Source organism: Abramis brama (assembly GCF_963993115.1).
Source record: "Abramis brama genome assembly, chromosome: 8".
Lineage (NCBI taxonomy): Eukaryota > Metazoa > Chordata > Actinopteri > Cypriniformes > Leuciscidae > Abramis > Abramis brama.
Window position 1 is genome coordinate 6,737,092 of NC_139970.1, and position 71,337 is coordinate 6,808,428.

The window sequence follows — 71,337 nt, forward strand, 5'->3', positions numbered from 1 at the left end:
CTTATCTGTATACCGCTGTTTTCACTGTCATAAAAACGGGCTGATGACTTCCTTGTTCTATGAAGTCCCTCCTTCAGAAATACGTAACGAGTTCTAATTGTGCCAGCGGTTCCTGTACGTTGTGATTCGACAGCAGCTTAGCGCACGTTGCCTGGAAAGGTCACGCCTCTTACCATAAAGTGGAGATGCATGCGCTCATGGAAGGCTTACGGAAGACAAAACTTGTAGTCCATTATAACATCTACAAAGACAGCCTTCATGCTTTCAATATGGAACTAGGCAAAGCTAGACAGACTTTCTTCTCAAATATTATAAACAGTAATTTAAACAACACACGCACTCTTTTTGCTACTGTAGAGAGACTGACAAACCCCCCAAGCCAGATTCCCAGTGAAATGCTCTCAGACAACAAGTGCAGTGAGTTTGCTTCTTTCTTCTCTGAGAAAATCATTAATATCAGAAAGGTGATCAGCACATCCTTGAGTTGCCCTGGGGTCAGACAGATCAGACCACCCGAGAAAGTTACTATGTCTGTGTAACGCAGTTCAGATGTTATGGGAAGAAGGAGGCGGGAACCGGCGAACATTTCAAAGATTTTAATAAAATAAATCAACAAATACAAAAACGAGAGAGAAAAAGATGGCAGTCCCTCATGGTCGACTGGCGCCACACATAATAAAACAAAACATCAAATAAAATAGTCCAGGCCTGGCCTCTCTCGATCTTCACTGTCGTCACTCCTCCTTTATTCTTCCGCTCCTCCGTGAGAAATACGAGACCGGTGCCCCTCGCAGGTCATCATTAATCACGCCACTGGCCTCGCGCCGTTCTCTCACGGCCCTCTGCCTCATCCTGCTCGCCACAGTCTGATTTAGAAGAAATTGATGGCAAAATTTTGGAAGAAACCGAACAGCACCTTAAAACATCAACCTGCGCTCTTGACACACTTCCCACATCTTTTTTCAAAAGTGTGTTAAACAGTTTAGAAGCAGATCTTCTAGAAGTGGTAAATGCCTCACTTCTCTCTGTGAGTTTTCCAAACTCCCTGAAAACTGCAGTTGTCAAGCCCCTCCTGAAAAAGAGCAATCTGGATAAGACCATATTAAGCAACTATAGGCCGATCTCAAATCTTCCTTTCATAGGCAAGATCATTGAAAAAGTTGTCTTCAATCAGCTGAACAAATTCTTAAGCTCGAATGGATACTTTGACAATTTTCAATCTGGTTTCCGACCGCACCACAGCACAGAGATCATAACATACTTCTTGACAGGCTGGAAAACTGGGTGGGGCTTTCTGGGATAGTCCTAAAATGGTTCAGGTCATACTTAGATGGGAGAGGTTATTATGTGAGTATAGGAGACCATAAGTCTTTTTCCTTCAGACTATACTGTAGCATGACTTAAAACAGTGGTTCTCAAAGTGGGCCCCACTTTCGGACCCCTCCGCTGCGCGTCGGACTGTTCACGCCTCGCCGTCGTCCATTAATACCTGCCAATGGACACCTCGTCGGGCATTAACCCTTACTTATTTGATGCTATAAATTAACTAGAAGGATAATTGTGAGAAATAATTGTGTATGTGTCCGTGCACTATATGAGAGGCGGCTCTTTTCGTGCTTTGTGAGTGCGCAGCACAGAACACAGCGGGCATGCAGACGTGTTCTCTCACGCCTTGCGCTTAAAGAATGCTATCAAGAAGAACACCGTTCCTGTCCACTGACGCAAGATCGGCGGCATTTGATTAATTGGCACGGGGCCCTGGGGTGGCCGCACCCAAGCACCCACGCAATCTCCGCTACTGCACGCTTGGCAAAAGTTCCGCCACTGGACCACTTACATACATGCTTAATATTATCAGATCTATTTATTTATTCACGTGAAAATTCTCACCACAAACTACATATATTAGACCTCATTAAACGACAAATAAAACCAAATGTACTATTTAAATTGAATTGTGTTAGCAACACTTTTTTATTAAACATTTTTATTTATTTACATTAGTAAGCTACACCGTGCCTGCTCATAGGCTACTTTTTTTCTTTTTTTAAAGAGACCCTATGGTGGCTGAGAGGTGCAAAACAAATCACAATTACAAAAACAAAATAACAAATCCAAAAACAAATTATAAACACAATGGCAAGTCTAAAATCAAAATAACAATTCCGAAAAAAAAAAAAAAAAATCAGAAAACACAACGACAATTTAGAAAACAACATAACAATTCAGAAAAAACGGAAAAGGTAGGTATATTTTGAGAATGACGTCCTTATCGCTGAATGGACGAGACACCTGTCAATCAAGCCAGAACCGGAATCAAGCGATACTGGAAGTACCGAGGGTAGAAAACAAATCCTACCCATCAACGTGCCAAAGATAGTTCGGTCCCATGGAGTGAGAGGTACGCCTAACGAATCTACGACATGTCTTTGTTCAGTCCCTGGTGGGTTGAGTTCTTGCAGCAGCCGCATATGTCATCACGTTTAACACGCAACTTCTGCAGAAGTACTAACCACATTGTCCGGTAGCCGAACAACTGTCCTGGTCGACGCAGCTTGTCGTGGTATGTCGAAAAATGAAATAAAAGAGAGCATTGCAGTGATGGCTTCTTTGTTGGTGTATTTACTCAGAATGAAGCATAAGATAATATGCATAACAAAAGCTCAAAACATACATTCTCAACATGTATATCACTTTTTTTACAGTAATGACCGTTGTAGACATAAGTGACTTTAAACATTCCATCACACTAGAAAGAAAAATATGATCAACAAGCTATTTAACACTCTCTCTGTGCAGTTCGCATGCTCTAGCTAGCCCCAAAATGACGTGTGGCATTTACAGCTGGTAAGTTACTAACACTCTAATCTCATGCTTTTTACTAACAAAATAAGACTGAAACAACATCATGTACTCTCATACACTCAAATAACATCGACATAATGACCATTTATTTTTTATTCTAAACCGTTTTAATTATTCTTATTTCTTTTGATTATTTTAATTTCTTCTGTAAAGCACTTTAAATGACCATTTTGTATGAAATGTGCTATATAAATAAACTTGTCTTGCCTTTATTTGACAACTCATTCATGGAACAATGAGTGAAGGAGGAGTGTAAGTTTCGTTTTCGTTAAACAGGATCTTTCTAGTGAACAGAAACAGAGAATCTGCTCGCGCTGAGCGGTTTATTACCAGACTCATTCTGATCGCTGTTCACTCTGCATCAGGACCACTGAAGGTAGGAGATAACCACATGTAGAAGTTTAGAAGTTTTTTAAATGTTATAATAATATAGGCTAATACATAATGTAAAAGGATATAATATAACTATATTTAATAACGTAAATATAATGTATTTTATATATATATAAAAAAAAAAAGGATCATAAAACTGATATTGTTTTATTTATCAAAAGTATGAATAATCAATATTACATTGCAATATTACATTTTTATATGTAGTCCACAATTGTTCATTGATGCAGGGAGGAGACCCAGTCGTCAGATGATTAAGTAAAATATTATTTCTTAACAGCAAACAATCAAATAATAAATGAAGAGTAAAATTAATTAATCTGTAATCAGGATAAAGAGTTTATTAAAGAAATTAACAGTCAAAATTAATTCTAATATTTCTAAGTAAAATATAATTAACACACCCCGAGTATAATATTCTTAGCCTATAGATAATTAAAGTTGGTTGACAGATCTCTCTTTAAAAAGACAGGTTGCGAAGGAGCAAGGTCTGAGTCCAAGGTATAGACTGACCTGTACAGAAACTGATCTCGCTATTATACAGTTGCTTATCAGATCAGAGCTAAGTTCCTCTTTTCATAGTATATAACAGCGAAGCAGACACACAAGACACAAACATATGTCTAGGTTTCATGTTTTCACACTCTGAGATGTTAGCCGTACACTGCAAGATGTTTAGCTAAGATAGGCTTCTTAGCACTTTATTTTAAGACATTCGAGCATTTCTGGTCTGTCTATAGGAAATTTACAGACTTTTGACCTCATCTCTAGACAATCAGTCAAGCAGCTACATTTGAGGCATAGAGATTAATAAAAGAAATGTATTAAACACATTTCAAATGAAAATAATGGTAAACATATCAAAATGATACTAATGAGAAACACATCAACATGATAATGATTTCTTAAAATATGATGATAACATGATAAAACATAAGAAAGAAATATATATTTTTTCTTTTTCGGATTCATCATTCATATTTTGTCTTCTGGAAAACATGTCTTTACAAACAATATTTAAAATGCATTTAATACCAGTTGTCTAGGTTCAAGCGCTTTAATACTTTAATGTTTTCAACATTGATAATAATGTGAAAAGTTTCTTGAGCATGGAAAACCTGGAAAAGTCATGGAATTTTAAAATAGCAATTTCCAGGCCTGGAAATGTTTTGGAAAAATAAACTCATAATTGCAAATCAGTTGCAAATGTAGGCCTAGCCTAGCCTAGCAACTAAAATAAAATAAAAGCTTTGACATGACCATTTATTTTTGTGTTCATTGAATTAAACTAAAACCGTTTTATTTCTATTTATTTTATGTTTTGCTGGGAACATAAATAATAGAAATATTCTTTTAAAAAGGCTGAAATATTTCACTTAGGCTAAAGTGATCGTGTGATTTAAGAAAGTTTATTGTTTTTGAATTGTTAGGCTACTCTGTTGTCTCTGAGCTCTTATTTGATGAACGAACTTGCGTCTCCTTTTGAGACACTAATTTCTCTGGGTGGAATTCCCAGAGTGGCGTAGTTTGGCGAAATGATCATTTAAACTCGCCTGCGGGTTGCCACAGAAGGAAAAAGCAGTGGTCGCACCGCCGCCTCATGCGCGCACACAAATTCTTCAGTTGCTAACTTGATATTGCAGCCTGTTCATTTTTAAAAGAAAATATAGTCAACCAAACTCATTACACCGCTCAAATGTAATAGTCTGTAATATAGTCTTCGTTTAGCGTGACCAATAATGCCAGTGAAGTACAAAGCTTAGCCTACTTAATAAACAGGCCTAATAGTTGAGTATGATTGCAAATAATGAAACATTTGGATTCGTGACGAATGAGAAATGTAGGATTTTTGTAGGATAAAAAAAAGAAAATGCTAACTGAAAAAACTAGCCTGCATTAAAAGGAAATAATGTTATTAATCGGTATTTTTTTCTAATAAAACAGGTTTCGGAACATAAATAATAGGCTGAAATAATAATATCTGAGTGAACCGGTGGAATATAATAAAAATATATAATATTACAGATTGTACTTTTAAGTGGCCAATGAATGAACAATATAATTAAAATACCAGAATTATTTGGCAGAAGCTTCTGCTATACTGTATAAAACAAATTAGTGAGTGATTTAGGATCAAAAGTAGGCCTAACATGTTCGAACAGGTCATGTCTGTGGCAAAGACATAAATTAAAATGCCATTTAATTTTATGTTAGACTTACATAAGTCACATTTTCGTCATTGTGTCTTTGCAAAATATATTTTATAGGCTCAAAGAAATGCGTTAAATTCACAGTGTGAATAATTCCACAATGTGGGAATTAAGGTTGCTAAAATGGGACGGGATATTTGCACTAAGTTCACTAAAAACGATATTGTAACAGTTTTATTGTAACACTGTTTTACATTAGATTTTTTCTAATGCCCAAGACAAGCATGTAAACAATATACTTAAAAATGTGGTTCTCACACTTTTATGAGCTCTGTCGCTTGCTGTCAACATGCGCCTGAAAGAGGTTAACCGTTAATGATGTGTTACACATCAGTTGCATATTATTGGCTTCAGTACACATTATAACTGAGAAACAAACATGACTGCCCCCTACTGGTAATGTACGTCATGTGCCAGAACTTCACTATGTGATGCGTATTCTTAATGGCCACATCTGTATGTGAGTCCCTCTGTTGTCCTCAGTGTGAAAAAGTTGGATCTCAAAGTCATACAGTCACTGTTGGAAAGGTGCAAATAATCAGAAAATTTTGGAAATCAAAGAATGTGCTGGAGGATTTTTCTGAAGAACAGCGGACAGTTTCACTACTAGACTCATGAACAACCATCACAAAACATGAAAACAGTTGTAGATCAACCAACAACACACAGTATAAGATTCAAGTGTGCAGAATGTAAACTTCTGAACTGGGTCAGTTGTGTAAATTCAGTTATTATTTTCTCTTGTGGACTATATGGAAAAATCTGTTATGCTGTTTAGCTTGTTCAGGGCAGTACAAAATAAAGAACAAAATGCAATTTTTATGATCCTCTAATTTTAATGATTAACATTTAGCAGATTCTGCGAGGTGTGTGTAATCTTATGTGCAGAACTGTGTTTTATCTGGAGGCCACAGGAGAAAACAAGAAAGCAAGGCAAACTAGCTAGGCTACTTAAATGTGTATGAAAAAAAGAGAGATTACATTTACAGTGCTATAACAGTTTCCACGGAATAACTGTTCAAAAAATACTTATTTTAAGAATTTGGAGAATTTGGAAGTTAGTTATTGTTTTTTAAACAGTTACATTTTTATCCACACAGGAGAATGAAAAGAAGGGCATTGAGTTCAGCATCGAGGGAAAAGAAGAAAAAGAAGTATGTGGTTTTATTCACTACATGTTTTTGTTACGATTATGTCCAGTTTTATTCCTGTTTGCCTGTGTTCCCCTTGCTAGTTTGTCTCCACATTTTTTGATTGAGATCGCATGTGTTCCTGGTTATGTTAATTAGCACTTTATTCATTTAGAGTCCCACTGAGTGCCTTGAAACGCACAGCAATATTCAATGTGTTGACGTAATGTCCACTGAATCAGGAAGACAGGGCGGGGCATATCGATCAACCCCTCCCCTTTTTAAATAGCCAATAGTGTTTAGTTTAAATCACAGTTCGGCCAGAACCGTTGAGTTCGGTAAAGCCTCAGTTTCCTCCTAATCTCTAACCGTTTCTCCTGCTGATCTCCTCCATATCGCTTTAAAATACAGCATTCTGTGCAGATTTCAAATGGGTCTGATAAGTTTTCTGGTCTGTGCCGACTCTGTGTATCGTGTCTCTGGCCCGGAGAAGACTGTGTGTGTGACACTAATGTGAAACCAGACTTTATTCGCCCCAATGGAAAGCATATTTACACAGTGTGAATCTTCCCTATCCCCTAAATTATAGTGCACTATGTGCTGCAGCTTCAGCATCTATTTATAGTGTAGGGGGCGGAGCTTCAGATTCTAGAGAGCATTTGACAGAAGTGAGAGACTATAAGTTTTGAATGCATATATTTTCTAAATGCAAATTGTACAAACACACTAGTAATTGATGATTAACTTAACATATTGTAAGGAGATATTAGTCATTGAAGGATCCACATTCATGCCATAAATAAGCCACAATAAGCTATTAATTAGGCTACTTATTATTTGAATGTACAGTAAAAACCTTTAAGCCATTATTTAGCATAATATACTTAGCAAATATATTATTTTTGTGCAGTAATGTACTTAGTTATATTTCAGTGATTCACCATCTATTAAGTTAACTGAACAACATGAAGCTAGCAACTATGTTTAAATAGTACTGGTTTTACAGTTATAAATTGCTAAAATATATAAAGACAATTTGAAACCCTGTATAAAGTGAAAGTTAGATCCTCATTAAAGCTATAATATGTAAGATTTTTGTAATAAAATATCCAAAAATCACTTGCACAGTGTGATATATTTCCTGCAGTTGTGAACTTACAATATCCTAAAAGTTCACAAAGATTTTTAATTTCAGAGAAATTCCAATTTTAAATAATGGCTCGCCCTGGTTCACTTGTTGTCTGTCAATGACGTAATATTTGCATTATCCCTGGTTTCTGCTGGTACTGCCATAGTAACCATGGCGACAGACGTGGATAACTGCGTTAGGCTACGTCTAGCGACACGCTCATGCCGTTGTTGTTTCGTTCAAACATTATGGACCATGGCAGACTTGGACAAAAGGAGGACTAAAATGAGGATCAATATCAGCGTGGCGTTTTCGAGATGCTGAGAGCTTCACGTCCGCGAAAAACTTGGACTTGACAGAGACGCCGCTCTTGCATGTACTTTATTAGACAGGTGAGCGAATGTACATAAAACTAATCAATTTTATATCTCAACATGATGAAATGTCAGAATATGATCAGTATGTTATTCTAATGTTGATCTAGCTTACTGCTAGTCTCATACAGACAAACTAACACATAAAACAACATTATAACTTTCAACACACTCAAATGCTGTTTAGTGTGATAGTGTAACGTTAGACTAAGTGAAACAGCGCTGCGTTACCTCACAAGTTGAATTCGTCTAATAAACTGGCCTTTGTGAGTAGTAATCCAGCACTTGCGTGTAGTTCGCTAGAATTAAATGTCCTTATTCCTTTATATCCGCAGGACTCGCGTGTGCCGCTGATATCTGTCTCTCATTAGCAATCACGCCCTGATTCACCACAGTCATGTTAAAAACTTCAATGTATTCACTCATCCATAAACATTATTAGATCCATCAGCAAGTTCCATGATTCCACTTATCACTGCGTCATCAACCTACGCCTTTGTTATTGTAAGAGGTTAGCGACCTCTAGCGGCGAAAAAAATAAATAAAATACATATTGCAGCTTTAATTATGGCACTTATTGAGTGATATTTAGGTTTATTAACCAGAATAAACCAATAGTCCTGGCTAAACTGCCACTAATACAGTACTAATAAAGATGATTTGACCCCCTGTTCTAAAGATAGGTTCTTATTCACACTTTTATTTTGTTTAGCAGATATTCTGCAACATGATTTCACGAGAATGTGTATTTTTACGTAGCATGGTTTGCGTACATTTACTTATGTTTTCATACACTGAAACGTACAAGATAAAAAACATTTTGCTCTGTTCGTGACTTCTGCTGCAAACTCGTTTAGAAGGATTATGTTAAACAAGACTACATAAAACCTTAAAATTAATAGAATTTCTGTAATTTTTAAATAATAATGTAATACTTATTTTGTTCACCATGGGACACAAAAGGCGATATATAATATAACTTTCACTTTAGAACAGGGGGTCAAATGGTCTTTATTACACTATTTTAGCAATTTATAACTGTAAAACCAGCACTAATTAGACATAGTTACTAGCTTCATATTGTTCAGTTAACATAATAGATGGTGTTACAGTCAAAGACCCAGAACCAGATATGATGAATGAAGACCCGGAGTCAGAATTATAATAAATTCAAGAAAAGTTTTACTGAAGATAGTTTGCAGTTTCATCAGTAGAAGTCAGCTTCAAGACTCACACAGGAGTTCGTAGGCCACCCCGCTTACAGTTACAAAGATCACAGCAGTTACACACACACACACACACACAAACACACACACACACACACACACTAAGAAATTGATAAACATAGTAATTTTTTACACATATACTGTACAGATAGACTGAAGAATATCTCCAACGATTATGCAGCTGACACTCAGACCCTGAAGTTAGGCACGTCGTGACCTTCCAGGTCGCAGATTTGGGTTGCTGGGTGCCAGCATGTCCGGAACAACAACTCAGTCAATCTCCAATAATGCCAGTGGTTCCTTAACCTGTAACCAAGAAAACTAACACACACACTGAGACACAGCTTTTCCAAGGTTGGATTTGGCCAGGCTCTAACTATAAACAGGAGAGTCCTCTCAAAACATCAAGACGATGCATTCTTTCTCTCAAGGAGAGCTACACTTTAGTCTTACACAGTAAAGTAAGGCTTTAACTGATAAATGGTCCCTAGTTAAACTATAGACTTCAATGACCCCTGTATGTTTTAACACATGTTGAAGACCTTTCTCAAACACAAAACGAGTCCTTATTTAATTTCTGGAAGTCGGGCTAAATAAGCAAGCACTGTTACTGCATTCCTGGCATCAAATACAGACATTAGAGAATACAAGAAAAGAACATTTCAGCAATCACACTGGTAACTTCTATAACAAAGTAAATCATAAAAATAAATATCATAAGCCTAGAGAAGCCATGTGATGTTTAGAAGGAAAAATATTCATTAATACCTTTATAATTATAATCACTCATTAGATATGCATTGAAGCAGCATTGGACTCCAGAATCCACCCCCTTCAGTAGCTTATTATGTGGATCCTTCAAATGTTTAATAAATGACTTATATGTCCTTACAATATGTAAAGTTAATCATTAATTACTAGTGTGTTCATGCTTAACTAATACATTATTGATGAGAAGTTAATCAATAATTATTTGTAGCGGTATTTTAAAGTGAAAAACATAATAACTCTAGTAATTACTGAAGTCATAGTAAGCTTTTGAAGGTTTTGCAAGGTTTTGGATAGTGATTCCTTCTGATGGATTTGGAAACACTAGAGTTATTACTTGTGAGTTATCATGTTTTTCACTTTAGAAAAAGCACTGATTCAAATAATTATTCATTCTTTTAGAAGAATGTAGCTACATTTGAGTCATCACTATCCAAAATCTTACAAAACCCTCAAAAGTTTACAATGACTCTAGTTATTACTAGAGAGATATCATGCTTGGGTAACACTTGAGTCATTACTAGTGGGTTACCATAATCTTAATTTTAGAAATAATTATACATTGTGCATTATTCACATTAATTATGAACTACCTCATTCAACTGAGTGCTATTACTTACTAATTCATTAATCAGAGTTTCTTGTTAGTTAATAGTAGGGTCCCCCTTTATATTAAGTGGCCCTAATACCTGTGAACTTACATGGTAACTAGATGTGTACATGGTATGTAATTACAGTGTAAGTACACATTGGTACATAGTATCTACAGCTGTAAAGTACAAATGTGTAACAGGACATTGGTAACAACACTTGTTTCACTATAGTAAGTACACATGTGTTACAGGAACTATGTAACTATATGAGAAACACATGTGAATGATGAAAACAAACCAAAAGTCTGGGAAAACAGAAACTAAGAACAAACAAAACTGAATAAACAAGACTATTACATGAACCTTGAATTTGCTCTGTATGTGTTTTGAGCAGTTTGTGATAAACTTTACATTGTTCAATGCAGAAAGAAATTTGGTGCGACGTCTCCACCATTCATTGATTACGTGAAAGAGATTTTGAGAAGGTACCCAGATGGAGGACAAATATTGAAGGTAGGCTAAAAAAGGTTTAAATATTGCCTGAATACTTTCACAACATTGTTAAATGGTATGCATCTTAAATATCTCATCGTATCTGTGTTTAATATTAATCCTGTAACGTACCAGGAGCTGATCCAGAATGCAGATGATGCAGGAGCTTCACGTGTGGTGTTTATTCATGATGAGAGGCATTATGAGACTCAGAGCCTGTGGACTGAAGAGCTCGGAAAGTATCAAGGTATTTGTGTTGCAAACAGATTTAAATCACACTTAAACTTTATAAAATTACTGTAGAGCAGCAACAAAGTACAGTCTAGGGCAGGGGTCGGCAACCTTTTTGTCATAAAGTGCCATTTTTAAGTTTCCGAGTTCATCACTGTGCCACAACACACATTTAGCATATATATATATATATATATATATATATATACACACACACACACACATTTTACATTTTCATAATGGCTAACACAGAAATAGTACGAAAAATTTAAATATTTTCTTGAAATTTGTTTTAGATTTAGATAGACAATTTATAGTATTTATAACTCCTAACTAGAGATACACCAATTACAATTTTCTAGGCCGATTCCCGATTTCCGATTTTTCATTGAGTTTGACCTGCCGATACCAATTTTAGCCGATTCCTATTTCATTTTACACTTTACAGCACACACAAATATTTATTTTCTATATAGCCTAAGCCTATATATTTTTTTAAATATAAAATACCATATCCTTAACTGAATAATAAAAACAAGTTTAAATGGGTAAATTTTTTATAAATATTTTTGAGTCTTCATTTTCTTTTCTGACATAACCTAATCCAGTTCATGTTAAAACACACTAGACATGCACATTCTGTGCATTTTGGGAACTTTTGTTTGAAATCAAATTTATTTTGTCCATCAAAAGTGTGCTTTCACTTTCATTGAGCGTGAGCAGCGCAGACAAAATAGACTTGGCGGCGAAACCCGCGCTTCACTGCTGCTCACGCGCTGCTCCTGCTCCCGTTTGAATGCACTCATTGATTAACATGAACGCCGAAAAAAATATGCGTGAAACGGCCGTAATTCACGAGGTTTCCTACATGTGCGTTCCGTGTTTTTTTACTATGAGGAATTATTACATCAAAATGTAGATCTGTGTGCAGGTAGACTACTTTATCTGAATGAAATACATACACTTCTCTCGCATTTGCGCGCGTGCCAGCGATTAACCCTCCGCGTGCCAGTGTTGGCACGCGTGCCTTAGGTTGCCTACCCCTGGTCTAGGGTTTTACATTTGTCCTCATTCATATGTCACAACCATGAAGAGTTTTTTTTAATGGGAAAGATTTTAAAGGGAAGGTTTGAGTTCTGAAAGTTACAGTTTTTTTTTTTTAATACAAAAATCAAACTTTTTGGTAGCGGCCATTTGCACTAAGTGATTACACTATGTTAAAATAGCAGTATTTTCTTGCAATAAGTTTAAATAGTAAGCTAGTTAGATGCTATTTATAATTTTAAATAGTGGCAGATAGCATTTCACCTCAGTGTTATACATCACACAGTAGTGGTGGGAGAAAAAATCGATCCATTGATGCATCGCGATTCTCTCTCCAACGATTCTGGATCGATTCTGAGAATTTCAGAATCGATTCTGAGCTTAGTTTATAACCAGATGTGCGATGACGCAGAGTTTGCTTTAGAAACACCCGTCTTCTGCTTGCTAACAATTCCCCACACACGTACCTTCAGTAAAATAATATTTAATAAAGTTCGGAAAGGTTGAAACGAATTATAAGGACATTCACAGGCTTCATTGTACAGGATGCGCTGTGAGAGACGCGCATGTTTGATGTTACACTTGAAGTGTGCTGTCTCGCGCGTCGATATTCTCCTTAAAAATGCTCTACGAAGTCATCGTTTATGTGGTTTGGAATGCAGTGGACTTATATATTTAAAATATGAACCTCGCTAACAGAAGGCTGCTTTCAGTTTCAAATGCTGATGCGCGCTTTGTGTTGACTGCTCGCGCATGCGGCTGTGCGACTCCGTGTAAGTGGTTTAATATACTTGTGCAAAATGAACGTAAACACAGCAAGTTATGTCTTAAGGGATTAAACGGTGAGGACAAACCACATTACTTGTATTTAAAAAGAGATCCGAGCGTGAATGCAGCTAAATAGATATCTAAGATATCTCAGTCTAATAAGATGTCAAAGTAAAAAACAAAAGTATGATGAAAATAAATCACTCACAGTTCTTGAATGGAAAATGTTCAGATAATCTTAAATACTGAAAGCACTCTTCTGTTTCTTTGTCATTTGTTTCTATGCTTCTCTTTATTAGGCTATTTGCTATTTATATGGTTTGAAGTTATATTAGTTTAAAATTCTTAAAATAAAACTGTTTTAATGTTTTATTTATTTTATTTGTAATTATAAAAAAAATAGACTACTTAATTACTTATGTAAACTTATGAATTAATGGGGGGGGGGGGGGGGGGGGGAGATAAAGAATCGTTCTGGAATCGGATCGTGACTCCCAGAATCGGAATCGGATCGGATCGTGAGGTGACTGAAGATTCCCACCTCTATCACAAAGTATGCAGTAATAACATAGTGTAAAGTGTAAATCAAGTAACTAGAGTGTAGATCTAAATATCCAAAAACCACTAGAACAATGCTATATATTTTGTTGATTTATCCTTAAATGATTGCAAATGTACCTAAGAATGTTTAAATCCAGAGAAATAAGCAATTTTAACCACGACAAGGACCGTGTCCGTGCATCGCCTATCAATGATGACGTCAATGAGAAACTATGGAAACACCAAAGACGCTTTAATATATTATGTGTTTTATAACACAAGTGAGCAACTGTTTGGATACTTTAATCGACAGAAAACTAATCATTGTTATACAGCTCAACACAGTTAGTCTGTTTGTTTCAATCTTGTTTTCTTAATTTACCGCGAATACAATATTTACCATGCCTAATATCGATCTAGCTCACTGCAATGTGCAACAAGTGTCTCATATAGTAGCTGCCGAGTGAATGCACAGAGTAGCATAATAATAACTTTCACTACACTTAAATGTATCTAACATGATAAAACAGTTCACTGCTTTCGAGTCATTTGTCGTGCTCGTTTCTCATTAGCAATCGCTACAACGGCTTCGTAACGTTAATTAATCTTTAAAGGGATAGTTCACCCAAAAATGAAAAATAGCCCATGATTTACTCACCCTCAAGTCATCCTAGGTGTATATGACATTCTTCTTTCAGACAAATACAATCTGAATTATATAAAAAAAATGTCCTGGCTCTTCCAAGCTTTATAATGGCAGTGAATTGCTGTTTTGAAGTTCATAAAAGTGCATCTATCCATCATAAAAGTGCATCTGTCCATCATTAAAGTACATCTATCCATCATCAAAGTGCTCCACACTGCCACGGGGGGTTAATAAAGGCCTTCTGAAGTGAAGCTCATTTGTTTGTGTAAGAAAAATATCCACATTTAAAACTTCATAAAGTAAAATTATGAATTATTAAAAATATGAATTATTACCAAATTAAAAGCGCTTTGAGTACCTAGAAAAGCGCTATATAAATGTAACAAATTATTTATTATTTATTTTTTATTATAAAATAACTAGCTTTCGACTAAACGAACAAACGGATTCCACTTAAGTGTAAAGTCCTACTTATGCAAGTGATGTGACGTACTGATATTTACGTTATGCCATGACACACTACGCTACTTCTCAGGCCCGGATTGGCTAATCGGGAGCACCGGGAGAATTCCCGGTGGGCCGGTCTGTTTTATTGGCCAGGAGGGCCGGTGTTGTCATGGCACTGGGTTGAATGCTTTCCTTATAGGCTCCAGTCATAGCGCAGCCCCACTATTTTTTATATTATTATTATTTTATCGCAGCCCCACAAAAAAAATAAAGTCACTTTGTTAGAGATGTGCGAACAAAAAATAAGAGATACAAAACATGGATAATAGCCTATAGGCGCAAAGGCGGCGCTGAAAAGGCCAGAATAATAAAATATCTCTAGAAACTCAAGCGGCCAAATAGCCTACCAGTCAGGGCCGTACCGACCATTGAGGTCTCCGAGGTCCGGACCTCGGTAATTTTTTCCTGAGTGTATAATGAACGTTGTGAAATAATTGCCTAATATTAACTGCTGCAATGATTCGCATATCGCGACGATAACCGACCTCATCATCTGAGCTGCTTCAGCACTCAAACACCGCTCGTCGGCAATGGCAAAATGTTTGAGATGACCGACCAAAGCAAGAGGGATTTATGTTCACCCGAATCCCAACGTGACGCTTCACGAGATAAGGTGCAAGTGGCTAAATTAAACAGCTGTTTTACGAAAGAAATTTTAAACGACCGACATAAATAATCACTTTACAAGACTGTAATCTAAGCTCATCTTCAGGAAGGACAGATTTACAGGTAAAGATAAAGAGACTGAGAGAAGAAGAACGAGAGAAGGAGATGGAGATGAGAGAGGAGAGCAGGTAGAGCAATAGCCTATTGCATAATAATGAGAATAACTTTATTACAATGGATTCCTATTTAACACAGTCAGATGTTCTTTGCCAATGAGAGTGGAAAAAATAATATGCCCCCGAACCCCCTAGAACACTTTTGGGACCTCTGTATTTATAAAACCCTGTGTACTGATATTGCACTGAATAGAAAATTATATTTTTGAAAAATACGATGAATTACAAGGCTGTACAGAACAGTGCACTATTGCAGACTTTTTTAGGCTCAATTCTAATTCACCCCTTGCCCCTACCCCTCCGTTTTGCGCGTTCCCGTGAAGGGGTAGGGTTGTCTCGATTATTTTTTGGTTGGAGGGGTAGGGGTAGGGGGAAGGGCCAGATAGCCCTTGAAAGATTAGGCCTTATATACTGAGGGTTTATTTACATTATTTTAATAGTCAGTCGGGAACTAAAGTGGGCTGGTCTAAGGCATGAAACTCCAGGGCTGAAAATGAGTCCCACTCAGGCCCTGCTACTTCTGATGTCACAAGTTGCGTAAGTTGCTCTTTAGGCACAAGTAGACTGCATATGTTTGTTTGGCCAGAAGCTGTATATATGGATATTTTTCTTACACAAACACATCGATTTGCTTCAGAAGGCCTTTATTAACCCCACAGAGCCATGTGGAACACTTTTATGATGGATAGATGTACTTTAATGATGGATAGATGCACTTTTATGGACTTCAAGACAGAAACAGCCATTCAATGCCATTATAAAGCTGGGAAGAACCAGGACATTTTTCAACATAACTCCAATTGTATTTGTCTGAAAGAAGAATGTCATATACACCTAGGATGGCTTCAGGGTAAATAAATAATGGGTTCATTTTTGGGTGAACTATCCCTTTAATACATTATTGTATTATATATGAATATGATTTCTGCCTGAGTACTGTCATATTCTCCACTGGCTGTAGAGGTGAAGACAACAACTCCCATAATGCTGCCAAATCAAGACGTCATCAAGCTATGCCTTTATTTTGAATAAACAACCTCTAGTGGCAAAAAATGACATAGTGTGCCATTAAAGCTACAGTAGGGAACTTTTAGAAAACGTTGACTTAGCCTGAAAATTTGAACAAGCACAGCTTACAGGTCACTCCCCCTTGCTCTCTGCTGCGCTACAGCTCCTCCCTCCACAGCTCCTCCCCCACAACGGAGCCTGCCGTGAACGCGCAGGCTAGTAAACAATGCAGGGCCACTGATGACGGCGGATAAACAGTTATCGCACATTCACTGGTAGGGACGAAACATCAACAATATGCTTTACATTGACTATGGCCTGCCCATACTTTGACTACAAACTTGGTCCTCAAATCATTACGTATTTTGCAATACATGTAATGTAACTTCATAACGTTGCACTCTTTCTATAAGTTATAAATAGCTAGCAAGATAATATAATGGTAACGTTACAGTATCTAAGTAATTATTCTAGCGATGTGTAATACTAAATAAGGTTTGCTAGTACATTATTTCAGCAACATGACAAGCCAGTGAATTAGCAGGTTTCTATTGTTGCTTTGCACAGTGCAGCGCGTGACATTTTATCTGTATGCTATGCGGCTAGAGTTTTAACACTGAGTCAATGGGCTCCGACGGGCTTGTTTATCGTCATCAGTCTTTTTCCGTTTACCTGTCTTTGTTGCATGAGCTGGTGCCACTCGAGAAATGGGCAGTTTTGGTTGTTTGTCCGAGGCCATTATCACAGCTGCGCGGCACACCGGCTATCTTGATTTTGAACGACGGTGCGCGCTGACTGTGCGAGAGAGGGGGGTGATCAGCGCGTACACAAGCATGATTGACACTGCTAAGACACTCCTCCTGGCTCTGATTGGTTGTTTCTTACCGGGAGCGGTTTATTTCTGCAAATAGCAATAGGACCACTGGGAGGAGCCTGGGGAGCTTGATTTTTTCACAGATTATCTGTCTCATATTCTACTGTCAGGAAATAATTTTGACAGTTTTAACAAATATGTAAAAAATAAATTTTTACAAAAGTTACCAACTGTAGCTTTAAATGGATGCTTCCTTATTGGGACAATAAAGCCATCCCTAACCCTGAACACTTTATTATTAAACACACGTTATACACTTAATATCCACTTTTCAAAGGTTTTCTTAATTTTTATTGAAAATACATGACTTCTGATATGTGATGGGAAAAGAAAGTAGAGCAAGTAGTAGTAAGTAGGAATTAGAGTTCGGCAAAAGGCGGATTCAATCTCAGGCCGATTCAAAAACTTTCTGCCACACACTTTACCCCTATTGCTACTGTTAATAATGCAGTGTCTTCCATGATTTAGTCTGGCTTAAACAGATGTCACTGGGCAAAATTTGAGTAAGTAGACTCTGCCAACAATTTGGGCTATTTGAACTTAGTTTCTTTCAGTTTAGTGAATAAAAGTATAAGTGTAAAATATCAGCCTATTGCACTGATTGTTCTGGCAATATGATTGGCTTTATTCTATGTGAATGTATCAGTAGGAGTGGATTGAAGCTCAATTGAAGCTCTGTTGTGAAGATCTACTATTTGCATGGGGAAAAAATGATCTGATTGTTGAATTTGGACATTGGGCATTGATGATAATTGGCAGCTTTAGCTTCTGACAGGACTGGGTTGGGTATCGAGAACCGGTTCCATTTTAGAACCAGTAATTTCCAAAAAATGGGGATTCGATAAGACGCACATATTTCCTGACTTTAGGGCCATTCACATATCTTGTTTTTAGCACGTGCAAATTCGTTATTTCAAATGTATTGACAAAAACCAACCGACTTTTCCAAAACAGTTGGAAGTTCATGGTTGCTGTAGCATCTGGACCAATCAGACAACACACAAATGATTCATTATATTTAATAAATTATTATCCAGCAAACTCACTCTCCCAACAAAGGTCTATGAAACTTCCCCCAAAACTAACATCCCAAATGGAGCTAACACACTGGCAGAACCCAGTGACCTGTTACAGGACACATGAAGACTGACAAGTCTTTTACGACCCAAAAAGGAATTTGCAGTTGTGAGTTGTGACTCTCACTTAATTTTTGCTGAGAAGGAGAAATAAACCACTTGAGAAATGTATAAACATATATCTAATTTTCTCATATCATGATTTTCCTTTTATGTGGTTTGGCCTATGTATTCATTCTCTCTTTTAAACTCTTTTGGATTAATGTTTCAGACTTGCATACTATGGTTAACCAAAATGTGTAACATTAGTCTCTATAAACCCCCATTTGTCCCCCATTTGTTAATTTACATTACATTTTGCTAACTTCGTGACGCATTAGTATTATAAGAATCTTGAAGATGCTTTTCTTAAACACCCAATCAAATTACATATTCAAATGCCCTGCTAGAACACTGCTAGGCCGAAAAAATGTTCGTCCAAAGAGAAAACTTCTTATTGGCTCACACACTACGCTTTAAAAATCACTGATGACAAGATCACGCCTCTTAGTCTCTTAGTTCCTTTCCTGAGAAATCCTGATGTGAAGATGATGCTGAACTAGAAGTTTTCTAGAACTAGAAGGACGCCCACACTTGTGCCAGGCTGCAGCCTTGTCTTTCCATTCACCAAAGATCCTCTGACTCCCACTGGTTCCCTTTCAGTCGAGAACGTCAGACGTAGTCGACTGAATGTGATCACGCTAGGTAGCCAATTGTTTTCGAGCATGCGAGCACGAGCAAATTAAATTTGGCATCCGTGATTTGCATCACACACTCCACCCCGCGAAGCGGGTATAAATACGTAAGTGGATGCACGCACTAGTTGGTTTTTGCTTTGGAACTGTTCAATGGTGTCTGGAGAGTGTGTTGAGTGTTTCAACAAGCGACTGTGTCGGTGTTCTTCTGGAAAAGACTCTCCAAGTGCTGGTGGTTTCTACAGCACGGTGCAGCGGTGGTTGTGAGCTTTTAGCTCTCAACTGCTGTTCTAACAGCAACAAAGTTCTTGTTTGTTTGTTGTCAGTTGGTTGAGGGTGAAAAAGTCAGTCCTTCACTGTTTCAGTTCACTGAAACTGTGTTGCCGCGGTCATTCCCTGTGTGCTCCGGCACTGGTGACGGGTCCCATTTTCTAAAAGAGCAACACGGGTGTGAGTGCATATTTTTCAAGATGCCATTCATCCGTGTGTTTCTGGGTGCGGTAAGGCTCTGTCCCCCTCTGACGGTCATGAAAGCTGCATCACATGTCTCTGTAGTGGACCGACCAGCCATCTCTCTCGGTGCCCCACCAGAGGACAAGGATGTCTGTTGCAGCATCGGAAGGGGAGCTGGGCTCTGGAGATGACGACTCAGCTGCGCTGCCTCCCTCTGGGAGACGAGCGTTGCCCGAGCCGGATCCAGAGATGTCAGCTATGCTGAAAAAGGCCGCCGAGGCAGTAGGGCTCGTGTGGAACGAGCCACCGTGTCCTGAGCCGTCTTGGTTGGATGATTGATTTCTCGGAGCGGGCCGGTCTGGTTCTCAGCCCGCAGCTCCGGTGCCATTCTTTCCTGAAGTGCATGAGGAGTTGACAAAGGCATGGATGGCACCTTTCTCTACCAGAAACAGCCTGAATAGCTCCTCACCCCTCACTAACCTTGATGGAGGAGCAGCTAAGGGTTATAAAGCTACCTCTTGGAAGCGGAATGGGGATGGAGGGTTGGAGGGTTGCTCTGGGAGATGGTCACCGATCCACTCCCTTCATCCGGTGGAGGGCCGGGTGAAGCTTTTTTGTTTTATGTATGTGTCTGTTCCGCCACTGGCTCCCAAAAAAGTGGAGCCAGCGGTACCCACATATTCAAAGAAAGTGCAATTCTCTATTCCTGGGCCCCAAGAGGGTTAGTCTGATGGTGTGTGACCCTGTAAAGCCTTACACCCTTCAGCCCCCTCTTGTTCGCCAGCTGGCAGCTAGGTGCGTTCGAGGACCCGGTCATCCGCCTTCTCATGCATCCCCTGCCACACAGTGGAGTTAGGTAAGTGTTGCACCGCACACTCAGATCCCGTTTCGGGCCGCCTTCGGGCCTCTCGAGCCGGATCCCTGTCCTCCACCTCGCTGCCCCACCTCGGGTACGTCTGTGGTTCCCTGGCCTCTGGTCCGGTCGAAGTCTAAAACGCTTCCAACTGATGCCCAGCCTGGCCTAATTCGGTAACTTCAGACCCGACTTGCGATTCATTTCGCTCGGCTTCCGCCCAGGCTCAGTGATATTCATCATACCTAGGTGTTGAGCAGAAATGTTCCTAAAAGAATTTGTGCGATCCATCACACCTAGGTGTTGAGCAGAGTTCCTGTCCTGTGTGCGTGCGCCACAGTTCTACTGGCAAAGGACGTGTGCTAGCCGTTCCATCCAGCCAGTATGGAGTTTGGCTTCAGAGCCCGTACTTCATTGTACCCTTATTATGTGGTGGGTTACGACCATCTTGGTTCTGTGCCAACTGATACGGGCCCTTTTTCGAAAGCCTCCGTTAACTTGTAAACACAGAGTTGCATTTTCAATGCCCCGTCCCCAAACTTGGTCTGCAGCGTTCGACCTGAAAGACGTGTACTTCAGATCTCTATCCTTCCGCTCCACAGGCTTACTGTGTTCTTGCGTTCGAAGATACGAAGTATCAGTACATAGTCCTACCCTTCGAGTGCTCCATAGCCAGTTGGGTCTTCAGGTCAACTGGGAAAGAGTAATCTCGCCCAAATGGCGAGTGTCTCTTTTCTAGTTTGGAGGTGGTCTCGGTCTAGCGCATCTCTCAAGTGAGGTGTGCCAAGCTCAGTGCTATTTAGAAGTGAGAAAGGCTCCCACTGAAACTTTCAGAGGCTCCTGGGGCATATGGAAGATGCAGCCGTATGGCTTCCTCCATATGAAGACCGCTTCAGCACTGGCTTGACGACCGAGTCCCAAGGTGGCCGTGGCAGAGCGACACGCTCCGTGTAAGAAAACAAACACCCTGGCCTGTCGCCAAACCCTCAGCCCATAAGCAGACCTTTGTTTCCCCGGGCTAGTGGCTCCTGGAACAAGTGTCCTCCAAATGTTGGCTGAAGGGCCACGTATAAAGGGCATGTAGTAACAGAGCTCTCGGCGCCCTCTGACTGCATTGGCATTCGTTGCCTCGAGTTGCTTACAGTCCCTCGCTTCGAGACACCGCTGCTCAGCAAGCTTGTACTGTTCAGACAACATTGCGGCCATCGAGCTGCGCTCCACTTGCATGTTGCAACTCGCCTCCTCCTTGGAGTCAGAAGCTTCTAAGGTTGCTTCATTCCACCTATTTTTGCTGGCCTGCTCAATCGTGCCACTCACAAGCCTCACGACAGCCTCCGGTCCAGATACAGTGGAGACTCCATCCGCAGCTGGCCAGCTGTTTCGGATCACTGCGGGGCCACACAGCCACGTCTGTTTCCCCTCTGGACTCGTCCTACGCCAGTTGTTTCTTCTCTTGTCTGAGTGGATATCCCTCGACAAAGACTCTGGCCACAGCTACCGCTGAGCCCCACAGAAATGCGTTCCCCAGTGAGCCTTCTTGCACTATGGTGCTAAAATCAGGAAGAGATGGAATAGGTTTTGTTAGTTGCCCCTCATTGGCCCAACCAACCTCCTCTCGATAGCCTTACTGACACCTTCCTCTGAGCACATTCTCAGGGATGGGGCACGATGGCACCCGCGTCTAGACCTTGGAAAGTTCCAGGTCTGGTTCTAGTAAGACGCGGAGGTTCTGGTCTACCGCAAGAATTGTTATGCAGTAAAGACCATCACTTCTGTGAGCACCCTCTAGAAAGACGCTTGCTCCTCTAATAGAAGTCGAACCTGTTCGTTGAATTGAGTCTTCTCTCCATGAGGAGATCCCGAAGGTGTTCAATCACTTCAGTGCTCCCTTTAAAAAAAAAAAATCTGCTTATGGTTGGAGTGAGGGCTGTCCCCTCCACCTCAAAATGTTGTGGCTTCTACTTTGGCGCACATCATGAGGCAGTGGTTCCAAATCCAAGCGGAGTGCGATTTGATCGCCAGGTCCCTGAGGCGAGCAAGGAGATATATCCGCCTTGCGTCCCCTCCTTACCCTCTTGGGTCTTTTTCTCTGGTGCTACTGCACTGCAGAGACCGCCCCTGAGCCATCGCAGGCAGTGAGTTAAAAAATTCTGTTTTTTAAAAAACAGTTCTCCTGCTCGCATGGTCTCCACTAGAGGGTAGGGACTGGCTAGCTTTTGGTCAACGAGTTGTGCCTGGAATTCGGGCTGGCTAACTTTCACAAGTTGAGACCCCGGTCTGAATGTGTGCCCAAGGTTCCTACCTCTCCTACGGGACCAGGTGGTGAGCCTGCAAGCGCTGCCCCGGAGGAGGCAGACCAAGCCCTGGCTTTTCTCTGTCCATCCACCTTAGTGCGGTTATACGTGATCAGAATGCAAAGCCTAGACCTTAGACCAGCTCTATCTGCTATGGAAACCAGCTGAAGGGAATACCCCAGAAATGTAAATTTCTTAGAATTAATAAACAGTTAACACTGTTCACGGCACAAACAGGTTAATTGATTGTAACATTAATTTTACTACATCAAGTTACATACATACATATTTCTTAGAATTAATAAACAGTTAACTCTGAGTGTTCACGGCTCAAACAGGTTAATTGATTGTAATATTAATTTTACTACATTAAGTTACATACATACATCTTCTTCCGCTTATCCGGGGCCGAGTCGCAGCAGTCTAAGCAGAGATGCCCAGACTTCCCTCTTCCCAGACACTTCCTCCTGCTCTTCCAGGGGGAGACTGAGGCGTTCCCAGGCCAGCCGGGAGACATAATTCCTCCAGCGTGTCCTAGGTCTTCCTCGGGGTCTCCTACCATTGGGATGCGCCCACAACACCTTCCCGGGAATGCGTCCAGGAGGCATCCGGAACAGATGTCCAAGCCACCTCAGCTGGCTCCTCTCAAGTGACTCTGTACTCTGAGCTCCTCCCGAGTGACCGAGCTCCTCACCCTATCTCTAAGGGATCGCTCAGCCACCCTGCGGAGAAAGCTCATTTCGGCCGCCTGTATCCGTGATCTTGTCCTTTCGGTCTTGACCCACAGCTCATGACCATAGGTGAGAGTAGGAACGTAGATTGTCTGGTAAATCGAGAGCTTCGCCTTGCAGCTCAGCTCCTTCTTTCCCACGACAGACCAGTACATCGACCGCATTACTGCAGAAGCTGCACCGATCCATCTGTCAATCTCCCATTCCATCCTTCCCTCACTCGTGAACAAGACCCCAATACACTTGAACTCCTCCACTTGAGGCAGGAACTCTCCACCAACCTGAAGTGGACAAGCCACCCTTTTCCGACTGAGAACCATGGCCTCGGATTTGGAGGTGCTGATTCTCATCCAAGCCGCTTCACCATCTGCAAACCATTCCAGTGCATGCTGAAGGTCCTGGTCTGATGGGGCCAGCACGACAACATCATCTGCAAAAAGCATAGACAAAATCGAGTGGTCCCCAAACCTGACGCCCTCCATCCCCTTGCTGCACCTAGAAATTCTGTCCATAAAAATTATGAACAGACCGGTGACAAAGGGCAGCCCTGCCGGAGTCCAACATGCACTGGGAAGAAGTCTGACTTACTGCCGGCAATGCAAACCAAGCTTCTGCTCCGGTCGTACAGGGACCGAACAGCCCTTAGCAAAGGGCCCCTGACCCCGTACTCCCAGAGCACACTCCACAGGATGCCGCGATGGACACAGTCGAATGCCTTCTCCAAATCCACAAAGCACATGTGGATTGGTTGGGCAAACTCCCATGAACCCTCCAGCAACCTGGAGAGGGTGTAGAGCTGGTCCAGTGTTCCACGACAGGGACTCTGGAAGACTTGGAGTTAAGCTTTTCTTTGAGAAAAGAGCAAAGAATGGCACATTTTTAAAAAAGGAAGATGTGTTCGGAGTTTTGCCGACCGGATACGGCAAAAGTTTGATCTATCCACTAGCTCCGCTGGTGGGAAAATGCTCTGGTTGGTTGTAGCGCTATTCTATTGCATTCAGAGGGAATTTGAAAGACAACCATTTATCCCGCCCCTCGGATTAAGCCCTGCCAAAGGTGTGTTCCCAGACCCAACATCTTGATGTGGGTCTGGCTTGTCAGGCTATGAACGGCCCCTTTCTCAGTTAACCCTCAGAGGTCGACAAACGCGCCGGCGCGTTTTGCTGGATTTTTTTCACATAGCAGCAACATAAACTTAAAAAAATCCGTAATTTGTGGTCATAAAAATAAAATAAATACATGATTATAAACTATAGAGTGTCTTCTTTTTTTGTGTACACTCACATTAACATCAAAACCTTGTTTTTATTTTTAAATAAATAAAATAAACAGGGTGCGCTTTCAGCTCACTCTGTCTCCGCAAAAATCTTTCTGAAACAAGTCTGGAAAATGAACTGAAACTCAGCTAATACTTATCACACAACCATGAAACATGCGTCTAAAGAAAGCTTAAAATTTCTACTTTTAAATAAAACAATTCACATTCAAAACAAATATTCTCCTGCAATGTAATCTGTATGAAACTAAATAGAAGTACAGTTTCTCCCGTCTCATCTAATTATCGATAATGAGTTCACACCCACTCGCAGAGCGCGCTATTCATAAGATAATGTGCTGAGGTGATCTATGCGAAATGAGGTAAACGCCCCCTGAAATGCCTTCAAACCTCTATGCTTCAAACCAGCAAGTTTCATTCATTCACATTCCTGCGCTGTTGGAATATGACACGAGTTGAGATTTTGCTCAGAAGAAGAGCAGGACTCTGACGAGTCGACGAATGTTTGTATTTTGAGCGACGAACGTTGAGCGACTTGATCCAGCCGTGGATAATATTTCGGGTGAGTAAGTCTTTTAAATTTACTTGCATTAGTTGACACGTGTTCGCATTTATGAGGAAAAAACAATATTACGTGACAGTTCTCCATTATGGACGCGAGCGCTTTGAAAGCAGCAGACTTTCAAACTTTCGCAGAGACCTCAAAACAGAAAGCACAAATCCTTTCTTTAAAACGAATTTCGTTTTGTATTAATTGTATCTTAATTTTAATATTATTTTCATTAACTTTGAATTGGTTGAACAGGTGAAACAGTCACAAATTCCTCTGCAACTCAAACTTTCTCAGTACAAGTTATGAAGGAAGAGAACAGCATTACAGTTTTCAGCGCGTCCTCCTCTGATTGCTGTGTTCTGACTGAAAAAGTGCGTGAAGGAGCACATGCGCAAAACGTAGGTTTGTAAAATGTGCTTTTTAAAAAAATGACATGATAAAATAAAAATAATTCATATATCATTTTACAAAACGGTTTTGCGCATGTGCTTCTGCGCGCACTATTTCGAATTTATGTATGCGTTTTTAATGAGCAAATTTAGAACATTATGTTCCTCCACATAGAGGAATTACAATAAAACACTGAAAAACAAAACCTCCTCTACTTCTTTGTTCAGGCTGTGATGGGCCATTAAGTCATTGAGGGGGTGTCTATGTCACACCCTGGTCTGAATCTCATTAATATTTATAGCCATTACCACTCCCATGCATAAACCTCTTCTGACAAAAAAACTGTTTTACAACGTTTAAATCAATGTATTGTTTTATGAAAACGATTAGGCAGGATGATTTTCACATCATTTTGAAGAAAAAACACTAGGGAACAAGATCCATTAGTCAAAAGTCTTGTGGACACATATTTACTATATGTTTTGTGGTGTTATTTCAGCAACTTTCATTTTTATTTTTTCAAATAACCACGCATAAACATTATTTTCTTAAAAACACAAAGATTTACAAGCATGTTGATCAGATATGATGGTAGCCCTGTTTGTGCTTTATAGAGTGAATTTACACCTTTGCCATTAACATGTTTATGAATAACTGAAAAAACAACAAATGTCAGAGCATGTCAGAACACCTCCAGGGCCCAGAAAACAGCTCAGACTCCAGAGGGTTAATCTCGCGGTGCCTGTGAATACAGAGCTGTATTGATCTACCAGGACCTGGCTCTCACAATGATCAGATTTCATTATGCACATGTGCTGTACGTCACTGTAAAGGAGTTTTAACTAATGTGCTGATTAGGTGATTGTGCTCGCCTCAGGGTGTCAATCAAAACACATCACAGGATTCAGAATCTTCTCATCTTTACTTGGCATTAGTATATATGTGTGGTCTGAAATAAACAAATGAATAACATTACAATAAGTAAGTACAGTGTTCATACATAATAATAATATACATATTCTACATCCAATACAGTTATCAGGGTTTGTACTGCACTACCGAAATTAACCGCTAGATGTCGCATGAAGCGCATATAATGAGGATCGCGAATTCTCCGTGTCTCTGAGAAAACGCTGAGTAATCATCATATATCGGCAGGGTTCGGAAATACGACAAATACTATAAACTTCACAGTAACCAAAGTAATCACAAGCAAGGAATAAAGCCAGTAATGACTTAAATAACAAATTACTTTCTATATTATGTTATATTTGTGGCAGTCAGTACGAGGTGAATACAGTTGGACACTAAAGAGATAAACAACTCGATAATTTACATTAATCAAACTGTAACACGGCGGATAACTATACTAAAGAACACAAATAAGTAAATAGACTTACATTTTATCATGAACGCACACACAGAAGTTAAACTCTGAAGGTTAAGATACAGGAATATACGAGGCGTGTTCTTCTCTTAACTCTGCTTGCTAACTGTTCGGGAAGTTTCCTAACTCGCCACCTAACGTCCTTTTCCGACGTCACCAATAAGTTCGTCGCTGATTGGTTAGATCTCCTTAACAGTCACATTCACCATGACTGACTGCAGCAAGCTTTCAAAAGTTTGGTTACGTTTTGAAAAAAGATGATAATATAGCAAAATGCAACACATGCAACAAGTAAATTTCATGCAAGGGAGGAAGCAAATACAATACGATGAAGCATTTTTTTCAACACTGCATTAATTTAAAGGAATGTAAACGTGTTGGATACGATGTCTCCCAGTCGCAACAATGCACCCAATTCATCTAAAATTAGCAACAGCAGCAGCTCTCACTCAGGTAAAAAACATACAGATGAGCCAACTTTCGACTCCAATTTAGAGATGCATAATTCAGGATAAACTGAGAATCTATTTGGTTTAAAAATCATTTTTGTTTTGTTTAAAATGGAGATCACGATTACATATACCAGGCAACTACACAGAATAACGTTTCAATCTATTAAATAAAAAACTAATTTGAATTTCAAACACTTTTAAAACTAATTAATTCAGTGTCTCATTCATAAATACCTGTTTAATTAATGGATGATTCACTGTTTTTGAATGAATCTCTAGAGTCTTCTTGAATAAATGATTCAATGAAAAAAAAATGAACAGCCGATTGTTGCCACCTACTGGAATAATAATGTAATCAACACAATCTTTATTAGAAGAGACTCCATTCACTTTAGCCAGTTTATTGCTTATTGCTTAAAATTGGCAAGAATAAAAGGTAGAAATATTTATTCTTCAAGTATTTTCCCTTTTTTTTCTCTCCAAAAAACTATTGGAATCATAAAATAGAATTGATAAGAACCAGATTCAATAAGCAGAATCGGAATCGCTAAAATAAAAAACCGATACCCAACCCTAGTCATGACCAGTATTTGTCCAGATACTGAAAGTCTTAACTGTGCTATAGGCAAAGTGTGTTATTTTCAAAGTTGTTTGGCCATTTTTGTATGTACATCTATTTGTATCTTTGATCTGGCAGGACCGGCTCTCTATGCCTTCAATGATGCAGCCTTCACAGAGAAAGACTGGGAGGGAATCCAGAGAGTTGGCAGAAGCATCAAGCAGGATGACCCAACAAAAGTCGGGAGATTTGGGATCGGCTTCAACTCTGTTTATCATATTACAGGTGAAATACATTACATTAACAGATTGTCTCCTATAACTTTTTGGGGTATTCTACTAAGTGGCGATAACATCACAATATGCCACAATATGCCACATTATGTATACAAAGCTACTAATGATCACAATAACATTTGTAATTTTTGTGTTAGTTGTATTCTCAGATTTCTAATGCTTAGCATGCTAACAAATTAAATTGCTAATTAGCACAGCTTAAAAAAAGTTACTAGCAAAGCAAACCCTCATAAAATGATGTGCTCATAGTAATATTGTAATAATTATTTTTGAAGTTTATCATGATGTTAAATTGCTAGGTTAGCCTATATGTTTTCAGTATACAGTATAACAGAAAGAGAGTGTTACGGAATACAGTATCCTTTTTTAATGGCAAGTCTATTATTAAAGGAACACACCGACTTTTTGGGACTTTAGCTTATTTACCTTATCCCGCAGAGTTAGATAAGTCCATGCATACCCTTTTCATCTCCGTGCGTGCCGTAACTCTGTCTGACGCACCCACCGCTAGCCTAGCTTAGCACAAAGACTGGAGGTAAACGGCTCCAGCTAGCATACTGCTCCCAATAAGTGACAAATTAATGCCAACATTTTCCTATTTGCATGTTGTGATTTGTATAGTCACAGCGTGTACAAATAACAAGGTCACATGAGACACAGCCATCTTCTAACCGTACACATACTGGGAACTATATTCTCAGAAGGCGAAGCACTGCTACTTCTGCGGAGTGATTTACTCCAACTCTGAGGAACTCTCTGCTCCTCACCACGGGGCTTCTCAGGTGCTGCGAGCAAATCACTCCGCCCAAGTAGCAGTGCTTCGCCTTCTGAGAATATAGCACATGAGGTTGAGCACAATTAGTGAAACAAGGACTAGACGTGGACTAAACAAGGGGGGCGTGGTAACTGGAAATAAGGAGGCGGGACACGAGGAGGACATGGCCAGCACAAACACAGACAGAGAGTGTAAGTCAAATCTTCTGACCATAGACAGTATATAAACTGGACACAGCAACCCCATAGGTTTCAACGGAGAAAAGTGAAGTCAGTTAGAAGCACTCACTTCCTGATGGTCAAACGTACTGCGCAGACTCAAACAGAGCTTGACGTCGTAGATGTGACGTGAGCAACCCGTCTGTCTTCTAGTGGCTGTGCCAAGAGAAATCTGAATCATTCCCTTCCGAAACTTGCCGAGACGGAGAGTGTGAGTAGGAGGTATCCATGAGCTGGAGCAGGAGCAACTTTTGCTAAGTATTTTGATTAATTACTTTGTCATTTTGCCTCCACGTCCCCCCGATTGCGCGCAAGCTTCTCCTCCTGTCCATACGGTAATCTCTCTACTGTGCGACAGAGAATCGCGTGGCTATGACGCAATAGTTAGCCTATTTTTACAAAAACTGCATCTACGGGGCCATAACGTAAGATACAAGGTAATGGAGCCTTTTATACATTTTCGTGTTTCTTCAGAAATAAATAATGGACAAATGGAGTCTTTAAACGCCTCAGATGTGAAGTTATTCGCTGTCAAAGTGACGCCAAAATGAATGGGAGTCAATGGAATGCTAACAGCAGGTGAGGGTCCGCTAATCAATGGCAGCGCCCAGGGAAGCTTCAATATTTTATAAAACCCTGCCCCCCTGCTTCTGACACTGCCAGAATTTCATTGGAGATAAAATGTTATCGCAACGGTCATTAATCGGCTGTCGGTGAACATGTCAAACTAACGTTCAAAGACTTCAGATTTTAGCCTAGGATCAGAGGATTCTTTTAGGGTTTGCTAAATTTCTCTCAGACGGCCAAATCGCGGTCAAAATCGTACAGTGTGCACCTGGCTTAACTTGATAGAGAAAAACTAAGTATCATTAGAAAGATTAAAGACTCCAACTTTGATATTTGACCACTGTTTATAATAATACTAGGTTGCAGTGACATTTATTTCTTAATTTATGTCAGGAGTGCAAAATGATCAATCTGTAAGTTTTTCAATAGAATAACAACACACATTCATATTCAGTCACGTCGTATTTGTGTTCACATAGCTTCACTGAATAGTGTTCATCAGGGCTTTTGTTTGCTTCATAATTTCTTACTTACTTCTTTATCAAACTTTATATGCTCCAGCATTCAAGTGTTGAATGATAAACCAGCATTCAAGTGTTGATAAAAAAGGATGCATGAAGCTAATAAAATGTTTTTAAAATTAAAGTAACGTTAAAGGTATTTTTCAAGTATAAAAAATAATATCTACATTTGAACATAGTAGTATACTGCATATGCAAAAATAATATATAAATAAACTATAAGTATAATGTTATGTTCACTTGAAGAAAACTAAACTAAAGCGGTTAGCGGTAAGATGAGCCATCAGGCAAGTGTTATTTAAATAAACTCCTGATGTACTTACAAACTTTCCAATGCCTCGTTTTATGAGTACAGAAACTATTTGTACTACTGTAGAAGTTTGGTACCATTCCGGTCATTATTAGTGGTGTTTGGCTCGAGGTCATGGTGCAGAGGACCCTAGGTTGATTTTACTCCGAACCATACAAGTAAAATTCTGTTACTTTTTTTGAGTGCAACAATAATCTGCCAAGTGTCGTCTTTGAAAAGAGATAAACTTTAAGTGATTTACGACAGTTTAAGTTGTAAATTTCAGGTCTATTTTCAAAAAGTGAAGAAATGGATTATAAATATGGTGTAAATATAATTTAGTAAAAAAAAAATCCCCTAAAAATACAAAATATTAAATAAAAAATATCATCAAACAAAAACAAAAAATCTGTCATTTTTGACCAACACGCGAAGAGCACCAGAGGGTTAAACTATGTTTTACATCTGATATATACATTTTATATATAAAATGTATATATCATACATATCATAGTTTTATATAAAAACTGATATACAGATTAAATATGCCATTCTCAATAATGGAGTTAAGCACTGAAATTACATGAAATCATTACCGAGAAGTTACAAAAAAAAATTATATTCTAATGAAAAAAAAATATATTGTATGGGATGCAATGCTTTCGAACACTTTTCCTGTGGCATGCTCTTTTAATGTTTTAACTACATCGAGGATTGCTAAGGGCATGATAATAGCAGAACTCATGGTCTGAGAAAATTCTTTTTGATCAGCTGGAACATCAGTTTTTACAAATAAATGCCCCTCAGGGTACTTGTGGTGTCGGATTCTGACATGGGAATTGGCACAACACTGGCGACGCTAACAATATTTATAATTATTATTATTGTTTATTTACAGATTTGCCATGTGTATTCAGTTCTGAACACCTGGCCATTTTTGACCCACAAAAGAAGATATTTGGAGATGATGAAGAAGGCTATCGATGGTCTTTGAATGACGAAGAGGACAGAGAGAGCCTTTTGAACTTGAGAGATCAGTTTCAGCCCTTTCAAAATGTAGTCAGTCAAGTCAACAGTTGTTCCTGGGAGAAGGTCATCAGCGAGGAGAAATACTTCAAAGGAACGCTTTTCCGCTTCCCTCTGCGCAATGAGGCTTCTGAGATCTCAGATAACTTGTATGACTCCACAAAAGTTACACAGCTTTTTGACAGTTTCATTGCTGATGCAGACATCAGTCTTCTTTTCCTGAGAAATGTGTCATCCATTACTTTGATGCATATTGACACCAATGGCTTCTGCAACAATAGGCTAAAAGTTTCAGTGTCAAATAAATTTGAAACTGACCTTTCTCATGTTAAGCAGGAATCATTTGACAAAAAAACGTGTTTCAAAACGGTGTCACACATTTCCCATCAAATGGAAGAAACAAGTTCCCAGTGGCTTGTGACACCTTGCCTTCTGAAACACGGATATAAACCAGAGATTGACTCTCTAGCCAGTAAGCTGAGCTTCTACCCTCAAGTTGATGCAGCTTTTCGAATAGATAAAGACAGATCACTTTGCAATGGGCGACTAAGTTGCTTTCTGCCACTTCCAAATAATGAATCAAATGAAACTGGGCTTCCCATTCACATCAATGCTTGCTTTGGCCTGACAGATAATCGGAGGTTCATTAAGTGGCAAGAGGAGGATCAGAAGAATGACGAGTCTGCAAAGTGGAATGAGCTACTTATAAAAGATATTCTTCCTCATGTATATCTTATGATGATCCTGGATGCCATTCAGTTATCCAGAAACTCGACCCTGCCTGCTGCCACTGTGTACAATCTTTGGCCTGACCTATCCAAGACTGTACATAAAGACAGATGGCATGAAGTTGCAACAGACACTCTGAAGGGTCTAATTGAATACAAGATCTTTCACCTTGCCAGAGATGAAAAAATCTGGGTGTCTCCCACAGATGCGGTTTTTCCGGTCAACAATATATGTTCTGACACAATGTCTGTAATATCAAGAATATTGATTGCTGAAGGAGAGAATCTGGTCACAGTCCCAGAACATGTTTTGAATGATGTTCAAGAAATCTTCCCTGAAAGTGTTTCCTTGACATGGGTGACTCCATCTTATGTTAGAGATGTCCTTCACAGAAGTGAGGCTGAAAACCTCAGTAAAGATGACAAATACTCTCTTCTTGAATTTGCTCTCAGTGATGAGAAGTACACAGAGCTACAAGGTCTTAAGCTTCTGCCTCTCAGTGATGGAACCTTCACTTCATTTAGCAATGAATTGCAGAACAGTGTTTTGATTGAGAATGATAAGTTTCCAAGGTAAGGTGTGAAATAGTTGTCTCTTTCCTACTTGAATTATTTAGTGTTTAAATCATGTGTTGTCAAAGTACTGATAATCTGTTTTTTCTTTGTTTAGAACATTGCTGCCATTTTGTAAAGAAAGATTTATACCCAACGATCTGAGCCATTTTTTCACTATGCAAATAAGGAAACTAGCTACAATGAGTAAGATATTTTTTCATATATTTCATTGTGAATGTTTACAATACTATAAAATTAATGTTATAGATGTTTGTGAAATTTGGTCCCAATCATTTAATTTTTTTTTCAGGCACATTCAATGTAATAAATTTGGATGCTAAACATGTTGTTGCACTCACCAAGAAGCACTTACCCATGGACTGGAAGGTTACTCAAGGTCATGTGATATGGAAAACAGCAGAAAATCATCATCCACCAAAGAGCTGGCTGGCTGAATTCTGGAAGTTTCTTAGCACTGATTTAATTGAGTTAAACAGCTTTATAGATGTGCCTTTAATACCACTGGAGCCACTACAGAGTTCAGGCAATTCTGTACTGTTAGCAAGGTTGCAGAGTAACACAACTTTGATCTTTCAGAGTAGCACAGCATCTAGCTTGTCAGATAATGTTCAGAAAGTGTTAAGGATGGTGGGATGTACAATCATAAAAAGAGATGTGTGTCTTAGACATCATGACATTGAGAGGTATGTTCTCCCCGCTTCACCAAGAAGTGTTCTACAAGTCTTTGTGAACTCACACAGAGATCAGGTCATCAAAGGAATTGCCTCTGCTTCATCACAGGAAAAAGAGGAGTTGAAAGTGTACCTCTCTTCTTTGGATTCTCTCTCAAATGCTGAAAGGAACTTGCTTTCCATGTTGCCAATCTTCAGAATGATGTCTGGGAAATATGTTGCAGTTCAATCAAAGCAAGCAGTTGTTTCAACCACCAAACCAGCCATTCCAAATGATCTGCCAATGCCTGAGACCATTGTACAGTGTGCAAATGAAGCTGATCGCAGACTTTTGACTCTTCTGAATATTGAACTCTTAGATGCCGCTAAGGTGGCTGTTTGTTTGGTTGACTCAATTGAGACAGCCTCTTTCAAAAAAGGTGAGGAACAGACAGTAATGACCTGGATATTGACTAATGGTAGCATTCTACTCTCACAAAGTGAGCTGCTTCTTGCGAAAACTAAACGTCTAAATTTTATTGAGACAATTCTGGGAGAACGCAAACAAGCCTCAAACGTTTTTGATCCAAGAAACAGGACATTTCAGGACCTTTTTGAGGCAGATTTCTTTCCCTCACTTATTTACACAAAGACAGAGGAAATGCTTCAGAGTTTGCGGCGCCTTGGCCTAAGGACAGAGCAAAAAGAAATATCAACAGCAGAAATACTCCAAGTTATAAATCATACTGAAAAGCTTTGTGTCCACTCACCAGATAAGGCATTGAACAAAGCACATACTCTAGTTCGAGTCCTGAATGAGAATGATTTCCTTTCAAAATTCACCAAGGCGCAGATAGAGGAGCTGAAGCAAAGGCAGTGGGTGCCCTGTGAAAATCCAAAGTTCTTGAATGGAAGCATTTGTAGAAATCTCAAGAGAGGTCTGTATAAGCCGACTGAAGTAAGGGATTCAAAGTATTCTTCAATTGTTGGATATGTAATGCCACTTACCTCTGAGCTAACAGGACATGTCTGCAGAAATCTTGGACTTTATGAGCCCCCTCCTGCTGAAAAAGTCTTGGAGAACCTCTCTGCACTGAGATCAATGGTCAAACCAAATTCAGATTTTCAGTGTAAAACTGAGCTGCACAACATTTACAAATTCATGCAAGACAACGTGAACGATTTCACAGATTTAATGGACGCAAAAAGCGTCCCTTGGATATGGAATAAACTTGAGTTTGTCTGTCCAGGCGATATAGTTTTAGCCTATCCACCTGAATTGGATCTAAGCCCCTACATCAAAAAAGTGCCTGAAGAGTTTTTGCAATATGAAAACCTGCTAACAAAATTTGGGGTGAAGAAAACACTGACCGATGAAGAGATTGAAGACATACTCCCTGACATAAAACAAAGAATTGACTGCAGGTATCCTCCTCATGGAGACTTGACAGAACTTAAAGTGTCAATTGCCATTCTTGACTGGATGCGAAAGAATGGGAAGCTTTTAAAGGACAGTACCCCTGTGCCTGTCATGGCACAAAATCAAAACTTTACTCTGCAGCCTTTGTCCAAAACAGTCTTCTGTGACATCAGTGCTGAAGGACTTGATGACTTGATACAAGACAATGAGGAGTTCTATGTCATTCATGAAGAAGTTTTACCCATCACTGCAAAATGGTTGAAAGTCCCATTCTTAAGTACTCGCATCTTAAAACCACAGCTCATACAAGCAGAGGAAGAGTCCTTTGGTATAGAGCAGTGTGGGCAATCTGAACCAATTACTCAAAGAATTAAAAACATTCTGAAAGAGTATGATGAAGAAAGTGACATTTTCAAAGAACTCCTACAAAATGCTGAGGATGCTGGGGCAACCACATGTAAATTCCTCCTTGACTTCAGAAAACACAAAGACCCCCCTGAAACTCTCTTTGATCATGGAATGGCTCTCTGCAATGGACCATGCCTTTGGATCTTCAACAATGAGCTTTTTTCACAAGAAGACTGGAGAAACATTGTCAAAGTGGGGTCAGCATCAAAGGAAAAAAAAGTGAAGATGATTGGAAAGTTTGGGCTTGGATTTAATGCTGTTTACCATGTGAGTGATATTCCCTCTATCTTGAGTGGGAAAACCCTTCTCATTCTTGATCCAAATGTCACCCATTTGGAAAAGCACATACTCGGCAATGGAAATCCAGGAATTAAACTTGACCCATTCCAGGAACGACTGTTCAAAAGGTTTTCTGGGCAGTTTAAATCTTATGAAGGAATTTTTGATTGTGATTTGTCAGTGCAAAACAGCAAGAAAGCGTACAATGGCACCTTGATTAAATTACCATTTCGCACTCTGGAGGAGGCTAACAAGTCAAAGATCAGTTCAAAGGTATATGATGAGGAGCAAATTAGGAGTTTTAAAAATCATTTGACTGACAACTCACAAACACACTTACTATTTCTGAAGAGCATTACATCTATGTCCCTTCAAATTGTCCCTGAAAATGCATCGACTCCTCCATGGAATGATCAGATTCAGACTCCTCTCAAAATATCCAGAGAAGTTATGAATTCCTTTGCTGTCTCGAATGACACATGTCTCCAAGAGACCGAGAACACCTTCAGAAATAGTGACATTAGTGACACCTTCAACATTATTGATGTCAACAAAGCACACATTGTTAAAATAGTTCAGGAGAACTCAGATAAATCCCTCACTCAGTACTGGCTTTTGTACTCATGTTTTGGGACGCATGATTCTTTGCAAATGTTCCAGAGAAGAACTGAACAAGATCCTGTTTTTTCTTTTCCAATTGGAGGTATAGCTGTACCTTTGCATAGAGAGGAAAAAACTAATTCATGGTCCCCCGATGAAAGCATCTTTGGCCAGGCTTTTTGCTTTCTTCCTCTCTCAATTGAGACAGGTCTTCCAGTCCATGTCAATGGAACTTTTGCAGTCACATCTAATAGGAAAAGTCTATGGGAAAAAGGAGTGAAGTCTGAGTGGAACAAAGCTTTACTGAAAGATGCTGTAACCTCTGCTTACATCACTACACTGCTTGAGCTGAAAAAATTGGCCCAAAATGGACATATCCAGAACTATTCCTTCCATACATTCTGGCCTAACACAGAGACAGTAAGCAAAGCATTTTTACCCATGGTTGAGTCTTTCTACTCAGCAGTTGTGCAGAATGACAATGGCAAATCTCTGGAGCTTTTCAGCAATGGACATAATTGGTGTTCTATGGACAATGTGAGATTTCTGAATCCAAAAATTGAGGAGAACCGAGTAATTGGAGACATTGCCATGAAAGTGTTCTTGAGCTTGGGATCTTCATATTCCAGTGTTGTTTCTCTCCCATCATGGGTAAGACAGAGTTTCATCGATTGTGGTTTCGAGCCAGAGATCAAACAAAGAACAATCAACTGGCCTGAGTTTTACAACATTATTTTTGAGAACTTGAGTTCTGTGGACGCACACAGCAGAAATACTCTTGTGTTGAATGCCATTGATTTGAATGATCCAGCTGTTGATGACCTACTAAAAAGTTACCCTTGTATTCCAACACAGAGATGTCAGAAGGTTCAATTAATCAAGCGACTTGTGAATCCTTCTGGCAAAATGGCTTGTTTGTATGAACTTAAGGAAGGACGCTTTCTTGAAGGAACAGAAAATGACTTTCTCTCACCAAAAAGGATTCAACGACTTTCAGAATTGGGAATGCTGAGTGACCGCCTCCCTTTAGAGGACATCATAGAAAGAGCAGAGAAGATATCCAGTGTTTGGCAACAGGATCAATCTGAATGTCGTAAACGTCTTCAGTGCCTTGTGGAGTCAATGAAAGACTCCTCAGAAGATGTGAATTCTCTGCACTGGCACACACTGTCTCAAATACCATTCCTTCCTGCCTTAGTTCCTTTAGTTCACCAAAACAAGAATGCTACAGTTCTTAAAAAACCCTCTGAAGTTTACAATGACAGTTGTCGCAATTTAGTAAGCATGACAGAATTCACAGTTGACCATTCAAATCTTCAAATACACAATTATGATCCAGTTCTCCAAAAATTGAGAGTACTGAAAAATCCACCAGTTGAGACAGTTCTTCAGCAGCTGTTAAAAGCACACCAACACTGCAATGCATTTAAAAAGACAGCTCTCTTCAACATTGCCCAGTCTTGCTATGCATATTTCAACAGTTACTTATTGGAAAAGAAAAATCCAAATCCCATTATTGCTCATGCAAAATCATTTCCATTCATTTTCATTGAGGATCACTTTGTAAATGTGAGGTCAGTGGCCAGAAGTAAAGAATTTGAGGAGAAACCATATCTCTATGTACTTCCAGTAATCTTCTCCAGATTTGAGAGACTCTGGGAATGCCTTGATGTCAACGAACAATTCACAAAAGAGCAATTTGTTGCTGCACTTGATGAAATTAAGGCTTTAAATGGATCTCAACCTCTTTCCATGTCAGACCTCGATAAGTGTGTCACAATACTCATGAAAGGGCTATACAAAATCAAAGTTCAAAAGCTTACTAACTGTCTCATACCTGATAAGAGAGGTGTGTTGACACCTTCTAAAGAGCTGAGATTTAATGACAGCCCATGGATGCCTGTCTCAGCTGGTGTCAAGCTCGCCCATGATCTGATACCTCGTTCTGTGGCCTGTCATTTTGGTGTAATGACAACAAGACACCATACTTTGAAGAATCATTTAGTCAGTGGATTTTCCCTTCATGCCAAAGAATTTGGACAAACTGAGAAATTAACTGTCCGAATAAAAAATATAATTGATGCATATCCATCTAAAAAGGATATTCTGAAAGAGCTCATTCAAAATGCTGATGATGCACAGGCAACTGAAATTCACTTTGTGTGGGACAAAAGAAAACATAATTCAGAAAAGATATTTGGAAAAAAATGGGAACTGGTTCAAGGCGCGGCTCTTTGTGTGTACAACAACAGAACATTTTCGGATGATGATCTGCAGGGGATTCAGCAGCTGGGGGAAGGAGGAAAACATGGGACTTTAGGGAGAACTGGAAAATATGGACTTGGCTTCAATTCTGTGTATCATCTGACAGATTGTCCATCTATCCTGACCGGTGACAAATGGCTCTGCATTTCTGATCCAAATCTAAAATATGTGGAAGGCATAACAAAACAGTCCCCAGGCTGCATGTTTTCAGTTGATGATGAATTAAAAAAATCTTTTGAGGATGTCTATCATACCTTTCTTCCAGAAATGTTTGCACTAAATTCTGGAACCATGTTCAGGCTCCCTCTCAGGACAAAGAAAATGGCAGAAAAATCTGAAATATCTAGAGACACAGTCACAGACCATGACATGAAGGAACTTTACACTGCCTTGACTGAAGATCCTGAAGGACTAATTCTCTTCTTGAAACACATCACAAAAATACAGTTCTTGGAGATCAGTGAAGATGGAAAGGGGAAAAAAAGCTCTTTCGTTATTGAAAAGAAACACACAGAAAAGAGCATGGTAAGCAAGGAAAACTTTCACAGACATGTTCGAGACTCCCTGATGTCAAAAACAGCAGAACCCTGCCAAACCATCTATGACATGCAAATCTTATATGGAATTAACCAAAGTCAGTGGGTCATTGCAGAGTGCTTTAGCTTTTCAAAACAAAACTATGAGCAAAAAACCAAGCAAGATCATTACAAAGTTCCTCAAGCTGCTCTGGCTGCATGTTGGGAAAGCTCATTTAATCACACATTTACTGGCAAGGCATTTTGTTCTTTGCCATTACCTGGAGAAACTGGTTTGCCAGTCCATGTGAATGCAAATTTTGAAGTAGATTCTTCTAGAAGGGACTTGTGGAAAGAGGATGGTGATAGTTTGAAGACAGAGTGGAACCAGTCACTGAAAGTAAACATCATTTCACCACTCTATGCTGACATCCTGTTACATATGTGTTCAGTCATGAAGGAGGATACACCTACAGCTCTTGTAGTCCTTAAGTCACAGCTAGAGACTTCTTGCCTTAATTACTTTCCCAGCACTTCACAGAAAGTAGACAAAGTCTGGCATGAGATGATCCATGAGGTCTATAGATCAATCAGCCAACGTGATCTTCCTGTCATACCCACTGTACACGCTGTTTCTGTTGAGTCATCACATCGCTCACTACAAAAATACACAGTTACCTGGTACAGTCTATCTAAACCACATTCAGCAGATTGTCCATATTTTTCAACTGATGACCATGAAGGAATTTTCGAAATTTTAGATGATACCGGGATGAAATTAGTGCCAAACTTGAGTAAAATGAATGAAATAAAGGAGAATTTCAAATCAGCTGGTGTGAATGTGACAGAAGTCAACGCTTCAACAGTGATGAATTTCTTGAAGCAAAGATCGCTGAATGATCCTTCCCAGACAACTGGTGGATTGCCTTTGCCCATCAACCAGACATGGATCAAAGACAAAACAAGATGTTCAAAACTTCTGAGCTTCTGCTTGACAAATGCTGATGAGAAAAATGTCCATGACCTCAATGGGCTGCCTCTTCTCCTCACAGAAGATCAGATGTTAAGAGTCTTTGACTCTAAATCCCCAAAGCTGATATCAAAATTTAGCAGTCTTTTCCAAGGACATCAGGAAATGTTTGCAGACAGTTATGTCAATAGAAGTCATGTCCAAATTCTGCGTGAGGGAAAGTTTATTAAGGACTTATCAATTGACATAGCAGCAGTGTATTTAAAACCAGAACTTGCTCAACTCCTACGTCAGTCATTACCTGATCAAAGGTGCCAGCTTTACAAAGCACAGACAGAGACGATCAAATGGCTGAAAACATTATGGAGCTTCTTTGAGGATCAAGAGCAAAGCTATCAAAATGAAAAATGTAATGTCTTTAGTGAGATAAAAAAGCACTTCAACAGCAGTCCTATCTTACCAGTAATCTGCCCCAGTCTAAATAACATGCATTTCTTACAAACAATGGGGAACGTATCAAAAGTGATTCAGAATCAAGATGAAAAAATAGCATCCATTCTCCTAAAACTGGGGTTCATGAAATTAGACGTCAGCTTTTTCTTTGATCTCAAACATGAGTTCCGTCTCAAGTATATGAATCCAGAACTCCTGCAAACAGGAGACAGCAGTGCTGTTTTGGGGCAGGTTTATCATGTACCTCATTCACAGTTTGAGGCGCTGTCTAAAGATGAATGTCTAGAACTTCAACGTTTCTTACAACAAGGGATCAGATATTCCAATAACAAGAGTCAACATGTGGGTATGCTCAAGTCCTTGCCCCTATTTGAGTCAATAACTGGAAAACAGGAAAGGATTGATTTACACAGAATGGTATTTCTCCTGAATTCTGTGCATTACAATGATTTTCCGAGCTTGTACCAGGTTGAAGGATGTGACAGTATTTTCCTCAAGTACACCTGGGTGAACCAAGAATTGGCAGAACATCTAAACATTAAGATTCTAAATGACTTGGAGTTCTGTGTACAGTTTATTCTTCCTTCTGTGCACATGATGACAGAGGCCAAGCTTCTTGATTTAATGCGTTTTTTAGTGCAACTTGGACCAGTGGACCCCAGGATTGTCTCTGCATTGAGAGACGTCAGATTTATTAGAGACATCCATGGCTCTCTTCGGGTGGCTTCATACTTCTATGATGTCAATGTACCCCTTTACAGTGCAATGCTTCCAAAAGAGAGATTTGTGCCAGAAAAGTTTTGGGACAATTTCCAAGGTAAAAGTATTGAAGCACTCTTAAAGGGCCTTGGATTGAAACATAAAGTGTCTGATGAGGAAATCATTCAGTTTGCAAAACAAATTGAATCTGAAACAAGAGGCAGCACTCCTCTGGATGTTCTTAAGAAAAGATCAAAACTTTTGCTTAAGAGTGTTTTGTCAAAGAGTAATGAAAAAAACTCAAATTTACTAAACAGAGTTGCTAACATTAAATTCATCTTCCCAATGCAAATTCAGCAAACACTTTGCGATTATCACAAGGCCTTTGCTCAAGAGAGGGAGGTTGTTGCAATCAGTGGATCACTTATTGGCAGAGACAATGATCACCATTATCTGATATGGACATCTATGCCAATCCTACCCTCAGAACTCTGCTCTTCACATCTGTCACATCTGGATGTCGGAGCCTTGGAGACTCCACCCCTTGGACAAATAGCTGCTAATCTGAAAAACATCTGTACGTCTCAGTGTCACACTGACATATTGGAAACAAGAAACACAGTATTTAGCAAATCATATGCATACCTACAGTCAATAAATTTTGATGCCTCTCTGTTCTCTGACCTTCCCATTATCTTGGTGGAAAACGGGACAAAACTTGTGAAGGCAAAGCAGACAGCACTTGTGCTACATGATGATCTTGAGTTTAGGCCTTATTTGTACTGCATTCCCTCAAATTATATGAAATTTGAAGATTTCTTTAAGAAGATTGGTGTAAATGAGAGGCCCACCATCAATCAATATATCACTGTTCTTCAAGAAATTTATTCGGATAGTTCTGACAAAGACAGCCTTCAGGCAAACCAGCAGATAACTGTGAAGCGTGTTGTACAACAGCTGTTTTGCCTGCTGAAAGAGGATCAGAACAAAACCTCTTTCCAAAATGACCTACTTTATCTTCCATCAACAGATGGAAGACTCTATGAATCCATCACTTTGTTTTTCAACGACACAGTCTTCCAGCCCGCAAGACTTGAGGGTCCTTTGGAAACCAAGCTGAAACTGCTGGAAAAATTAAACTGCTGTCATCTTGGAAATGATCACTATGAACATCAAACATTGTTGCAGTTCCTTCCACAGCAAGTTCGCCCCAAATTTCTCTCGGATGTAGTTTCTGAAAATCTGGAGGGAGCAAGTGTCCAATATTGTGATGAAGGGGGATGTGAATTTAGTGGCTGGTTTGACAAACACTTGTCTTCTGCTGCATTTCTCCATGGTCTAGTCTGTCTCATCAGAGAAGACAGCAAAGGTGGGGTTTCACAGTCTGAAGCTGCAGGAAAGTGTGAAGAAATCTTTTCTAAGATTCAGATTATCTGTTGCAAAACTCTTCAGACTGAACTTCTGTTAAACCATGAGCCACTTGATGGTAGTAAGGCTAAAACAGATGTTTATGTGAAAAAAATGCAAGATGGATGCACTTTCTACTTGAAACACAATGATGACATGGTCCCCAAAGTAGTAAATGAAGTTAATATGTGTCTTACTAAAGAAATCAATGCTCTTTTAAAGAACTGTCTGACCACCTCAAGCCTTCTAGTCCTTGGGCATCTTCTGCTGTGTGATAACATGGAGGATGTTGAGAAAACCTTGGCAAAGCATGGCATTCATAACAGTGGCCACGAGGCAGGACATGATGCCTTACCGAAACCTGGATGTCTCATACCTGAAGAATGGCATGACTGCCTTGATATGAACTTCCTCAACAACTTTGAAAGTGGAGAGTATGTTGGCTTCAGCAAAGACGAATCCGGTGAATATTTCTATGCCATTGTTATCAACCGACTGGATCATCCACTGGGAAAATTTCCTGCCAGATATAAAATACAAGTTGGCATTGATGACTTCATTGAAGTAAGCTCTCTTGACCTTTACCAGTTTAAACGGGAAAAGAAGGCAACTGTGTCAACAGGGTCGACTTGCACAGATATAGAACGTCTTTTGGCCTCCAGACCTCCACCCAAAAGAGCCTTTCCGGGGACATTTGAAGAGATCAAAAGAGAAATTGACCAAAGCTTAAATGAAATCTGGAATATGTCAAGTGAGGACAAACATAAAGCCTTCAAACGTCTCTACCTCCGCTGGCATCCAGACAAAAACCCAGGCAATGAAGAACTTGCCAATGAGGCATTCAAATACCTGCAAAACAGAATTGAGGAACTACAACAAGGGAAAACTGCACATAGCACATCCTCAACCTGGAGAGACTTTCGAGATTTCTATGACACGTGGAACACAGAGGCACGAAGCCACAGGAGGGGACGCGAGAGGTTCTATCAGAACTACTCTAGAAGACACTATAACTTTTGGTCATATCACAGAGAAACACCAAGGCCAAACAGAGGAGAGGCAAAGCGGTGGTATGAACAGGCTCAATGTGACATCAGTGCAGCTCAGAATGCCACTGGAGGAGATTGCTCAGAGTGGTGTCTGTTTAAGGTGCATCAGGCTGTGGAAAAAGCCCTGATAGCAGCAATGTACAGGAGAAGTGGAGAGCATCCCAACAACTGCTCAATAACTAGCCTTGCTCAGCAGGTGTCCCATTACAGCTCACAGTTGACTTCTTTACCAAACACTGTGAGGCAACTGACTGAACTTGGTGTTGATGGCAAAAAAACTCAGTATCCGAACTATCACCAATTTCCTCACATTCCAAACAAGCAGTTCAGCGTTGATAATGCTAGAAGTGCACTGGATATTGCGACAAAGCTTTTAGAAAAAATAAAACAATACATTTCTTGAAATAGCTTAAAATTACAGACTATGACTTTTCAGACTTTTCAAGTAAGAATGCTGATCTTTTATCGGTTTAGTACTGCTACCATGCATACTCAAAAGTTCTTATTTTTTTGTAATCATGTTTTGATTATTCTAAGTCTGGTTCTCTTCTTGCTTACTTTTATATTTAGCATTTATATTATTGTATACTGGGCATTCTTGTAGCAAACAGTAGAGCAATGCCGATGTAATGGGTTTGATTCGGAAAGCATTAAATAAATGTATATCTTGAATGCAATGTAAGTTACTTTAGATAAACATGTCTGCAAAATGTGCAATATAATTGACATTAGAATTAAAATTTCAATGTAAATCTTTTAAAAGTATGTTTTTTTTATAAAGAAATATTAATAGAAGTCAAAAGCTGTCCACCAAATATTCACTAAATGATATAACTGCAAATAAAATGAACAATAAGAGTCACACAATCATCCTGCGATACAGATGCTGTATGTACTTTACAATCTTTGTAACAAAACCATTTCTTGAGTCTATTGCAATATAAAATATCACATAAATAGTGACTCATGTTGTTCTCCTTACTGTTTGATCAAGAAATGAAACTTTGATTTGAGGTATTCATATGTTTCTGGTGTCCCAGTAATAACTTATTAAACAAATTATGTACATAATTACAGCAGGCATATCGCCTATCCTTTTCGTAGTGAGCACAATATAAGAAAGCAAGCATTGTTAGAAGTGGTCTATACAGTGCTTGCCAACGCGGCGTACAGTGTGTCTGAAAATACAAGCAATTATCACTCTTTATACTACAGGGCCGTTGAATGCTTGTATCTGATTGTTTGACAAACGTTCTAAGGTGTGCAATTATTTTCAGGGAAACGCACGGCTAAAGTAGTTCCAGGCAGGTCTTGACCGCATTACAGTTCCATATCACTTTGCGTAGTTAACTGTAATAACGGAAAATAGGATACAATTCATAACAAGAAAAAAAATTACAGATAATTTTGATTTTCCGGAAGTAAATTTTAATATGGTGAACATGAAAATGTTTACAACTGGGCGACGGCAGTATTGGATAACCCATATGAAAAAACAAATAAACGGAAGAGGACATCAAAAGCAGCAGGCAACAACAAAAGACATAAAACAATCAGAGAAGAACAGCTAGACAGACTCGAGGGCGAAAAACATGAAGAAAACACCAAAAAAACAACAGCTTGGGCTGTCAATGTGTTTAACGACTGGCTTAAGGCCAAAAATACATCTGTGGACAAAGTAGAGAGAGATGGGGCAGACACTTTAAATACCCAGCTGCGGGCTTTCTATGCCACTGTCCGAAATGCATCAGGCGCAGAGTTTTCAGTGTCAAGTTTTCTCTCCCTACGAGCTGGACTGAACCGCTATATATCCAAATACAACATCATTGGGCAGTCAGAATTCAAATCATCCAACGACGTATTCAAGGCCGTCCTACAAAAGTTTTGCAAGGCTGTGAAAGACTCCAGTTCTCATCATCCTCCCATTTTGAACGCTGAAATAGAGCGCATTCGTAACTTTGTCACCAGACACAGCAGCCGGGCTGGTCTGGTCTGCTTTGACATTCAGCTGAACCTGGCAAGGAGGGGGCATGAAGGAAATCGAGAATTAAGAAAGCATTCATTCGTCATTAAAAAAGATGAAAATGATGATGAATATATTTACTTGTCTTATAATGCAGAAACAAAAAACCACAAAAAGCCCACCGATCCCAACAAAGAACTGCAGTGCTTTGTTGGGATACCAAGTAGGGATGTCCCGATCAGGTTTTTTTGCCCTCGAGTCTGAGTCTGAGTAATTTGATTTTGAGTATCTGCCGATACCGAGTCCCGATCCGATACTTCTATAATACATAAAAAAAGAATAAAGAAGAGCGAAAAAACAGATCCAGCATGTTCCTTATTTTTTATTTAATTCACCTTATTTTAACATTCAACAACTCTGTTAACAAACAGAGCACTTCTGTGAGGTAGCTTGAACAATCAAGTAATAAATAAATTCTTCACTTTTGGACTTTAGTGCAACAGTAAATATAAAAAAAGTCTAATATATAAACAAATAGCACCTCAACTTAAAATACCTGGCAGGCATGTAAACAAATACAAAATAAAAGTGCCACAGTGTTTGCAAAGCCAGTAATGTGCTTTTAGGAACTGCACTCCTAACTCTTATGCCGGTTTCACACTGCATTGTTAGCAGAGCGTGCAGTGCGTATTTTTTTTTCGCCGCCCATGCTAACAGATTAGAGCATTCACACCGCGTGCAGAGGTGGCGCGGCGGCGCGTAGCAGAGCAGAGCATCTGTGCCGCGATCGTTTTGGCGCCGAGTGAGTCTATTTTTGCAGAATTTCGCTTTTGCTGAATTAAAGTGACAATACATTGATCATGGCCAAAATACACCGCAGTTTTATCCAAAAAGTGCATTGATGATATCTATTGTGTTTTAAACAGTCAATCAAATGACCAACAGCAATTTAAAAAGAAAACAAATGTCCAAAAACAGACTTGTTGCCATAACAATAAAAACAAAGATGAACCAAAAGTTATATAAATTTAATTATTAATAAAATAAGCTTCTTGATAAGTCTTTTCTCTTAATTGTATTTGAAAACGAAAAAAAGCAATGCCAACTTATCCATTATAGAGTACTCTGTACACAACCTGCGGTTCAGCCGCGTGTGACAAACGCTGCCAGTGTGAAAGCAAAACGCGCGTGTCCTATTCCTGCTCACCATACGCACTGCTCCTGCGCTGCTTACGCTCTGGTAATGCGTGCAGTGTGAAACCGACGTAACTCTGTGCCACCGCATAACTATAGATGTGTTAAAAAATAATGAGAATATATATACATATATATCCGAGTCCTGATCGGGAGGTAACGTCCGATTCCGATCGAGTCTGAAAACACGTGATCGGGCCCGATTTCCGATCACGTGATCGGATCGGGACATCCCTAATACCAAGGATACCACTACCAAGGAATCATGTTTGCCAATCCAGGGGACCCCCTTTGCCTGGTTAAAAGTTTCAGAAAGTACATCGCCAAATGCCCAGGGTGCCTCTTTAGTAGACTAGTGATGAGTCGTTCATGAACGATCTGTTCATTGCGTTTGTCACGTGATAAATGAACGAAAGACTCGGAAGGTAAAGTAATTATTTATGTTCCCTGTAAATTATTTTTGACTGCATTATAATGATTTCTTAATTCAGAGTATGATCAAGATTGCGTAGGTGAATGTGTTCGGGGAATTTGCCTGTTAAAAGTATAATATTTAAAGCCCCTTAAATGAACGAAATGACTCGAAAAAAGATCGAACATGAGAGCCAGTAAAATGATCCGAACTTCCCATCACTATAGTAGACCCAGTTCTATGAATATGCAAATGAGCCCCACCTCCACTCACTCACAGCAGCTCAGAGATCTACTCATTGATGATCACACATTGATCTGATTGGTTACAAGGTAGTTTGTGACTTCAGAAACTTTAAAGATTTTTTAAAAACAACACATAGACATATAAACAACATTAAAAACTGGATTTTCATTTGAATGGGGAAACTCATATGAGAGGAGGCTATGCCTCCTCAGAGCAAATTGAACTGAAACTGAAAACACAGGGACTTAAATACACAGGCAAACGAGGTGATTAACGATAACACCGCTGAACATGATCGCAAATCAAATTTGTTACCATGACAACAAAGAAGGAACAAAACTGAATGAAGGAAAACAGGAACTGATGAATGCAAACTAAAAGTCCATGAAATCGAAACTCAGCACACAGATACAAGATGGTAACCAACCAGAATGCCTATTACTACTAGAAACTACCGTGGTAAAAATAAACCAGTCGCATTTCAAAGTAATTCGCGAAATGACCGCCAGGTGGCGCAAAGGGATATTGTGCAAAACAGCAGCAATTATTTGAAATTTATTGATGAGGATAACCCCTTGAGATGAAACATCTCGTTTTCAAGGGGGTCCTCGAAACATAGACAAAAATAATACAACACATATACATTCACACTCACAAAAGCACCCCACCTCATCCCACCTCACCCGGCCCAACAAGTCATTATTGGAAACAAATCCATGTGTAAAACACATTGTGATATTAGGATGCATAACAACATATATACACATGTATACACATATACATACATATACACATACACACATATACATACATATACATACATACATCACATATATATACCAATAAAAAATAAATAAAAAATAAATAAAATAAAATAAATTATATATATATATACATATACATATATACATATACACATATATATATATACATATATACATATACATATATACACACACATACATACACACACATACACATATATATACATAAACATATACATACATACACATACATACATATATATATACATATACATACATATACACTCACCTAAAGGATTATTAGGAACACCTGTTCAATTTCTCATTTATGCAATTATCTAATCAACCAATCACATGGCAGTTGCTTCAATGCATTTAGGGGTGTGGTCCTGGTCAAGACAATCTCCTGAACTCCAAACTGAATGTCAGAATGGGAAAGAAAGGTGATTTAAGCAATTTTGAGCGTGACATGGTTGTTGGTGCCAGACGGGCCGGTCTGAGTATTTCACAATCTGCTCAGTTACTGAGATTTTCACGCACAACCATTTCTAGGGTTTACAAAGAATGGTGTGAAAAGGGAAAAACATCCAGTATGCGGCAGTCCTGTGGGTGAAAGTGCCTTGTTGATGCTAGAGGTCAGAGGAGAATGGACCGACTGATTCAAGCTGATAGAAGAGCAACTTTGACTGAAATAACCACCAAGGACCAAGGTATGCAGCAAAGCATTTGTGAAGCCACAACACGCACAACCTTGAGGCGGATGGGCTACAACAGCAGAAGACCCCACCGGGTACCACTCATCTCCACTACAAATAGGAAAAAGAGGCTACAATTTGCACAAGCTCACCAAAATTGGACAGTTGAAGACTGGAAAAATGTTGCCTGGTCTGATGAGTCTCGATTTCTGTTGAGACATTCAGATGGTAGAGTCAGAATTTGGCGTAAACAGAATGAGAACATGGATCCATCATGCCTTGTTACCACTGTGCAGGCTGGTGGTGGTGGTGTAATGGTGTGGGGGATGTTTTCTTGGCACACTTTAGGCCCCTTAGTGCCAATTGGGCATTGTTTAAATGCCACGGCCTACCTGAGCATTGTTTTTGACCATGTCCATCCCTTCATGACCACCATGTACCCATCCTCTGATGGCTACTTCCAGCAGGATAATGCACCATGTCACAAAGCTCTAATTATTTCAAATTGGTTTCTTGAACATGACAATGAGTTCACTGTACTAAAATGGCCCCCACAGTCACCAGATCTCAACCCAATAGAGCATCTTTGGGATGTGGTGGAATGGGAGCTTCGTGCCCTGGATGTGCATCCCACAAATCTCCATCAACTGCAAGATGCTATCCTATCAATATGGGCCAACATTTCTAAAGAATGCTTTCAGCACCTTGTTGAATCAATGCTACAGCAGTTCTGAAGGCGAAAGGGGGTCAAACACAGTATTAGTATGGTGTTCCTAATAATCCTTTAGGTTAGTGTACATACACATACATATAAAAATAAATAAATAAATAAAAAGCATCCCATATATTAGGTATAGAAAACAAAAACCAAGTCAAACATGAGGAAAACACTTACATAAATAGTTTGATTGCAAGTAAACAAAAAGAGATGTTTTAAAGGAACGCAAGGAAGTAACAGATCTTAGAGATCCAGGCAGACTATTCCATTCTGAGGGGGCTTTAAATTTGAAGGCACGTCTACCACTCTCTTTAGAGATGTTTGGCACAGTAAAGGAGAGATATTCAGTGTGTCTCAATCTATAGCTGGGTTCTATAGCTGGTATAGTATTCCTTCAGGTAAGAGGGATAATCATAGTACATACATTTGAAAATGACCTGATACCAGTGATACTGTCTTCTGGCATTTGGTGATAATAAATTCAGTGAGTGATACATTACACAGTGGTGAGTGGTAAAGGGGCATCTCAACACAAACCTACATATATTATTGAAAGCAACATTTAGTGCTTTCAGATTTGCTTCTTATGCGATTTGATAGATAACATCTGCATAATCTAGTATGGGAAATATTAATTGTGACAGAATTCTTAACCCCCTGAGGTCGGCGGTATCGCCGGCGATACCAGCTCGCTTTTTTTTTATCAGTGTAAAAGAAACTCATAAATACTCTGCTGACTTTGATTTTCCATAGGAGTTTCATACATCAATCGATTCTGTTAAATGTGTATTATTTTTGTGTATACTCACAATAAAAACAAAGTGTTGTGCTTTTTGCCAAATAAAGAAAAATAAACACGAAGCGAGTTCTGCCTTCTCTCTGCCAGTGAAGTCCATTCTGAAACGCGTCCGAAAATGAACAATAACTCAGCGAATACTCAGTCAAACAGGCATACAGACACACAGGCATGAAGCTTGAATTCTCTTCTTTTAAATTAAGTAATTTATATAAAAAAACAAATATTCTCATCTTGTGAAATCTGTATTAAAAGAGAGCGATTCCAGTCGAGCTCATTACAGCTCATTCAGATGTAATGTGACCCGCCCACGGAGAGCGCGCGCTATTCAAACGCAAATGATTCAGGCAATCCGCAAACCTGTGAACGCCCCCATATCAGCTCGAGAAAACACAAGTTTATTCAGATCATTACTTGTTTACACTGTCTCGCAGCGCTGTGAGGAATAATAATAATGGAAAATGTACCTCAGAAGTGCGGGTATATCGAGGAGCGAGCTGAGGAATACTGTAGTAAGTTTTTTTCCTTCTCACGTGAATCGGGTTTCTGTTTATGAATGAATGAACGGCAGAGATGCGCACTGTTTACACAGCTCGCAAAAAGACAGTTTAAATTGAAATCGCGTGTGTGAATGAATGATGATGTTTTAGCAAACTGTATTGCTATACTGAGATGCGTAAAAATCGACTGAAATATGTTGAAATAAAATGTAGGCTATTTGTATAAGCAACGTATTAAACTGCTAACATTTATATGCCCTAATATTTCATAAAAACAACGTTACAGTCAGGCGAAATATGAAAGACAACTTTATTTGTGCTTTATTTTGTGCTTTATTTGGCAAAAAGCACAACACTTTGTTTTTATTGTGAGTTTTTACTGTAGAATATACTGCCACATCAAATAAGCTTTTGTTTAGCAATTTCTATATAAAATACTATTTCTGTCAAAAATAAAGTCATCAACTAAGATGTTAGCTGTTTCAATGTTGGCTATATTCAAACTAATGAATACATAGATAAAATGTAGGCCTATAATCATTTTTTATTACAAAGAAAGAGTACACTTGAAATATTGTTGAAATTGTAATTATTGTTGTAATTGTAACCTTTTGCATAAAATAGCAAAAGATATTTACAAGATAGATGTGAGCAAAATCTTAAATGGTCAATATAAGTCTTCTTCTAAATATATCTTTTGTCCTTGCATTGTGGCTCAGTCTGTGTCACACCTGAATGAATGGCTCATTATGCAGAGTGGGTGGGACATTGTATTCTCAGGTGTAAACCACTCCTTGTTCACGCCCCCCTCGCATATTGGCTTTCCAAGCAAAACCTGTTTTACATCAATTTAAATCAATGTATTGTTTTATGTGAACGATAAAGCAAGACTATTTTCACATAATTTTGAAGCCAGAACTCGAAGCGACAACATCCATTAGTCAAAAGTCTTATTGACACATATTTATTATGAGTTTTGTGGTCTTATTTCAGCAACTTTCATTTTTATTTTTTTCAATAACCACGCATAAACATTATTCTCTTAAAAATTCAAAAATATACATGCATGGTGATCACATATTTTGGTAGCCCTGTTTGTGCTATATAGAGTGAATTGTTTATAAATAACTGAAAAAAGCACAAATGTCAGAGCATGTCAGAACAACTCTAGGGCCCAGAAAACCGCTCAGACTCCAGAGGGTTAAGGATCGAGCAGTCACAATGATAAAGGTTCGCGGTCGTGCGTTGGAACCGCGCGGTGAGTAAAACTGCTTCAAATGTCTCTGTGTGTTGTTAGCTCGGCGCGTAAGCACAGCTTTAGCTTCGCTCACACGGCCCGCCTCTAGACGCTCGTTTTTTTCCGGAAAGACTCGGTACAGCCTATCTTTCTTTTATAAATATAATAAAACTAAAGACTTTTTGAAGATTTGAAGGATGCAATACTACTCTATAGGTACTCAAGATTAACATAAGATTGACTGAAAACGAGTGTTTCACCCCGCCTTTAAATGAATCTGTGTAACTCTTTCTAACATTTGACTCTGTCAGCTGCAACATTTGGCAGCACACTTTAACCATATTTTAAAGACAAAATAATTATGAAATGATTTATATATATCATATACATATGTACTTAAGTCCTGCTTAATTGGGTCAAAACACACTCTAAAGTTCAGCTAATTGCATTTAATATAAAATTAAACAATTCAAGATTTTCATTTAATTTCAATTAAGTGTCCAAAAACATTACATTCCGTTTACACTAGGTTGTTCTTATTGTAACTATTATTTTCAAAAGTATGCTAAAGTATACTTCTTTTTCACGAGGGATTATCAGTGTTAGAGCTGTTGTGTAGTGTGTTTGACTGGCCAATAGTCATGTAGTTTTCTGTCATAAGTTTCTTTAGAGCTTACAGATGACAAATTACAACAGCATTTGTTCCAGATAAACAGGAATTTTAATACAAGTACACATTGTCTGTGGTAATCAACAGCATGCAAAAGATGTTTTGTTGGCGTGTTTCTGGTTTCCTGGTTCCTGGTTCCCCTGTTTGGATTATGTTCCTGATTTGAATTATCTTTATTTTCATTTTGAATAAAACTGTTACTGCTTCTGGATCCTGTTCTCCTTCATCTCAGAGTTTCAACAGGGATGGTCAAAAGAAAGAGAGGTGCTATTGTTCATCTACTGGCCGGCCCATACTATATCCTACAGGATGGTCGCCTCACCCTTTGACATCTCTCAGTCCACAGGCTTATAGGAATCTGTCCTCGGCCTCTAAGAAAAGTTGTTCGGCTTCCTCAAGGTGAAGAACTAGAGGAGGTGGGTGCAGGATTTGTCAGGCTGAGAGGCTCTCCTGTTTTCAGTACGGCAGTCGGAGCCATTAGGGGCTTTCACACCTTTTCATAGTTCCTAGAACTATTGGCAAAAGTTTCCCGGTTTTTGTTGTGTTCGCACCGCAGGAACTAGGAACGATTTTAGTCCTAGGAACTCCTTTTAGGGTAACTAATTTACTCCTACTTCAGAGTCGGATCTAAACCAGCACGATAGAGGGTTTTCACGACGCGTCATCAATCCGGAAGTCGGCCATTTTGGAGGCACTGAACGTAAACAGTGCCATTGAACTGAACGGACTCGCAAATTTGGCTGATTATTGCTTCTGAAAAATGGTCAAGTTTTGGTCTGTACTCATCGGTCGCACCGGGAAAAAACATTTCTAGTTCTATAGACTGCCGAAAGTTAAAGAGAAGAGTGCAAAAAACTGATGAAAGATGGCATTTGTTGTTGAGAGAGGCACAGCATCAGCCACATGTGTAAATGAAGCGTTAACTATGGCTAAAATTTTGACGTAAAATAGTTAACTATGGGTACATATCTTTGTATCCGATTGGAATATGATATAAAATGATGTCCACACTGTATTGCAACTGTTCAGATCCGATTTGTGTGTCCACGCAGCTCTTTGACAATACGGGAATGATGTTGCGTTGATGGAGGGGTTTGCATTTGTAATATAAATGTTTTCTTATTTAAATTTTACAATATGGAGATGTGTAGCCGCCGCGCTGGACTACTGCGTCTCGAGCTGCAGAACTGTAGGAGGCTGCACTGTATGCACAACTCTTTTTCCGCAGCGGTTTCAAAATACTTTTCAAAAATAATTTTCTGCTCGTCGTAAACAGTGCAATCCATGCCGTTGTTTACATCCGAGTACCTCCAATATGGCCGCGCATCCGGGTAACTGACCAAATCGTGATGTAGGTGAAAACCCTCTATAGGAACAGAGGTGGGCACAAATACATCAAAAACTATTTTGTTACAAACTACAAATACTGGCTCATGAAATGTAACAAAATAAAATACAAAATACTGATGTGAAAAATGTATTTAAATAAAATACAAGTAATTAGTATTTTGAAAATACAAAAATACTCCCACAATAATCTTAAGTCTTTTTTTATTTCTGAAAGGTCAATAACACAAATAGTAGCAATAACACAAATATGAGAAATGTGTACATTCAAAATGGCGAAGTAGCAAAATAAAAAGGGGGGAAAAAACAGACCGAGAATTTGTCACAAAATCAAAATTCCATTTTAATCATAATATATATGATTAATCATATTAATCATAATATGTGTGGGTTTGTTTTACACACAAGACTCTAACCGCCCTGATTGCATATGCCTTTTTTCCATAGTAGAATCGCGCTGCGTGCGCAATTATTGAAAAACAATAGGATTTATGATTAGTTTATACAAAATCCGACGGAATATCAATATTTCTCATATGTAATACGTTTAAAAACATGTAAAAACTGCAGATGGATGTTATATTGTGAACGCTTGCTTATCATGGAGATTTCAGTGGAGTTACGACAGCGCTGTTTCATAATAGGTATGATGTCCTTTTATGAATGACAACACAGTGCATTGATCTCATAAGGCACAATTATTTTCTCTATAATGCCGTTCAGTGTGCAATATGTGTGTGTGTAGACTGTATATTTTTCACAAAACACTTTACCTTAAAGGGATAGTTCACCCAAAAAAGAAAATTCTGTTTACTTACTTAGGAAATTTACTTATCCGTATGTTGTCCCAAACCTGTATGAGTTTCTTTCTTCTGTTGAAATAAAAAGAATATATTTTATAGAATGTTGGTTACCAGACAGTTGACGGAAGCATTGACTTCCATAGTAGGAAAAAAAAATACTAAGTCAGTGGCTAGGCTACTGTCAACTGTTTGATTACAGACATTCTTCAAAATATCTTCTTTTGTGTTCAGCAGAAGGAAACTCATACAGGTTTGGGACAATAAAAGGTTGAGTAAATTATGACAAAAGTTTTATTTTTGGGTGAACTATCCCTTTAATGCCGTTTTAAAGGTCCCGTATTATGCCCCTTTTCACAAGATGTAAAATAAGTCTCTGATGTCCCCAGAGTGTGTATGTGAAGTTTCAGCTCAAAATACCCAACAGATAATTTTTTACAGCATGTTTAAATTGTCATTTTTTGGGGCTCAGAAAAACGAGCTGTTTTAGTGTGTGCCCTTTAAATGCAAATAAGCTGCTGCTGGACGACACAGGGGGCGGAGCTTCATGAGCTCGAGCTCAGTCTGTCAGGACAAATTCATCTCACGGAATGATGATAATATCAGAAACTCTCAGTAACGGTGTTCATTTCGAGTCAGACAATAATGCCTACAGAGTCAGAGTGCTGTATAGAGATGAAACAGGTATAGTTTAGTAGTTTAATTACGGTTATTATAACGTATTTGTCATCTGCTTGTATGTATCCATTATTTATTAATAGCCTACAAGTCTGCTGTTTCGGACCAGGTCCGAATGATGATCAAACATATACTGATGAGTTTAATAAAGTTTATTGTACATCACACAAAAGATGAAGCGTCAGTTTTACTTCATTAAATCACAGTAAGAGCTGAGTAAACACAGTAGCCTAAGTTACAAGAAGTGCGCAAGTAGCCAGTAGAGTTGAGGGAGCATTCCTGTGGGCGGAGGTTAGTCAAGAAACGGTTCTAGTGACATCACTAAAGAAGGAAGTAGAGGGATGTAGTCCAAACGAGCCGTTCATTGTAGTCGACTTCTGTTAAATAAAATATCTTGCTTGGCATTGAACTTTGAGCTTTATAATTTTACAGATATTATTTATGCTCTAACAGCAACATTACACACTAACTAAAGTTTGAAACATGGGATCACGAAGAACGGGACCTTTAAGAGGAGCAGCGCCACTTCTTCTCCTGTGTTCAAAACTCATTCACTTCTTGGAGGGAGCCCGGTCTACAGGGTGTCACGTAATTTTCGTGCATCTAACCTGGACATTGCCATTGCAAACATCAGACCGAAAATATGGCAAAATCATTTACTATGGTGATAAGCATATGGTGATTTTTCTTAAGTATTTAAGTATTTGAAATACTCTAAATACACTCCCTCAAAATATTTTGTTACAAACTACATTTTATTTTTTCCACACCTGCAAAATACAAATTACAAAATACACTAAAGTAATTAAATACGTATTTAAAATACATTTAATTGAAATACTGCCCATGTCTGTATAGGAACTACAGTGGCGTCAGTGTTAAAATAGCTGTGTAAATGTAGCACGCCCGCCGTCCGGCTGGCGGTACTGCAGTAAATGTTCTGTTTGATTAAAACAAAGAGACACAGACAGTTGTGCTGTTGTTAGCCACGAGTCGCTCTTGTAATCTTTATTACAATAATTCAATATTATATGTATTGTATAATCAAATCACAATATCTTGTCACCATACATGTGACTCACTCAAACAAAACACCAATAAACATGTGTCACATCACTCTTGTGTCTTGAGTCTTTCTTCTTATACTCAATTAGTATTTTCCTCAGTCAACTTAATACTTTCTCTGTAACCCATACATCTCAATGTATTACCGTCTCTATAGTCTGAGCAAAAGTGTCATAGTACATACTGTATAACTAAATAGTAGAGCGAACCATAGGTTAGATCCTATAACCATTTAAACGTAATTCCTAAATACAGTACTCAGGCTATACTTAATCAAAAGTTCAATAAAACATTATAAAATACAAATATCAACAATAACCAATCTTGTATGCAAATATTATATAAGTATAATATTAAACAATTATATATACTTCAGTCTTTAAACTTCAGTCTTTCTACTATAAACACAATTATAACACTATTAACATTATAAACATTACGTTACCTTAGGGATTCAGTGTGTTGGAGCCTTAAACCATTCAGATTAAATTATATTAATACAAGGCCGGCCGCGGCACAACCGCGAATGCACCGTCATTTTCATAAACATATCACCATCTCTATTCGACGTCTTAACTACTCAGGAAATGTATGTAACCCTCTCAAAACAGTGTAACCACGTTATCAACACACTGTTTCATGTTATATTGTCCATGGTGATTGACTTCACCCACCTGTTTGATTAAAACAAAGAGACACAGACAGTTGTGCTGTTGTTAGCCACGAGTCGCTCTTGTAATGGCGTCTTCTTCCACGCGACTCAAAGTTACCCTCAAACTTTCCGCTCAGCACATGGTCTCCCCCTAATGTCCGCTGAGGGTATTACGCACCAACAGTACAGCATACCAAATTGTCTCTGGGCATACTCACAGTAGTTGAAACAATATCATCAAAATAATAAAATAAATCAAACACATCAAAAGAAAATAATTATTCCTGTGACTATACATACAGGGTGTCACATAAACACAAAGATTATAGCCTATATATTTACTCCAGAAACTAACTCTACGAACATGTAAAACAGTGATAGATGGGCCTCTTGACCGTTACGCTGAGGAGAAAATCCAACACAACTTTAAGGAGACCAAGAGAAGCATGATTATGTATTTCTGCTCAGCTAGCGAGAACATCAACCACACGGCATACACTATTACCTTTTCATTACTGTCTACTTTTTGTCAGCTGTAACATTTGTCAGCACACATTAACCTTTTAAAGACAAAATAATTATGAAATGATTTACATATTATATATGTATATATATAATACATATGTAATTAAATCCTGCTTAATTGGGTCAAAACACACTCTAAAGTTCAGCTGATTGCTTTTAATATAAAATTAAACAATAAAAGATTTTCATTTAATTTCAATTAAGCCCCCATCAGTCACCTCTGTTACTTCAACAATAAACTCTTCTTTTCAGTACAGAGCCAGACTCTGTGTGACCACTAAGGAAAGTTATTGGATGTCTGTAGGCTTTCTTGGTTCTGTGCATGACTCAAGGGTCCTGCAATAACTGTACCCACCTATGGGGGGTGTACCTGTGCCTGATATCTATATTATTGTGTTTTTATCATGAATAAGTCAGATGACACACAGGAGGTTACTGGACTGACATGCTTTATCTAGCACTCACTCAACACGTGTATATCACGTACTTCCTTATTACATACTTCTGTACAGCTTACATTATCACGTAATACATATTACAGTAGAATACATACATCCACCTTTTTTATTTAATGTCTTTTTTTAAAATTCAACTATTAGCTCAACATTCTATAATGCATTCACCAACATAAGCATTATTTCTCAACTATGTCAATAAACATTTACTCTGATGCATTTTACTCAGTTACTAATTTAGTGCATTGTATAGTCTCTAAATCTTGAGGGAATTTGAACCTCTCTTCCTGATCTTGTGGTGATGATGATTGGCTTGCTCTGACTCTTCTTGACATGTTTGCTTTACCACAACAGAGTCTGGGTTCATTTCTCTCTCCAGTGTTGCACTCGTGTTTGACTCAGTGTTTAAGTCATCTTGATCACTTGTTAATGGAAATTCTTGTTCTTTTGTCTTTAACAGATGCTTTCTGTTCCTTCTGTAGATATTTCCATCTGGTGTGCAAAGAATGTGTGATCTTGACGAATCATGTTTCTTCAGAACTGCTGCACGGTTTTAGATTTGTCCTGGCTGTACTCTCTCTTTGTCTTCTGGCGATATTTCCGACAACTGTCTGGTGTTTTTGTCATAGTAATTTTTTTTTTACTGTGTTTGTTTGTTTTTTTGTTTGTTTGTTTTTTCCTTTCTTTTCGACCTAACAATTTTGTTAGAAGTTGGCAGTTTGGTTTTCAACCTTGTTCCCATAAGAAGTTTTGCCAGTGACATTCCAATGCCATCTAGTGGAGTATTGTTGTCACAACCACCAGCTGAAGTGCCCTTGATATCCACCAGAAAGCACTTCCCTCTTGTTCATTGTCATTCTAACATGGACTACATTTCCCAGAACTCACTACTCATCATCTTTGATTGCTCTCAGCTGTGTATCATTAACCTTGTTAACTCTGCCTATATATATAAGCCCAGTTTATTCAAGCTATCATTGTTAAAGGTAGTGGTTGGCATATCAAGGCTTTGTGGAACACTGAAACAGTTAAATTAACTACCATTATTCATTTTAATTATACAGTGATATGCATAAGTTTAGACACCCATGTTAAAGTTGACTTAAAAGAGGAATAAAAAAAATATCTTTTGGAAATTGAACTTAATGCCTTAATTAAAAAAATTAGGAAAAATCCAACCTTTAAGGACACCAATTTTCTTTGTGAATGAATAATTTATCGTAAATAAATAAATGTTATTCCTTAAAATACAGGGTGCATAAGTCTGGACACCCCTATGTTAAATTCCCATAGAGGCAGGCAGATTTTGATTTTTAAAGGCCAGTTACTTCATGGATCCAAGATACTATGCATCCTGATAAAGTTCCCTTGGCCTTGGGAATTAAAATAGCCCCACATCATCACATAGCCTTAACCATACCTAGAGATTGGCATGGAGTACTTTCCATAAGATCATCTGTCAATGCAAATCAAAGCAGCTATTAGGCTAACTGCAATAAAACTATGCCTACTTATGGATATATATTGGCTGTAGACCAGTGTTTCCCAACCTTTTTTTGCCACGGCACAGTTTTGATAAGTAAAAAATCCCAAAACACACCATTTATAAAAATATAACAATTTCCCAAACACACATTGCTTCAAGTGGCATATAAATCTAGATATTAGGCTATATTAAAAGTAGTACTCGCATTTAATGTAAAAGCATAAGTCAGGTAGGAACACAATAAGTATGATGTTGTTGTTGATGAAACAACAAATTTACAAATTGTTGTCAGGCGAAAACCTTGTATTTAATCAAACACTGTCATCAAAGTTGGTATTGTGGCTTTATATCGCTATGGTCAGACACTTGCACGTTTCATTATAATATTAACATTTTATGAAAATCAAGCTCTGAAGCTTCTGAAGGTTTTCTTCACCACGTCAAGGCATCATTTTATGCAGAAGACTTTAAGGTATTCAGTGTTTTTCCTTATTTAAAATAAGGAATTTTCACCAAATATCATGTGTTGGAATTGATTCGTTAATAAAGTTATGTGATAAAATTAGGGATGTCCCGATCAGGTTTTTTTGCCCTCGAGTCCGAGTCCGAGTCATTTGATTTTAAGTATCTGCCGATACCGAGTCCTGATCCGATACTTCTATAATGCAAAAAAAAAAAAAAAAGAATAAAGAAGAGCGAAAAAAACAGATCCAGGATGTTCCTTATTTTTTATTTAATTCACCTTATTTTAACATTCAACAACTCTGTTAACAAACAGAGCACTTCTGTGAGGTAGCTTGAACAATCAAGTAATAAATAAATTCTTCACTTTTGGACTTTAGTGCAACAGTAAATATTAAAAAAAGTCTAATATATAAACAAATAGCACCTCAACTTAAAATATCCGGTCGGCATGTAAACAAATAAAAAATAAAAGTGCCACAGTGTTTGCAAAGCCAGTAATGTGCTTGTAGGAACTGCACTCCTAACTCTTACGCCGGTTTCACACTGCACTGTTAGCAGAGCGTGCAGCGCGTATTTTGTTCGCCGCCCATGTTAACAGATTAAACCAGGCTTTAGAGCATTCACACCGCACGCAGAGGTGGCGCGGCAGCGCGTCAGGAGCAGAGCAGGAGTGCCGCGATCGTTTCGGCGCCGAGTCTATTTTTGCTGCGCCGCTTTTGCTGAATTAAAGTGGCAATGCATTGATCATGGCCAAAATACACCGCAGTTTTATCCAAAAAGTGCATTGATGATATCTATTGTGTTTTAAACAGTCAATCAAATGACCAACAGCAATTTAAAAAGAAAACAAATGTCCAAAAACAAACTTGTTGCCAGAACAATAAAAACAAAGATGAACCAAAAGTTATATTAAATGAAATTATTAATAAAATAAGCTTCTTGACAAGTCTTTTCTCTTAAATGTATTTGAAAACGAAAAAAAGCAATGCCAACTTATCCATTATAGTCTGTACACAACCCGCGGTTCAGCCGCGCGTGACAACGCTGCCAGTATGAAAGCAAAACGCGCGTGTCCTGCTCCTGCTCACCATATGCACTGCTCCTGCGCTGCTTACACTCTAATAACGCGTGCAGTGTGAAACCGCCGTAACTCTGTGTCACAGCATAATAGAGGTGTTAAAAAATAATGAGAATATAAATACATATATATCCGAGTCCTGATCGGGAGGTAACGTCCGATTCCGATCGAGTCTGAAAACACGCGATCGGGCCCGATTTCCGATCACGTGATCGGATCGGGACATCCCTAGATAAAATGTCAACCCTGTTGTCTGTTCTGTATTTTGCTTACAGTTCTGTTATGTTTGTACACTTACACAACAATAAGACAGTCACTCAGATCAGAGCTTAAAGGGATAGTTCACTTTGAAATTAATTTTTGATATGTTTTAGCTTACCTCAAGGGCATCCAAGATGTAGGTGTCTTTGTTTCCGCAGTAGTTTCAATTTTGATATTTTTAGGTCAAACCGTTCTTGTCTGTCAGTCATATAATGCAGGTCTGTGGTCACTGTCTCAAAGAGCATGCACAAAGTCCAAATTAAAACAATTCCCCACACGTTCAAATGATCTGACGGCGCGGGCGGGTATAGATATACATAGATGCCGCCTTGGCTACGGTTTCGTTCCAATGAACTGCAGTAGCCAAGGCGACGTCTAGTGTATATATCTATACCCGCCCGCGCCGTCAGATCATTTGGACGTGTGCTGTTTTCAAGAGATAACAACAATATAAATACTGTTCGTTTTCTCACACAAACCGCTCGTTTCGTGTCTTAGGCCATTAATGTGTACTTATGATGGGGAATTGTTTCATTCGGACGATGGGGAATTGTTTTAATTTGGACTTTGTGCATGCTCTTTGAGACAGTGACCATCGACCTGCATTATATGACTGACAGACAAGAACGGTTTGACCTAAAAATATCAAAATTGAAACTACTGTGGAAACAAAGACACCTACATCTTGGATGCCCTTGAGGTAAGCTAAAACATATCAAAAATTAATTTCAAAGTGAACTATCCCTTTAACTCGAACTTGTCTTTACTGCACAATTGCAATTATAGCACTCTCCACTAGAGTGCGCCAATACAGAGTAACTTTGATTACTGTCTCAATACACAACGTTCTCCAGCCTTGATGTACTCACTTCAAAGTTCACAGAATTACTTTGAACACAAATAACACTGGTATACAGAACAGTCTCTTTCTGTTCTTCTACAAGACATCAAAACAGCTTATTGAGCTATGCCAACAATTATGACTATTATTTTTCATATAACCTCTCTTGCTTTTTGTTCATGGCATCTACATCATGTATTCAACAAGGCCAGACTATTAGGCGGTCTACGAACAGTCTCAGGATAACGTCTCCCCAGAGACTCTACATGTTGGGGAAGAGATGGTGAGCTGAGACTGTTTATTGAGCCTCTGGTGTCAAAAGGGAATACTCGTCCAAGGACTGTGAGGTTTCTGCACTCTCTGTGGTGTTTTGAGAAGAGTTAACCTGTGTTGCAGGTCCAAAAGCTGATCAATGTTTCTACTACGCCAAACCCTGTTCAGTGTAAGTGTTCGTACAGTGTAAGTGAGAGATCCAGTCTTAGACAATACTGTACCGGTTTGCTACTTTGGGTGTGATTCTCTATAATCTCTAGCAAACACATTTTGACCAACTTGCAGAGTCCTGAGTGCTGGCAGTTTTAGATTTTGGCTACACTGTTTGGTTTGCACATTTTGGCGTAAATCAGGTTTAGGGCTGCTCGATTATGGAAAAAATCATAATCACGATTATTTTGGTCAGTATTGAAATCACGATTATGTAAGACGATTATTTCACATGACTTTGGGAACGTGTTGCATTTATTAAAAAGACACCTTTCAACAATTCTTAAATCAAAATTTGAAAATTTTTTGTACTTTTTGAACTATTAAAATAAATAATATAACAGATATTAAAGGTGCATTAAGCAAGTCTCTGAGTTTTTGCAGAACTATGCCCCCTCTGGCAGCAAGCGAAACTGCAACCAGAGGTGTGCATGCTCACGGACAAAAGTTTTGTTTTTTTATCTTACGTGGAGTTTGCGTTGGTGTTTGAAATGAACTATAAGCAGGTCTCTTACAATCCATCTTCTACGGAGAATGCCGGCGAATACACAAACCTGCCAGACATAGCTATGTGAGCGTGCCGTGAACGCGCATGACGTCACGCCCAGTCTAAAATTCCGGCCCGAATCCCTCTTATTTATTTTACTTTACAGGATTTTAGAGGCAATCTCAGTGATCAGAGGAGGGCTCATTCAGCCCATCAGGTAATTGTTTAAGCATGTATGGGTTAGAAAACGGGTATTTTTAACATGAAAAGTTGCTTAATGCACCTTTAAAATCAAAGTATAAAAGTATTCAAGTAAAAATTATAACCACAAATAAATAAGATCAACAATAAAGTGCACTTCCACAATCTCTTGAAAAGAGACAACATTTTGGCAAAATATGTTCAACAAATTCCAGCTAGAAACTCAATCCAAGAATATTAAAGGCTGGCCCACCATCAGACCCCAGAATTAACAGCAAATAAGTTAACTAAAATGTAAGACAAAATAAAAAATGATTTAAGTCAACATGCTGGTAGGGCTGCTAGCCTGCTAATATAATCTCTTATAGGTTTTTAGCCAGAAACACCAGTCTGTTAACATGATCTGGTTTAAGGGATGAACGCAAACAGGTGACAGTGTTTCCACATGTACTAAAGACCCTCTCTGAAGAGGAACTTGTAGCTGGAATGCAGAGGTATTTTCTTGCCAGGTTTAGCCTCTGGGACTTCATCCACCACTCCAGTGGGTCTTCCTCAGACTGTAGCTCACTAGCTATGGCCTGGTCCTGTTGCTGAGGAGGTGTGAATGTGGCCTTGAAGAAGCTGCCTAGGCCCTTCTTCTTCTTCTTTTTCTTTGGAGCATCCTCTGTATCCTCAGCAGGCATTGCTGCAGTCTCAAGAGGGACGTTCTCCTGGAGGGAACAAATTATAAATTTGGGAATTTAGGAATTTTATTTTTAACCTGACCTGACCGTTGTGGCGGTCAAATATTAATGTTCACAATATTTGCCAACAAACATATTCATGCACTTAATATTTTATTATTAATATTATTATTATTACCATGACAGTCTTCATCTCTGCTATCAGTCTGTCTTCAATGGACCCTCGGTTGTCTTCATTGACATATTTAAGTTTGAACCTTGAGTCCAGGGCAGAAGCCATGTCAAGCAGTTTGTGTGTTGCTGTGTCACTGTATTTGTCATTCAGATAATCTTCAGTTTGATGCTTTTGGCAAGGTCTGTGTCTTCCTCCTGCACTTCCAATATTTGATTATTGAAGAGGTGGAGGGTTGGTATCAGGAAAGGAACACTGACATATTTCTCTCCAGAAAGGGCATCAGTGAACTCAACCAGAGGGCTGAGTGACTTGTCGATGGCCTCCAGCACATCAATATCCTGCCATGTGAGTTTGAGATGTCTAGCCTTCCGGTCACCAGAGACAACCTGGGCAATGGCCTTCTGTTGTTCAAGGACTCTGTCGACCATAGCCTGCGTAGATCCCCATCTAGTCAGGCATTAGCTACATTACCATGTAGCAAATCTTGCACGTATACATGTTTCTGGTCGTCGTCGGATTCCTCAAAGCCAAACTGCTCCCAGACAACGGAGTTGGTTTTGCCTTTTTTTTGCTCACCAAACGCTGCTGTGGCTGCCCTCCTTCTGCCATCTTTACTCGCACAGAGTTTTTAAATTTCAGCGGATGATATCCACACGACTCGCCTCCCTGACTGTATAGGCTGAGAGATTTTATGGTTTTGGGAAGACATTGCACGTGCGTTTGTCATTCAGAACACAAGACAAAATAAGAGTGTTCTTACAAAGCATAACATGGCAAAATAATTGTTTTTACTCGATTGTACTATTTTTGTGATCGTTGGGAGCCAAAATCGACATCGAAATTCAATTAATTGCACAGCCCTACCACCGAGTGAAAAAATACTATGTAAGTCAATGGGGTCCATCAACTGATTGGTTACTGACAAGAAAGAAGTTCATACAGGGTTGAAACAACTTGAGGGTGAGTAAATGATGACAGAATTTTTATTTTTGAGTGAACTATTCCTTTAAGCACAATTTTAAAAACGAGGCATATTTTGTCTAAACACTACACACAATTCACACACAGTAGCAGTAGTAGAAGTAGCAGACGTAGAAGAACACCTCAGATCTTTTGCAAAACGAAACATTTCATTCATAACTTTACTATAATTTTTACACCGTATGGCATGATCATACATGATCACACTTGTGGCTTCACTTTAATTGTAGTTATATGTTGTTATTAAATATCATAACGTTCCTTTCAGAGACATCTACCCTACGGTTTGCGGGCAGATCTCCCAGAGATGGATCTCTTCTGTCGTGTTCACTCTTCCCAGGAGCGATGCAAGTTCTTCAAAGCCATGAGGCGGGTGTTTTTGTTTTTTTGACAACTCAGAAGGCATGATTCTCAATTTTTCATGATTTCATTCACCGTGACCCTGTCCAAAGACTATGAAACCCCCCTATTTTGGCTCCAAAGCGGCAAATTTCGCCGAAAGGTGACAAGTTTGCATCCCTGAATAATGTTATTAGAATGTTTGATCAAAGTTATCTGGTCTTTAAAGGGATAGTGAAAATGAAAATTCTGTCATCATTTACTCACCCTCAAGTTGTTCCAAACCTGTATGAGTTTCTTTGTTCTGCTGAACACAAAGGAAGATATTTGGAAGAATGTTTGTAATCAAACAGATCTCGGTCCCCATTGACTTCCATAGTAGGAAAAAATATATACTATGGTAGTCAATGGGGACCGAGATCTGTTTGATTACAAACATTCTTCCAAATATCTTCCTTTGTGTTCAGCAGAACAAAGAAACTCATACAGGTTTAGAACAACTTGAGGGTGAGTAAACGATGATAGAATTTTCATTTTTGGGTGAACTATCCCTTTAATAATGTTTTCAAAACGTAAGCTCAAAAGTATTATTTAAACATCATTCATGGAGCGTTTCCTCTGAAAGGCTTTGGTTGGACGTTTGTCTAACATTTTTTAAAACGTGAAAAAATTTACATTCGGGAACGTTCAGAGAGCATTCAAAAGTAGCATTGCTTGCTAAACAATGAAATGGACTGTTCTCTTAATGTTCGCATAACCAAGAAAAAACATTTAAAAAAACTGGATGTTTTGAACCTTCAGAGAAAATTAATAAATTAAGTTTTCATAACTTAATTGGAATGTTACCAAATGTTCTTAGGACATATTTTTGTGAGCTGGTGGATATTAATGACAAAATCTTTTCAACCAATCAGCTTGTGGTAAACATGAGGTTTTGTACACTGCATTATGATTTTTACATTTAAATTGCAAATATTTCATCACATAGCAGATGTTTTTCCAGTGGCTGAATTTTATAAAGGGCTCTTAAGTGTGACACATTTTTTATTATCTACTTCCTTTGATGTCACAGCTGTTTATCATACATTACAGATTACAGTACAGATTTTCTTACTGAAGATTTTCTTCTCCTGAATAACTCAAAATTAATAAATGACTTAAAGGGATAGTTCGCCCAAAAATGATATTTAAGCCATGATTTACTCACCCTCAAGCCGTTCGAGATGCATATGTCAATCTTTTTTCAGACGAACACATTTTCAGTTATTTTAGAAAATGTCTTAGATCTTTCAGTGGTTATAATGTGAAGAAATGGGGTCCACAACGTTGAAGTCCCAAAATGGGCATGCATCCTTCTCAAAAATAATCCATCCGGCTCCAGGGGGATAAACGAAGGGTAATCCGTGCGGTTTTGTCGTAAAAATATACATATTTAAAACTTTATAAACTAAAATACCGTATTTTTCGGACTATAAGTCACACTTTTTTTCATAGTTTGACTGGTCCTGCGACTTATAGTCAGGTGCGACTTATATATCAAAATTAATTCAGACTGAGATGAAAACATTACCGTCTACAGCCGCGAGAGGGCGCTCTATGGCAGAGTTGTTCAGAAGCCACACCCAAGGATGAAGAAAATTCAATGGATTCAGTGATGTGGAATGAGATCGCGGGAGCTTGGTGAACTTGTTTACTGGTAACTTGCTTGTTGGACTCGCTGGCTTATGTTAATTTAGCCTATTCAGCCTCCCAGGTATATGTTCTTTATGCTATTGTGTAGCTGAATAACTGTTAATGTGTTGCGTTAACATACCGGATACCTACTCAGCCTGTTGTTCTGTGTGCTACTGTGTAGTTGAATAACTTGCCTTTCCATATTAAATGTCTGTTCTTGGTCTTGGATTTTGTGAAATAAATTTCTAAATAAATGCGACTTATAGTCCAGTGCGACTTATATATGTTTTTTTCCTCTTCATGACGCATTTTTTGACTGATGCGACTTATACTCCGGAGCGACTTATAGTCCGAAAAAAATGGTAACTGGCTTCCGGTGGCGGTCGGCGCGCGTTCACAGAGATGGATGCTGGCGTATGACGTATGACGTAGCGTAGGAAGCGTCGTGACGTACAACGAACATGACAGCGGAGCCAGAGAGCAGAGCAAAACAAAACTCTACGTTCGTTCTACGTCACAACGCTTCCTACGCTACATCATACATTATACGCCAGCATCCATCTCCATGAACGCGCGCCGACCGCCACAGTTATTTTAGTTTATAAAGTTTTAAATATGTATATTTTTACGACAAAACCGCACGTATTACCCTCAGAAGGCCTTCGTTTATCCCCCTGGAGCCGGATGGATTATTTTTGAGAAGGATGCATGCCCATTTTGGGACTTCATCGTTGTGGACCCCATTGCTTCACATTATAACCACTGAAAGATCTAAGACATTTTCTAAAATAACTGAAAATGTGTTCATCTGAAAAAAGATTGACATATGCATCTCGAACGGCTTGAGGGTGAGTAAATCGTGGCTTAAATATAATTTTTGGGCGAACTATCCCTTTAATAAAGGAGGGAAGAATTAATTTCCTCTACACATAGTAGCCTACATGAGGATCTCCATTCATTTAAATAATTTCCTGTTTGTGATTTCACAACATCCAAGACTGCAAAAATGCAGACTCACTGCTTTCAGAGTGTCTCGTTACATTATTCAGTGCACAAGAGTCAGACTCTGGTTATGGTGAGATAAGCTAATTCACCACAGATGAACGGACATGGATGTAGAATATGGCGCCATGAAATACACGTCAGCATTTTCAGGTTTTTGGCGAAAATCACACGAGCTGACAGCGATATTATTACTGGTAGATGTAATGCACTGTAAACAAAGGGAAATCAGTTTCTCTCTTTCATGGTGGAAGCCATACAGAAAGCAGCCAGAAAGTTATCCCCTAGACTAGAGTAAAGATTCCAGCATGTTACATTTATTCCAGTATTTTTTGCAAGGTAAACCATAATACATTAAAAAGGGATCTCCTTCTAACGTTTTAAAAAGCTTTCAGAATCCTTGTTTCTTTTGTTTCTTTCTCTCGATTTTGAAGAGTGACTAGTATAGGCCTGTTCTTTAAATGTTCTGCTCTTTCTATTTAGTCATCTAGGTTTCATTTATCTTACGAAAATTAACCATGGTTTTACTACACACAAAAAATAAGGTTATGGTTGTTAAACCATGGTAACTCAAAATAAACAAAAATCTGCACACTGCTACTTCTGCTCCCAAAGATTTATTAAAAGAGCAACGTTTCGACCCAAAGGATCTTCGTCAGGCAAGCAACAATCATAGACAGGTATACAATTTATATCAGTGTGAACCATCACACCTGACCTCATTAAAGGACAATTCCGGTGAAAAATTAACCTAGGGGTAATTAACACATGGAGTCGATCGTTCCCTGGAATGCGTTTTCATGAAAATCGAATATAAAGAGATCCATCTTGGAAAACAATCTCGACTAATCGAGTCACGAACGCCGTGCTAAGTGAGCTGGTCGATAGGAATTACGTTTGTGAAATCTAACGTAGCACGGCGTTCGTGGCTCGACTAGTTGAGACTGTTTTCCAAGATGGATCCTGTCTGTAAACGCGTAATGTACTGTCTTTATAAAGTATCTTCTTATTAAACTATCTGTACACTTACAAAGTTCTCAATGCTTCGGTTTGCATGTAGGGACCCTCATTATGCTACCGTGTTAGTGTGAGGCTATTTTGAGCCTTGTTAGTGGTATTAACTAGCGATTTACTTTTACTTACTCTGTGCCCCATATACTAGTGTTATAAGCTAATCTGTTTTTAGAGATAAAACTCTTTACATTCGATTATCATGAAAACGCATCCCAGGGAAAGATCGACTCAGTAACCATGTGTTAATTACCCCTAGGTTCATTTTTCACCAGAATTGTCCTTTAATGAACTAATTACTCAATCATTCCGTGCAGTAACGACTTAATCACACCCAGATAACCACTTGATACATGATCATGAACCAACACGATTGAAAGAAAGAGAAAAAAAAAAGATTTTCACAAGAAGATTTTCAAGTCAAACTCCATATTTAAACTTTTTGGAGAAAGAGTATTAAGTGTATGTATATAAAAAGCTTCCCTCTGTAGTAAGATCTTATTAATGTCTCCAACCCTTCTGGGTACTCTGAGGCTATGTTTACGATGTGAAGAGAAAACGCAAAAGTGGCGTTGCGTTATCACTTTTTATTCTGCGTTTAGACGAGCGTTATGGGGGGAAATCTGCGTGCACATGGTGAGCAAAAGTGTGTGAAATTCGATGTAGTATGCACTCCAGGCGGCTAGGTGGCAATGTGAAGCACTGCCACACAACAACACCAAGTCCGCGCCTGCGTACAACCTTCACTGTCTAGCAGACTTTTGTGTTTTTACCCTTGACCTCACGGGCATTTAATCATAGGCCTATAAATTACATTTTTGGTGTTACACAAAATTATTCCCTTAATTTTTAACTGTTTCCCAGAATGGGGATGGCTAAAAGTATGACATTTATTTGTAAAATTACATTGTGCACACCTATAATTACCAACAGGGACTGAAAAGGGATTGTGAAAAGGGAACCATGGTAACCACAAATTAACCATGATTTTCAGGTATCCTGTTTTTGGTTTGCAACAGTTACTTTAGGTGTCTGGTTTAGTTAAAAACTGTGCTATTTTAAATGAAAAATGGTTTATTTGACAACTCATTGATTGAAATATGAGTGAAGGGGGAGTGTTAAGTTTCGTTTTTGCAAAACAGAATCTTTCCAGTGAACAGAAACCTAGAGAGGCTTTATCAGTCTCCTCCTGATCGCATCACTCTTCACTCTGCACTCACTCAGCATCAGGACCACTGAAGGTAGGAGATAACCGCATGTAGAAGAACAACGTTTTTGAAATGTTATTATTATAAAATAATACTATAATGTAATAGGCTATAATATTACTCAACAACATAAGATTAATAATATGTTTTTTTCCTTAAAAAGTAAAAAGAGGGATCATAATTGTTGTTGTTGTTG

General features: G+C 38.8%; 2 protein-coding genes across 7 annotated transcripts in view; both read left to right on the top strand.

Moving 5' to 3' along the window:
- Positions 1 to 2,153: 2,153 nt before the first annotated feature.
- LOC311088934 (sacsin-like) lies at positions 2,154 to 44,795 on the top strand. Of its 6 annotated transcripts, XM_084123321.1 has the most exons (10): positions 2,413 to 2,563; positions 2,800 to 2,847; positions 3,142 to 3,241; positions 6,569 to 6,622; positions 11,114 to 11,201; positions 11,316 to 11,427; positions 28,477 to 28,623; positions 31,903 to 33,331; positions 33,429 to 33,517; positions 33,624 to 44,795. In XM_084123321.1, exons 4-10 carry the CDS (start codon positions 6,573 to 6,575, stop codon positions 44,450 to 44,452), a joined length of 12,744 nt encoding a protein of 4,247 aa, XP_083979447.1. In that variant the 5' UTR covers positions 2,413 to 2,563; positions 2,800 to 2,847; positions 3,142 to 3,241; positions 6,569 to 6,572; the 3' UTR covers positions 44,453 to 44,795. The 6 variants fall into 6 exon arrangements, with proteins under 6 accessions (XP_083979449.1, XP_083979448.1, XP_083979446.1 ...); XM_084123322.1 differs by lacking the exons at positions 2,413 to 2,563; positions 2,800 to 2,847 and adding an exon at positions 2,155 to 2,401; XM_084123320.1 differs by having other exon boundaries at positions 2,408 to 2,847.
- Positions 44,796 to 71,154: 26,359 nt separating this feature from the next.
- The window catches only part of LOC311087813 (sacsin-like), a 48,158-nt gene continuing 47,975 nt past the window's right edge, over positions 71,155 to 71,337 (top strand). Inside the window, 1 exon segment of the mRNA XM_084121284.1 lies at positions 71,155 to 71,174. The gene's annotated coding sequence lies outside the window, so the exon portion shown is untranslated.

What these genes read in the sequence shown, in the direction of transcription:
- LOC311088934 (XM_084123323.1), top strand. Translation starts at nt 6,573, where the DNA reads ATGAAAAGAAGGGCATTGAGTTCAGCATCGAGGGAAAAGAAGAAAAAG. An exon ending in ATGGAGGACAAATATTGAAG is followed by an intron (nt 11,202 to 11,315) that starts GTAGGCTAAAAA and finishes GTAACGTACCAG; the next exon opens with GAGCTGATCCAGAATGCAGA. An exon ending in CTCTGTTTATCATATTACAG is followed by an intron (nt 28,624 to 31,902) that starts GTGAAATACATT and finishes GTTTATTTACAG; the next exon opens with ATTTGCCATGTGTATTCAGT.